The following is a 67,322-nucleotide window of genomic DNA, read 5'->3' as shown; positions in this document are numbered from 1 at the left end:
GTATTTCCGATCAATTTGATGTTATTTTAATGGACAAAAAAATATACTTTTCTTTCAAGAACATTTCTAAGTGACCCACAACTTTTGAACAGTTGTGTATATTTGACCACTTTTACTTCACTTCATTCCTAAATAAAATAATGTACTTTTTACTCCATACATTTTCCCTGACCCCCAAAAGTACTAGTTACATTCTAGAATGTTTAGAAGGACAGGAATATGGTCCAATTCACACACTTATCAAGAGAACGTCCTAGGTCATCCTGTCTCTGATCTGGCGGACTCACTAAACACAAAATCTTTGTTTGTAAATTGTGTCAGAGTGTTGCAGTGTGCCTCTGGCTATATGTAAAACAAGAAAATGGTACAATATGGTTAGCTTAACATAGGTCATTTTACATTTTTGTACATTTACTTTTGATACTTAAGTATATTGTGGCAAACCTCTTCAAGGTTTGAGCGTTTGTCACAAACTAAGTGGTAAACTGTCACCAAATCACCCAAGAATGAGAGTTCTTTCGAACAGGACAGTACCTGTGTGTTTGTTTCTTCGTCCTGGTCCACCCAGGCCGTAGGCGAGGTCAAGGATAGCAGGGTTCGGTACACAAATCGGGTTCACGGTAGGTCCAGGTCCAAACGCCAACAGGTAAGTCCAAAACAGTCCAGCTCATACACGGTAAATCCAGCCAATCTCTATTGTCTCTTTCTCTATTGTTCATAGATCCTTCCAGCACTCTCTTCTCCTCTTCCTGGTTTTTCTTGACCCTTTATCTGTGGGTTGGCTCCACCTTCTGAGGGTTCCCCTTGCTTCTGGGACTTGTAGTTTTGGTGGTCGGCCATTTTGTGATCTGTAGTTCTGACAGGGGTGGCCATTTTAGTGATCGGGCAGAGCCCGTTTATTAGTTCTGCTCTCACATATCTGCCATTTACCACTCGACCCCCTTCTTTGCCACACAACTCTCCCCCTAGATCCGACCCCCTAGGTCGGGCTACCGCAGCAAAATATGCGTGCATGCGGGAAAACCCATCCACGTTTCCCATTTCCTTCCCTGCTCTGTGTTTCAAGTCAAAATGAAACGGTTGGAGACTCAAAAACCACCGCATCACCCGAGCGTTCTTCTCTTTAGCCCTATGCATCCAGGTGAGTGGGGCATGGTCACTGATGAGGGTGAAGTGGCGCCCCAGCAGGTAGTATTTCAGGCTTTCTAGAGCCCACTTTACTGCCAGCGCCTCTTTCTCAATGACCGAGTAGTTGGTTTCCCGTGGTTCCAGCTTCCTGCTTAAAAACAGGATGGGGTGTTCCACCCCTTCTACCTCTTGGGATAGCACTGCTCCCAAGCCGACCTCTGAGGCATCCGTCTGAACCATAAACTCTCTCTCAAAGTCTGGTACCACCAGCACTGGATTACAGCAGAGAGCCTCCTGTAATGTCCTAAATGCTTTGGTGGCCCTTTCATCCCATTTGACCATGTTTGGCCCTCTGGCTCTAGTCATGTCGGTAAGTGGGGCGGCCACTGTGGCATAACTTGGGATGAACTTCCGGTAGTAACCCGTCAGCCCTAGGAAGGCTCGAACCTGCTTCTTATTTACTGGTTTCGATCATTCTCTAATTGCCTTCACCTTCTTATGTTGGGGTTTGATTAACCCTCTTCCCACAGTGTATCCCAGATACTCTGTTTCCTCTAACCCCACATAACACTTGGCAGGGTTTGCCGTGAGCCCTGCCTTTCTAAGGGCGTCTAACACTGCCTGTACCCGGGGTAAGTGGGATTCCCAATCTGGGCTGTAGATCCCCACGTCATCTAAATAAGCTGCGGCATATGCTTTGTGCGGTTTTAGGACTTTGTCCATGAGCCGTTGAAAGGTGGCTGGGGCCCCGTGTAAGCCGAATGGCATGACGGTGTATTGAAACAAACCATCAGGTGTTGCAAAGGCTGTCTTTTCTTTGGCCCTGGGGGTCAGAGGAATTTGCCAGTACCCTTTTGTCAGATCAAGAGTCATAATGTACCGAGCATTACCAATTTTCTCCAGTAGTTCATCTACACGGGGCATGGGGTAGGCATCAAATTTGGAGATTTCATTTACCTTCCGAAAGTTGTTACAGAACCGCAAAGACCCATTGGGCTTGGAGACCATCACAATTGGGCTAGACCACTCACTATGTGACTCTTCGATCACTCCAGCTGTCAACATTTTCTCCGCCTCATACTCACTTTTCTCCCTGGTAGGGAAACGATATCATGAGCCGTAACCTCAGTTCGGCCAGGTACCTCTGAAAACACATCTCTGTTCTTCTGGATCAGGGTCTTTACTTCCTGTACTTGTGCTGGGGACAGAGTGGGTGAGATATTTACTTCGGCTGTCTCCTGAGTGTGTGTGGGGTATGTGACCATTAGTGTTTCTCTCTCTCTCCATGATTTTAACAGATTTATGTGATAAATCTGTTCCTGGGGTCGTCGACCTGGCTGTCGGATCCGATAATTGACTTCTCCTATTCTCTCCAGTACTTCATATGGTCCTTTCCATGTGGCCAGTAGTTTACACTCTACAGTGGGGATCAGCACTAACACCTTATCTCCCGGTTGAAATTCCCTCAGGGTAGCCTGCCAGTTATAAGTGTGCCGCTGGTGCTCCTGTGCTTGTCTCATGTGCTCTCTGACGATGGGCATGACTGTGGCTATCCTGTCTTGCATTGCCGTGACGTGCTCTATGACACTAATATACGGGGTGGATTGGTGCTCCCAGGTTTCCCGGGCGATGTCTAAGATTCCCCGGGGATGCCTCCCATATACCAGCTCAAAGGGAGAAAACCCCAGCGAGGCTTGAGGAACCTCTCTAATGGCAAACATCAGATACGGCAACATGCAATCCCAGTTCTTCCCATCCTTATCGATTACCTTCCTGAGCATTGACTTCAGGGTCCGGTTGAATCTCTCGACCAGCCCGTCCGTCTGAGGATGGTAAACCGATGTCCTCAACTGTTTCACCTGCCACAGTTTACAAAGGTCCGCCATAATTCGGGACATAAAGGGGGTCCCCTGGTCGGTAAGGATCTCCTTTGGAACCCCTACCCTGGTGAATAAGAGCACTAATTCCTTTGCAATATTCTTGGAAGCCATCGTCCGAAGGGGAATGGCTTCTGGGTAGCGAGTGGCATAATCTAGAATGACCAGAATGTATTGGTGCCCTCTGGCGGATTTGGGTAGTGGGTCCACTAAATCCATCGCTATCCTCTCAAATGGTGTTTCGATTATGGGGAGTGGCACTAACGGTCTTCTAACAGCTGGTCGGGGAGCTGTTAACTGGCACTCCGGGCACTCTCCACAATGCCGAGCCACTTCAGCTTGAATTCCTGGCCAGTAAAACCTACTTACAATCCGGTCTCGGGTTTTATCGATACCAAGGTGTCCACCCAGAATGTGCCCATGAGCTAGATCCAGTACTGTCCTCCGGTACCGAGTGGGAACCAACAACTGTTCCACCACATCAACCCCACTAGCACCGGGCTGTTCGTTATCAGCGAGGTTTGCCACTTCATCCTCCTCCTCCCCTACTAGCACTTGTGATGTTGTCCCCTGGGAGACCTCTTTTCCTGGCTTTGGTTGAAGGCCCCATGCTTCTTCCTGCTTGGTCAGGGTTGTTGGCTTCTCAAATATATATATATATATAGTATAGTATAGTAGTATTTTATAGTAGTATTTTACAGGGTAGCTTTCACTTTTACTTGAGTCCGTTTCCATTAGGGTATCTTTACTTTTACTCAAGTATGACATTTGAGAACTTTTATTCCACCAGCTGACTGCACTGTATTGAACTGAACTGAACTATACTGGACTGCACTGAACTGAACTGAACTGAACTGAACTATACTGGACTGTACTGAACTGAACTGAACTGAACTGAACTATACTGCACTGTATTGGACTGAACTGAACTATACTGGACTGTACTGAACTGAACTGAACTGAACTATACTGTACTAAACTAAACTGAATTGAACTATACTGGACTGTACTGAACTATACTGGACTGTACTGAACTGAACTGAACTATACTGGACTGTAATGAACTGAACAATACTGTAATATACTAAACTGAACTGAACTATTCCTTACTGTACTTTACTATACTGTACTATACTGAATTGAACTATACTGAACTATACACTATTGTACTGAACTATACTGTCCTGAACTGAACTATACTGGACTGAACTGAACTGAACTATACTGGACTGTACTGCACTGTACTGAACTATAGTGGACTGTACTGAACTGAACTATACTGTACTATACTATACTGAACTGAACTATAGTGAACTGAAATATACTGTGCTGAAAGCCCTGTCCGCATCAGGTGACCACTGCAAACGTACCGGGCCCCCCTTCAGCAGTGAGGTAATGGGAGCCGCTACCTGAACAAAACCCCTGGATAAACCTGCGATAGTAATTTGCAAACCCTAGGACAACTGCACTTCCTTTCCCGTGGTGGGAGTCGGCCAATTACGCACGGCTGAAATGCGGTAACTCTCCATATCCACCCTTGAGGTGGAGACATATGTTTCCATAGCCTCCGTCTCCGCCTGTCACATGGGATACACGTGGCTCCTGGGAAGTGCAGCGTCTACCAGGAGATTTATCGCACAATCCCCCGTCGATGGGGTGGTAATTGAGTCGCCTTCCTTTTTGAGAAGGCGAGAGACAAATCGGCATATTCGGGTGGAATGTGCATGGTGGAGACCTGGTCTGGACTTTCCACCGTAGTGGCACCAACGGAGGTAAAGAACAAAAACAAGTGAGCAACAGAGGGCTCTGGGTGAGAATGGTGCCTTCTCACCTGGGGTGACGCCAGAGTGCCCTGCCTGCTGCCTCGACCCCCAGAGGAACCAACCCGTGTGACTTCTGCGGCCACAGATGGTGCACGAGACAGAACCTCCTCCGATCTCGGATGTGAAACGGCTAGCTTAGTTAGCGGTGGTGCGCGCTAAATAACGTTTCAATCGGTGACGTCACTTGCTCTGAGACCTTGAAGTAGTGGTTCCCCTTGCTCTGCAAGGGCCGCGGCTTTTGTGGAGCGATGGGTAATGATGCTTCGTGGGTGACTGTTGTTGATGTGTGCAGAGGGTCCCTGTTTCGTGCCCGGGTATGGGCGAGGGGACGGTCTAAAGTTATACTGTTACATGAGCGCAGCACCTCCCAGCTCCTTGGGCATCGGAGCGGTGGTGCTGGGGGATGGAACCCCGATCTGGACGTCCGCGAGTAGCCAGCAGGTTATCCAGCTGAATGGACAGGTCCACCAGCTGGTCGAATGTGAGGGTAGTGTCCCTGCAGGCCAACTCTCGACGGACGTCCTACAGCGATATTGGTTGATCAGGGCCCTGTCCTTCCATCCCGCTCCGGCGGCCAGGGTCCGAAAGTCCTACCGCTCTGCCCGTTTCTGGTCGAAGACTTCCTAGAAACGACGGGTGAACTCCTCAAAGTGGTCCAGCACCGCATGTCCTTCCACCCACACAGCGTTGGCCCACTCCAGGGCTTTCCCCGAGAGGCATGAGACAAGGATGGACACCCTTTCACGGCCCGAAGGAGCCGGGTGGACGGTTGTCAGGTATAACTCCAACTGCAGCAGGAAACCCTGGCAGCGGGCAGCCGTCCCATCGTACTCCCCGGGGAGAGCGAGGCGAATCACACTGGAACCGGGTGCAGGGGGAGCAAGTGGAGGCCCCTGTTCTGCTGGTGGAGGTGCTGAAGGAACTCTCCGTCTCTCCCAGCGGTCCATCGCTTGGACGACGAGGTCCATGGCGGCGCCGAGATGGTGGAGCATCGCTGTGTGTTCCTAGACGTGCTCCTCGACCCCCATACCAGGGGCACCTGCTCCTGCTGACTCCATATTGTTGTGTGGAATTCTGTAAGGGGTGCGTAACCGGTGGCAGGGAAGTCAGATGCAGGAGAGCAGAACTAAGTAATAGCCAAAGCAGTTTAATAGCAAAACCAACGGCATAAAGAGTAACAAGACATGGGTACAAAACCCGTCGCCCACCAGTCAACATGGTCACACGCACTTACAATAAACAATTCCACACAAAGACATTGGGGGAACAGAGGGTTAAATACACAACACTTAATGAGGGAAATGATAACCAGGTGTGTAGGAAAACAAGACAAAACAAATGGAAAATTAAAAGTGGATCGACGATGTCTAGAAGACCGGTGACGCCGACCGCCGAACGCCACCCGAACAAGGAGAGGAACCGACTTCTGTGGAAGTCCCGGGGAAGTCCCACGGTGCCCGGGGAACAGTGGGTTAACTGACTTGCTCAGAACGACATATTTTTTAAGTATTAGCTCATTCTCAATGATCAGTCAATACATACACATACAGTGTTCATTTCAATTACAGTATATTGTATCAATATCAAGTTCCCCCTCATTACAACCACTTATGAATTATTATAGACACATATAATCACATGTTATAACAAGTGTATTATAAGGCATTTTAAAGATCATTAAAATAATTATAATATGTACTTCATAGAAACTGTTACCCATTAAATATTCTAACAATTCACATTTGTTAGATATTTTCCATATTAAGGGCCCTAACCTAGGAACTCAACTCTTTGTCTCCTTCTAGACATTGAGTGCAGTTTGTTCTCCCTCCCTCCAACCCCACCTTTCTGGCAGAACCAGGAAGTCCCTCCCCCTCCTAAAAACAATTTTCTGAGAAAACAAACTGATCTGAGTCTCACTGTCGTCTGTCTCTGTGAGAGTGAACAACCGTCCAAATGGCTCAGCAAGGAGTTCTGCTGGACAAGGACCAGTTCTGTTGTTCTGTCTGTCTGGATGTACTGAAGGAACCAGTCACCATCCCCTGTGGACACAGTTACTGTAGAAGCTGTATTGAGGGCTGCTGGGATCAGGATGTTCTGAAAGGGGTCTATAGCTGTCCTCAGTGCAGACAGACCTTCAATCCAAGGCCTAATCTGAAGAAAAATAACATGTTGGCAGAGATGGTGGAGAAACTGAAGAGGACAGGACTCCAGGCTGCTCCCCCTCCTGCTCTGTGCTATGCTGGACCTGGAGATGTGGCGTGTGATTTCTGCACTGGGTCCAGAAAGCAGAAAGCCCTCATGTCCTGTCTGGTGTGTCTGGCCTCTTACTGTGAGACTCACCTCCAACCTCACTATGAATCCCCTGCTTTCAAGAAGCACAAGCTGGTCAAAGCCACCACACAACTACAGGAGAAGATCTGCTTTCATCATGACAAACTGCTGGAGGTTTACTGTCGTACCGATCAGCAGTGTATCTGTTGTCAGTGTGTGATGGATGATCATAAAGGCCATGATACAGTGTCAGCTGCAGCAGAGAGGACTGAGAAACAGGTAAGACCAGAACAACTTGTTGGTGACTGTCTGATAAACAAAGAATTAAAGATACAGTAGGAACTAAGGCTGTTTGAATATGAGATCATTCAAATGAAATCGATCCTCAGCAGATCAAATATGGACACAAACCTTGAGTATATAGATATATTAACCCAGATTCTCCAAATGTATCACCATTTTCTAATGTCAAACACTATTATCATCCTGAATGCCCTTTTATGAGTTCAAAGTTCAGTCTCAACCTCTTGATACATGTAGGCCCACCATAAAAACAATAAACATTCACATGGCAACATAACATAATATTGTAAAGGGACTTACTCAATATTTTATTCCTCTCTATGGGCCCTATGTCACATGACTATACTAGTTGGAAGGGTTTTACTATTGATCTACTGGACAAATAAATCTTGATTGCTCATTGAAGAGTGATTATCCACAGAGGCAGCTGGGGAGGAGTCAGCAGAAGGTCCAGCAGAGATTCCAGGAGAGAGAGAAGGAGCTGAAGAATCTCCAAAAAGCTGTGAAGTCTCTCAAGGTGAGTATTGTTGACAAGAGCAGACACACCATTTCACTACTCCCCTCCAGTCAGAGAGAGGGAGAGGGGCCCATTCCAATTCCACTGACCCCACTGTTGGGAACAGGCTGCCTGGACCCCTTTCAGAGAATAGACTGCTTCATGTAACCGACTGGGTTACCTCATCGCATAACCATGAGTAACCATGACAGACTCATGTCCCCTACACATTAAAATGGAGCTGTCTCTCTCTCAATTAAATTAAATTAATAGGGCTTTATTGGCATGGGAAATATATGTTTACATTGCCAAAGCAAGTGAAATAGACGATAATCAAAGTGAAATAAACAATCAGAAATTAACAGTAAACGTTACACTCACAAAAATGTCAAAGGAATAGAGAAATATCAAATGTTATAATTCAAGTGCAAACAGAGTGAGCCGTGCGCCAGACTGAGTTCGGGAGGTGAAATGGAAATGAATGAGGGAGAGTTAAGTGAGTAAGAAGGTGTGGTGAAGAGCTCAAAACCAGAGTCTGGCATCAATGGACATGATAAAGAAGAATCTGGTGCAGTAGGAGTTACATTTTTGGAGAAAGTGGATCCATGACTTTTGGCAGATCCATGTGTGGTTTCAGGGTGGGTGGGAAAGAAGTTGGTGCAGTTGAATCAGTGAAGGTAACCTGTAGTGGACTTTTTATTTTATTTTATTTTTTATATCTGTAGTGGATATTTGTTTGTTTCTTCTGACCAGGGGGAGTGGGCGCTCTGTGTCACGCAACTTGGGTCAATATCTGTTTCTTGCTTTGCTCTTAGGAACAGGGCACCATTGAAAGGAGTTTCAGGTGCAAAGTTCACGGTGATTTCGACAGAGTTTATAGGAGGGAGATTCCAAGATGTGGGAACTGTGCAGGAGGTCATGGGATAGAGGATTGTGTTGTTTTGGTGGATAAAGTTGTGTGTGTCAACTGTAGGGGTGTCCATGTTGCTAGGGATCAGAAGTGTCCGGTGAGAGAGAAGCAGGTTGAGGTGGATCGAGTCAGAGTAGTGCAGAAGGTGTCGTATGCTGAGGCAGTGAAGAAAGTAGAGAAGGATGGGTCAAGGGTGAAGGATCCTGAGAGGATCCCTGTGAGTAGTAGATCTGTGCAGCACAGAGGGATAGGACAACGAGTGATATATGCTTCAGTGAGGTTGGCTTCTTAGCGTTCATAGTAATGGTTATCAACTGTACCACAGAAATGGAACGTAAATCACAGAATATTGATGTTGCGGTGGCAGCTGCAGACAAGTATTTGGTCATACGAGATTTGACTTCAGAAGAGTTCCAGGGTGTGTTGAGTGGTGGTGTCCCGTCCTCCCAGGCTGTTGTCATGGTGCAGGAGCAGATAGGGTCAAAGTAGTGGGATGGGGTAGTGGGTTTTTAATGACTAGGATTAGTTGTCATGGTGCAGGGGCAGATAGGGTCAAAGTACTGGGATGGGGTAGTGGGTTTTTAATGACTGTAGGGTTAGTTGTCATGGTGCAGGGGCAGATAGGGTCAAAGTAGTGGGATGGGGTAGTGGGTTTTTAATGACTGTAGGGTTAGTTGTCATGGTGCAGGGGCAGATAGGGTCAAAGTAGTGGGATGGGGTAGTGGGTTTTTAATGACTGTAGGGTTAGTTGTCATGGTGCAGGAGCAGATAGGGTCAAAGTAGTGGGATGGGGTAGTGGGTTTTTAATGAGGGTAGGGTTAGTTGTCATGGTGCAGGGGCAGATAGGGTCAAAGTAGTGGGATGGGGTAGTGGGTTTTTAATGACTAGGATTAGTTGTCATGGTGCAGGGGCAGATAGGGTCAAAGTACTGGGATGGGGTAGTGGGTTTTTAATGACTGTAGGGTTAGTTGTCATGGTGCAGGGGCAGATAGGGTCAAAGTAGTGGGATGGGGTAGTGGGTTTTTAATGACTGTAGGGTTAGTTGTCATGGTGCAGGAGCAGATAGGGTCAAAGTAGTGGGATGGGGTAGTGGGTTTTTAATGAGGGTAGGGTTAGTTGGAAGCGTGTTTTTAGTTTTATCAGAATTTCCCCTTTTACCATTTTGTATCGCAAAGTAAAAATATATTCCAGTTGGGGGCGGTATATGCAACATATTGGAAGCCAACCGCCGTTAGTTAAACTCCAAAGAAGAAGAAACGTTATATTAAGGGGAATACCTCGTCAATTGTACAACTGAGTGCATCTTCTGCATTTAACCCAACCCCTCGAAATCAGAGAGGTGCAGAGGGCTGCCTTAATCCACATCCACTTCTTTGGCAGCCGGGAAACAGTGGGTTAACTGTCTTGCTTAGGAGCAGAACGACAGGTTTTTAACCTGTCAGCTCGGGTATTTGATCCAGCAATATTTCGGTTACTGGCCCAATGCTCTAACCACTCGGCTATGGCTAGTGTTGTAAAGATGTAAATTCAATTCAAGGGGCTTTATTGGCATGGGAAAAATATATTAACATTGCCAAAGCAAGTGAAGTAGATCATAAACTAAAGTGAGGAGTTGGTTCCGTGTGGGTGCTGTGGGTCATGAGGCGGGCTACTATACTTATTCCTTACTTTTGGTTCTTGCGTATTTTCATTGTTTTTTCCATGGTGGAGGGTTTGTTTGTTGGTTTCCACTGTTTATTTGTTGGAGTTGAGTAGGGGTAGTTTATTTGGGCGGCGTGATGGCCATCATGTTGTCAGTCGAATGGGGAAGAAACGCTGTCGCTTCCGAATGGCTTTCGGTACGTTCTGGAGAATGGTGTGGAGTACGTTTTTGCTCATGGTCGGCGAACAGGTGGGAGTGGAACATATACACTCTGCATCCAGACTGAACAAGGCGGTGGTTGTGGTAATGAAAAGTCTTGTATCCTGACTGGTTGCGAGTGGGGTGTAATTGTTCTGATTACGCCTATTTCGACCCCGTCAACAAGAGTAGTGGTGGCTAATCTGCCTCAGTTTATTACGTACAAACAGATCAACATGGAGTTGGTTTGTTTTTTTGTAAATTTGCAATTGGTTTTTGTGTGCTCTGGCTAGGTGCCAAGCCTTTTGCATTTTGGTACACCAGAAGTACATTAGTTTCCAATGGAACCCTGCGTTTTCCTTGCAGCGTTGCTTTGCAGAGGCAGTTGCAGTGCGTTCTGTGTGGTGTATACGCTGGATTTATCGAACGTATGCGTCAGACTGTATGTGTAGACAGAAAGGGTAGCAGAAGGTGAATGTTGAACTTCTGTTGCATATATATCCAGATGATGCTGCATACTATTTTGAGGAGACACTATTGGTGTTATCAAGGCATTCAAGGTTAATCAGGGGAGTGGTGGTAACAGGGTTTGCTATCACAGATAGCTTATGGTGTTTTGAGGGGACATGGGGCATAATGCTTGTGCAGGGAAGCGCGACCAGCCGGCAGTGGGGACTAGGACTCAGGGGGCTAGGACTCCGGGGGCTAGGACTCAGGGTGCAGAGCTCTGCTGAATTTTGACTTGTTCTATTGTCCAGCCTACTAGGACTCAAGTGGCAGAGCTCTGCTCGTCTGGATTGTATCTATACATTCTAGAATCAGCAGTAGGCTATTGAGGGCCTCCATTCTCCCAGTTGGGTTCAGACCATCATAGTGCCATGGCTCAGTTCTATGTTTCACCAGGGTCCAGACAGGCGTCCTATTGGAAATAACATGTAAAGGTCTTACGAGATACTACTTTTTGCTCAAGCTTCCAATGCTTTTGGGAGAGGTGGGGAGAGCAGAAGGGGGAGTTTGAGTCTCTGCCAACAGTGGGATGTAGGGAAAACTCAGATTCAGGTTTTCTGTCAGCAGTATACAGATTTTTCCTCTTCAGAAGCCAGGAGAGTACTGGGGGAGCTTGAGAGGTTCATAAGTGTGGTGGAGGCTGAGCTGGTAGGGCAAGGTAGGGTGGTGCTGTTAGATAATCTATCTGAACTACTCAGGGACCGTGCTGCTAGATCAGCTATCTGAGCTACTCAGGGACCATGCTGCTAGATAATCTATCTGAACTACTCAGGGATCGTGCTGCTAGATAATCTATCTGAACTACCTAGGGACCGTGCTGCTAGATAATCTATATGAACTACTCGGAGACCGTGCTGCGAGATAATCTATATGAAATACTCAGGGACCGTGCTGCTAGATAATCTATATGAATGACCTAGAGACCGTGCTGCTAGATAATCTATATGAATGACCTAGAGACCTAGGGGCTTTCTTTTCACATGAAAGATAAAGGAAAACTTGTAAGAACTAGATTTTCCATGTTGAGAGAAATGGATGCTCCCAGCGCTTTTGGGTTGAAAAAACAGAGTGGGGAAACTAAGAAAATCCAATGTTTATGTATGTCTGATGGATGGGTAACTTCTGTTGTAAGGGAGATGAGGGACCCTGATGGATGGGTAACTTCTGTTGTAGGAGAGATGAGGGACCCTGATGGGTGGGTAACTTCTGTTGTGGGGAGATGAGGCAGTCTGATGGGTGGGTAACTTCTGTTATAGGAGAGATGAGGGACCCTGATGGGTGGGTAACTTCTGTTGTGGGGGAGATGAGGGACCCTGATGGGTGGGTAACTTCTGTTGTGGGGGAGATGAGGGACCCTGATGGGTGGGTAACTTCTGTTATGGGGAGATGAAGGACCCTGATGGGTGGGTAACTTCTGTTGTGGGGGAGATGAGGGACCCTGATGGGTGGGTAACTTCTGTTATGGGGAGATGAAGGACCCTGATGGGTGGGTAACTTCTGTTGTGGGGGAGATGAGGGAGCCTGATGGGTGGGTAACTTCTGTTATAGGAGAGATGAGGGACCCTGATGGGTGGGTAACTTCTGTTGTGGGGAGATGAGGCAGTCTGATGGGTGGGTAACTTCTGTTGTAGGGGAGATGAGAGACCCTGATGGGTGGGTAACTTCTGTTGTAGGGGAGATGAGGGACCCTGATGGGTGGGTAACTTCTGTTGTAGGGGAGATGAGGGACCCTGATGGGTGGGTAACTTCTGTTATGGGGAGATGAAGGACCCTGATGGATGGGTAACTTCTGTTGTAGGGGAGATGAGGGACCCTGATGGGTGGGTAACTTCTGTTGTAGGGGAGATGAGGGACCCTGATGGGTGGGTAACTTCTGTTATGGGGAGATGAAGGACCCTGATGGGTGGGTAACTTCTGTTGTGGGGAGATGAGAGACCCTGATGGGTGGATAACTTCTGTTGTGGGGAGATGAGGCAGTCTGATGGGTGGGTAACTTCTGTTGTAGGGGAGATGAGGGACCCTGATGGGTGGGTAACTTCTGTTGTAGGGGAGATGAGGGACCCTGATGGATGGGTAACTTCTGTTGTGGGGGAGATGAGGGACCCTGATGGGTGGATAACTTCTGTTGTGGGGAGATGAGGCAGTCTGATGGGTGGGTAACTTCTGTTGTAGGGGAGATGAGGGACCCTGATGGGTGGGTAACTTCTGTTGTGGGGGAGATGAGGCAGCAGACTGTGAAGTTGTACTCTGATTTGTAACGTGCAGAACTGTATGATCCTGGGTGTTCTCATGTTCTGCTCATAGACCTTTCCAAACTCTCTGTCACAGAGAAATCAAATTAACATTTCCCTGGCCTTTCACAAACTCTCAGCTGCTGTCTCTGAAGGTCTGACTGTGGATTTTTATAAAATGTTCTGGGTAATTATTGGAAATTACTTGTTTTGCATGTTGCGTGAGTGCGTCGGGTGGGGGAGCTACTACTAAGCTGAAGACGGGAGGCTTTGACTCGACTTAAAGATCTGGAAGCCTGTGGCATTGCACTGTGTGGACTATAATGTCATTGCCAAGGTCCTCGCTAACAGGCTCAAGTCCCACCTGGACTCTATTGTACACAAGGACCAAACGTACTGTGTACCAGGACGCTCAATAACAGACAATCTGTTCATAATCAGGAGAAAGCCTTTGATAGGGTGGACCATGAATATCTGGGTTAGGGTTAGGGTTGGGACGCTCAATAACAGGCAATCTGTTCATAATCAGGAGAAAGCCTTTGATAGGGTGGACCATGAATATCTGGGTTAGGGTTAGGGTTAGGACGCTCAATAACAGACAATCTGTTCATAATCAGGAGGAAGCCTTTGATAGGGTGGACTATGAATATCTGTTCAATGTGTTGTTTTGGTTGTGGGGAGAATTTTGTGGCTGCGTTCAAATGTTGTATTCTGGGGCTTCATGTATGGTCAAGGTGGGGGGAGGGCTCAGTCGGCCAGTCTGGGTAGGGAGGGGCATTCACCAGGGATGCCCTCTGTCGGGGCAGCTATACACTCTTGTTATTGAGTCCTTTCTGGACCTGCTACGCAGGACGCTACAGAGAGTGTGGAAGCCAGGCACAGGGTTGGGGACAGGCATATAGCATTGTCAGCATACCCTGATGACGTCTGTGTTGGTTAGGGATGAGCAGGACCTACGGGCCCTGAATAGTTTGAGGGTGTACGAGGGGGCGTCTTCTGCTTAGGTAAACTGGGGCAAGAGTGAGACTCTTATGTGGGGCATGGAGGGACAGGGCACCTCCGCAGCTTCCAGGGGGGTGGCAGTGGGGCTGTGAGTGACTCAAGATTCTTGGGGTGTAACTGGGCTCAGAGGGGTGGGTTAGGAAGAACTGGGAAGGAGTGTCACTGGTGGTGTCGAGGCTGAAGAAGTGGAGGTGGTTCCTATCCCAAGTGTCATACAGAGGGAGGGTGCTGATCATCAACAACTTGGCAGCATCCTCCCCATGGCAGAAACTGTCCATTCTCAACCCCCCCGGTGGTCTGCTTGTGGACCTGGAGTGAAATGATTTATGCTGAGGGCGGCGGTGCTGTACCTGTCTGTCCAGGAGGGGGGACAAGGCCTTTTGGGTGGGTGCAGGGTGGCAGCGTTCTGACTCAAAGCAGCTCAGAGGCTACTGTACCGTATGGAGGTGGGCTGGAGGGAACCAGCATGTGCTCTGTTGAAGAGGGCTGGCGGTTTGGGGCTGGATCAGCAGCTCTTCATCACGAAGAGACTCAATAGAGCAGGGGTCACTAATTTCTATGCTGCAGTACTGAGGGCCTGGCAGCTGCTGAGGCCCAAACAAAAGGAGTTGTGGTGCCTGGGCCGTGGGTGAGGCCTATCTTCCACAACCCACTGATCCTGTTGAGGTCCGCTCATTCAGCCACTCTGATAGGGAAGCAGGCATTTTCTATTTTTTTTAATTTCACCTTTATTTAACCAGGTAGGCTAGTTGAGAACAAGTTCTCATTTGCAACTGCGACCTGGCCAAGATAAAGCATAGCAGTGTGAACAGACAACACAGAGTAACACATGGATTAAACAATTAACAGGTCAATAACACAGTAGAAAAAAAAGAGTCTATATACATTGTGTGCAAAAGGCATGAGGAGGTAGGCGAATAATTACAATTTTACAGATTAACACTGGAGTGATAAATGATCAGATGGTCATGTACAGGTAGAGATATAGGTGTGCAAAAGAGCAGAAAAGTAAATAAATAAAAACAGCAGTGGGATGAGGTAGGTAAAAATGGGTGGGATATTTACTGATAGACTATGTACAGCTGCAGCGATCGGTTAGCTGCTCAGATAGCAGATGTTTGAAGTTGGTGAGGGAGATAAAAGTCTCCAACTTCAGCAATTTTTGCAATTTATTCCAGTCACAGACAGCAGAGAACTGGAACGAAAGGCGGCCAAATGAGGTGTTGGCTTTAGGGATGATCAGTGAGATACACCTACTGGAGCGCATGCTACGGGTGGGTGTTGCCATCGTGACCAGTGAACTGAGATAAGGCGGAGCTTTACCTAGCATGGACTTGTAGATGACCTGGAGCCAGTGGGTCTGGCGACGAATATCTAGCGAGGGCCAGCCGACTTGAGCATACAGGTCGCAGTGGTGGGTGGTATAAGGTGCTTCAGTGACAAAACGGATGGCACTGTGATAAACTGCATCCAGTTTGCTGTGTTGTAGAGTAGAGTGTTGGAAGCTATTTTGTAGATAACATCGCCAAAGTCGAGGATCGGTAGGATAGTCAGTTTTACTAGGGTAAGTTTAGCGGCGTGAGGGAAGGAGGCTTTGTTGCTGAACAGAAAGCCGAATCTAGATTTGATTTTCGATTGGAGATGTTTGATATGAGTCTGGAAGGAGAGTTTACAGTCTAGCCAGACACCTAGGTACTTATAGATGTCCACATATTCAAGGTCGGAACCATCCAGGGTGGTGATGATAGTCGGGCGTGCGGGTGCAGGCAGCGAACGGTAGAAAAGCATGCATTTAGTTTTACTAGAGTTTAAGAGCAGTTGGAGGCCACGGAAGGAGTGTTGTATGGCATTGAAGCTCGTTTGGAGGTTAGATAGCACAGTGTCCATGGACGGGCCGGAAGTATACAGAATGGTGTCGTCTGCGCAGAGGTGGATCAGGGAATCACATCAAGAGACTAGCAGACCTGTGGCTGCCAGGGGGCGGACCCCCCCCCAAGAGTTGGCACAGCAGGCAGGACTAATGTCTCTTAGGCTGCTGCAAGTGACAGCAGAGACTGGGGACTGGCAGGAGAGTCCAAAGGATTTAATGACTTTTAACACTTTGAGCCTGGGGGAGTTTTCAGAGGTAAAGTAAGGTGCTGTACACCTTCAGTGTCAAGGTTAGACACATCAGGAGCTTAGAGGGAGTGAAGGGGCATCAGTGAAAGGGGGTTGTGGGGGCATAGCAGGGCATTGGGTACTGTATAATGTGATTGTGTGGCGGTTCTGGTGGCACGTAAAGTGTTTTTAGGAGGGGGTGGTGTTAGTGTAATGAGGTTGGCTCATTAAAGTAGGGCAAGTCCGTTTCACGCTCTCTCTCTCTCCCTCTTTTTCTCATTCTGCCTCCCTCTCCCTCTTAACAGCGCTCTGCACAGGCAGCAGTGGAGGACAGTGATCAGATCTTTACTGAGCTGATCCGCTCCATTGAGAGAAAGCGCTCTGAGGTGAAGGAGCTGATCAGAGCCCAAGAGAAGGCTCAAGTGAGTCAAGCTGAAGGACTCCTGGAGCAACTGAAGCAGGAGATAGCTGAGCTGAGGAAGAGAAGCACTGAGTTGGAGCAGCTCTCACACACAGAGGATCACATCCATTTTTTCCAGGTAACTAAACTGCCTGTGATATGACATTAAGATTAAATTTGACACTCAAACATTTGGTTCTCTCTCTCTCTCTCTCTCTCTCTCTCTCTCTCTCTCTCTCTCTCTCTCTCTCTCTCTCTCTCTCTCTCTCTCTCTCTCTCTCTCTCTCCAGAGTTATCAGTCTCTCTCCAGTATCAGTGTATCTTCAGACTTACCCAGCATCGTTGTCCGTCCTCTTCAGAACTTTAGAGATGTCAGTAAGACTGTGTCTGAACTAAGAGGGAAACTAGAAGACTTCCTTAAAGGAGAATTGACCAAGATCTCCATTACAGGTGTGTTGAAAATAATAAGAACATCAACATTAGACCATTGAAAGTTCTCTACTAGTCAATATGGTATGATGATAACATTCCCTCTCTCTGTCAATGTGTTTGTGTGTCTGTAGTAAATATAGTGGATGTTGTACTGCCTCCAGAGCCCAAGACCATAGAACCGTTGCTACAATGTGAGTCTCTTTACTGTGAAGTAACTAACAGTCTCTTTTTACTCACACCCCTAACAATCCCTCTAGAAATATATAGCAATAGTAGATCTAATCAAAGACTGGGTATCTATCTGACTCCTCATATGTCTCTGATTTGGTCTCTGCTGAGCTCTAATCAAAGACAGGGTAGATACAGTATCTGACTTAACTTATTGATCTCTGCTCTGCTCTTCTCCCAGATTCATGTCAGCTCACACTGGACCCAAACACAGCAGGAACACGCCTCTCTCTGTCTGAAGGGAACAAAAAGGTGACCTCTGCACGCCAAGTCCAACCATATCCTGATCATCCAGACAGATTCACGAACTACTACCAGGTTCTGTGTAGAGAGGGTCTGTCTGGACGCTGTTACTGGGAGGTGAAGTGGAGTGGTAATGTTATTACAGCAGTCTCCTATAAAGACATCAGCAGAACAAAGACAAATAATATATTTGGAGACAATAACAAGTCCTGGGGTTTACAGTGCTATAGAGGTGGTTATTGTTTCAGACACAATAATGTTGAGACTAAAATATCAGGCCCTCAGTCCTCCAGAGTAGGAGTGTACCTGGATCACAAGGCAGGTACTCTGTCCTTCTACAGTGTCTCTGACACAATGACCCTCCTCCACAGAGTCCAGACCACATTCACTCAGCCTCTCTATCCTGGGTTTTGTCTCTATGGAACTGCTGAGCTGGTTAAACTGTAGTAGGGTCCACATAGATACTAGTCATGTTGGTGTGGTCTATAGCTGAGCTGATTAAACTGTAGTAGGGTCCATATAGATACTAGTCATGCTGGTGTAGTCTATAGCTGAGCTGGTTAAACTGTAGTAGGGTCCACATAGATACTAGTCATGTTGGTGTCGTCTATAGCTGAGCTGATTAAACTGTAGTAGGGTCCACATAGATACTAGTTATGCTGGTGTAGTCTATAGCTGAGCTGGTTAAACTGTAGTAGGGTCCACATAGATGCTAGTCATGCTGGTGGTGATGGTCCCCAGATATAATGGTCTGTTTTTCTGTACAATAATTTGTCTGACTGTAGAGTTGAATTAAAATGTAATGTACTTATTTTTATGAAATATAATGCTTAAATCTTGTACATTTCAATGAATCATGAGGTCTATTAGTTGGCATTCAGAACCATTGATATGTTTTCAGATTTTTACCTTGTCAGCTCGGGGATTCGATCTTGCAATCCTTCATTTAATGGCCCAAGACTCGAACCGCATGCCGCACCATTCTCTGTCTCTATGTCATTCAGTGGCATTGAACAGGTAGTATCACTAACTAACTAACTAAACTATATTGGACAGACACAGATTAATCCTCGTCCTGGGCTAAAAAAGTATGTTCAATGTAGATGTCCATGAAACCATCCCTAAATTTGACATCTTTCACCCTCCCATACTGCTTTGTCAAGCAACATTGACAAAACAATAAACCAGCAGACATCTTGACTTGCCTCTCAGTTTCTCAGTGATGTTCAGAATAGTACTTTAATATCATTGGAGATTGATGGTCTTTTTAATCCACTATCCAGAGTCAGGAACAGATGAAGTAAGGTCTGCTACTGTTTAGTGATTAAATATGATTTATGGTGATGAGAAATAAAAAATACAACACTAAACTTAATCTATTAATAGTTTTCCTTTCTTATTTATTTCAAGGTGTGTCTTTAACTTGTAAATGGATTGTGTAGAGGTGAGCTAGTGGTGTGGCTGATAGAATATAATGAAAAGGGAGGATGGGAGGAAGAGGAGAGGAGTGAAGGGCTGTTAAAGAAACCAGATGAGGAAGATGTTCAGAGGAATTACTGTCTCTGTTCCAAATGGTTCCCTATTCCCTACATAGTGCACGATGGTGCTTCTGACCAGGTCTATTGTAGTGCTCTGCATAGGGAATAGGGTGTAGATTTATTACAATATCAAGCTTTAGTGTTTGGCACAAAAAAATATTAGATCTCAACCCACCCACTTCATGTCTGTCATCTCCCAGTTCTGTTAAGACTTCCTCTCATTGAACTGGGTCTCATTCTAAATGGTCACTTTGTATTGATAGTCCATACTGGGCTTTACTATGGTTCTACATAGAGTACCTGTATTGATAGTCCATACTGGGCTTTACTATGGTTCTACATACAGTATCTGTATTGATAGTCCACACTGGGCTTTACTATGGTTCTACACACAGTATCTGTATTGCTAGTCCATACTGGGCTTTACTATGGTTCTACATACAGTATCTGTATTGATAGTCCATACTGGGCTTTACTATGGTTCTACATAGAGTACCTGTATTGATAGTCCATACTGGGCTTTACTATGGTTCTACATACAGTATCTGTATTGATAGTCCACACTGGGCTTTACTATGGTTCTACACACAGTATCTGTATTGCTAGTCCATACTGGGCTTTACTATGGTTCTACATACAGTATCTGTATTGATAGTCCATACTGGGCTTTACTATGGTTCTACATAGAGTACCTGTATTGATAGTCCATACTGGGCTTTACTATGGTTCTACATACAGTATCTGTATTGATAGTCCACACTGGGCTTTACTATGGTTCTACACACAGTATCTGTATTGCTAGTCCATACTGGGCTTTACTACGGTTCTACACACAGTATCTGTATTGATTGTCCATTCTGGGCCTTTTCCATAAGAGTCATTGAAGTGTTGGATGAGATGGGACCTTGCCTTCACCGGGGGATATTTGTTGGACCCGTCACAACAGGTGATGAGGATCTCATCTTCCAGCTGCACATAGAAAACCAGGGACTGCAGTGTGCTCCAGTTTCACCCCATTACTGCTATAACACACATAAACCATGTTAATAGAATGAAACGGATCCAGGTTCCATTTATTCTACAATAGATTTACAGCCTGTGGAACACTTCTCCAAAGTGGTCTGAAATCAAGATGACTGCAGGTCTCAATCCCAAACTAATGGTGGGAAATGGCTCTATCTAATAAGATGGAATTTAGAGGTTTGAACCTTTCTATTGTCACACTCTGACCATGGTTGGCATTGTTTGTTTCTATGTTTTGTTTGATCAGGGTGTGATATGAATAGGCATTCTATGTGGTATGTCTAGTTTGTCTGTTTCTATGTGTTTTGGCCTGATATGGTTCTCAATCAGAGGCAGGTGTTTGTCGTTGTCTCTGATTGGGAACCACATTTAGGTAGCCTGTTTTGTATTGTGGGGTGTGGGTTATTGTTCCTGTTTCCAGTTTTCACAGTACGGGACTGCTTTGGCTTTGGATTTCGGCTTTTAAGTCCTAGATATGTCTAGGGTTTTCTGCTGAATGTAGTAACTCTAACCATGACCCTACACTGTCAAAAATGTACTGTAGAAATTACAGTAAATTAACGACAAAAAAGTTGCAAGAAAAAGTACTGTAAAACAGTGATTTACTGGAAATTAGAAATACAACATGTTGCTGTAGTTTTACTAGAATAACTTACTGTTTATAAATAACAGCAATTTCCTGTATTTTTAGAGTACCTGTACACCTTTCTGAATACAATATATTATTGTGCTTATATTTTACAGTAATTACTTATCTACGAAATTAACAGGATTGACTTGGCAACTCGAATTGCCGTTAACTTATTGTACTTTATTTTACAGTATTTTTGCTGTAACTTCACATAACTTCACCAAATCAAGGGTTTCCATTATAGCATTAGATTAGGATGGATGCAACCACTCCACCTACAAAAAGCATTTCCTTTACAAATTAAAGAATTGTGCAAAACAATGTTTAATGACATTCTAGCTTGTATGTGACATAAGAAATAATGATTGTTTGTCACAAGGCTTTTCTGTAGTCAGATGCAAATTAATTTTATTTCCAACAAAAAGGTTTCAAATGTATCAAATCTTTAATATAGATCAACATCCGGAATAAGGCGCAGGGATCAATGTTCCTGAATAGAAAGGGACAGAATTACAGATAAGAAACTGCTATTCTGTATGCATTTTAGCTTTTGAAATAAAAATAACCTTTCAGACACAGGTAACTCAAAATGACATTGCCTCGCGTTGAGCTGAAAAAAAGAGAGCATGTATGTTGTTTTGTAAGAAAACAGAGTTTTGTGCAACATGTCTGCCTGGCCTTCTCTTAGGAGTCTTGTCGTTACCTTCCCTCTCAGGTCCAACCAGAGGATGTAGTTTTGGGTCATTGGACTTTTTCATGATGTGACATTATGGTTAGAAAACATCTCCATGGATATTTTGTCCTGTTGCCAGATTTAAATGATGCCCTTCCCAAAACAACATACTCAAGCTTAAATAAGGGTTGCCTACTCAAGTGTTGAGTAAATGCCAGACATTTCAGAACATCGAAAGTAGCATTACTTCCTCAACAATGTGCCCATTTCAGTGCAAACTGGATCATTTTCAAACATTTAAGGTGTAACACACAAAAACGAGTCAACCCCAGTGACAAACCAAACTTACTAGATCAGGTCACAACTGACTAAAATAAATGTCAGTCCAGGAGGAATTAGACTACAGCTGTTCTAACTCCATTATCTTCCTGAGCAGAGTACAGACATCCATGTATTTTTATCTAACAAGGCAAGTCAGTTATGAACAAATTCTTATTTACAATGACAACCTAGGAACAGTTGGCTAACTGCCTTGTTCAGGGGCAGGACAACAGATTTCTACCTTGTCAGCTCAGGGATTTGATCCAGCAACCTTTCGGTTACAAAGGAGCCTTTCAAACGTATCAACATATCTTGATTCAATGAAGAAGCCAAACCAAGCTGTGATACAACATGCCTCAGTTTAAAGCCCCTCCCACAGTGGAATTGTCCAGGAAGAAGCGTCTTTCTGTTTCCTTTTGGATGAACTCCAGGGTGTGTGAAGCCTCCTCCTTGGTACTGCAGATTGAAGGTGTAGAATGAGGCAACAAAAAGCGGCCAGCACTGCCACAAAGTTGGAGTGGACTGACACCACAACCTCCTTCTCCATGCTTTCATCTATTTGGCTGCAGTCATTGTGTCACCTGAAATCAGATCACATTTATGTTTCACAAGGACCTCTGTGAAACATTGTTATTGTAAACAATTAGTCACACAGAAAGACTTATTGGATACACAACCTTGTGTTGGTGAGTCCGGCAGGTGAATTGATCCCTCCACATCTGTCGGACACCTGAAAGATATAAAACAACTAATTCTATAACGTTCACATATTTTGAACAGTTGGCATATCATCACTTTTTACTTCTAAAATACATAGGAATACATACATAGCTACAATACATAGAAATACATACATAGATACAATACATAGAAATACATACATAGATACAATACGTAGAAATACATACATAGATACAATACGTAGAAATACATACATAGCTACAATACATAGAAATACATACATAGATACAATACATAGGAATACATACATAGCTACAATACATAGAAATACATACATAGATACAATACGTAGAAATACATACATAGATACAATACGTAGAAATACATACATAGCTACAATACATAGAAATACATACATAGATACAATACATAGAAATACATACATAGATACAATACGTAGAAATACATACATAGCTACAATACATAGAAATACATACATAGCTACAATACATAGAAATACATACATAGATACAATACGTAGAGATACATACATAGATACAATACATAGAAATAAATACATAGATACAATATATAGAAATACATACATAGATACATTACATAGAAATACATACATAGATACAATACATAGAAATACATACATAGATACAATACATAGAAATACATACATAGATACAATACATAAAAATACATACATAGATACAATACATAGAATACATACATAGATACAATACATAGAATACATACATAGATACAATACATAGAATACAATACATAGAAATACATACATAGATACAATACGTAGAAATACATACATAGCTACAATACATAGAAATACATACATAGATACAATACATAGGAATACATACATAGATACAATACATAGAAATACATACATAGATACAATACGTAGAAATACATACATAGATACAATACGTAGAAATACATACATAGCTACAATACATAGAAATACATACATAGATACAATACATAGAAATACATACATAGATACAATACGTAGAAATACATACATAGCTACAATACATAGAAATACATACATAGCTACAATACGTAGAAATACATACATAGATACAATACGTAGAAATACATACATAGATACAATACATAGAAATAAATACATAGATACAATACATAGAAATAAATACATAGATACAATATATAGAAATACATACATAGATACATTACATAGAAATACATACATAGATACAATACATAAAAATACATACATAGATACAATACATAGAATACATACATAGATACAATACATAGAAATGCATACATAGATACAATACATAGAAATGCATACATAGATACAATACATAGAATACATACATAGATACAATACATAGAAATACATACATAGATACAATACATAGAATACATACATAGATACAATACATAGAATACATACATAGATACAATACATAGAATACAATACATAGAAATACATACATAGATACAATACATAGAATACATACATAGATACAATACATATAAATACATACTGTAGGTACAATACATAGAAATACATATAAATGCAGAGATACAGATGAATGTAAAATTCCCATCGGCCTGTAGAAGGAGTACATCCGCCTCGTCTTTGAAATGGGCTGTCAGCAGGAGGACAACACAAGGGCCAACTGCAGTCACTCCACCCTTTTCAAACCTTGACAGGATGTGCCCAACCTCTTCATTTGTTGGTTTCTGGAGGAAGTACTGTATGATAATTGAGACATCTGTCAGTACTTGAAGTGGTTGTAGAGTTCCTTCTGTGCGAAAAGGTATTGACACTTACTCCTCAGCTCGGCTATCTTAGGTGCTGGGCTAGCGTTGATGGCACTGCCCTGTAAGTAAAACGTTGCTTGCATGAGCTGCAAGAGTTGTCCTCTGTCACCTCCGGCCGGCCCTTCGCTGGAATAAAGCTGCTCCAATTTCTTACGCTTTGCCTCCAAAGTTTCTTCTGTGGGAAAGTCAGGCTGCCATCTTACACAGCTGTATTTGTCAGTCGGCCCTCTTGCACTGACTACAGTCGATGAGCCTGAGAGTGTTTTTCTCTTTCTTAGCCGTACCAGAGGATTATCACCATTCTTATGCTCAACGCCTGTTTTCATCTGATTTAAGAGGGATCCATTGCCACTCCCAATTGTAGTGCCATCTTTCATTGTATCAGTGAAGCTTTTCGGGTACTGTTGTACCACCCGCTTGGCTGTTGTACGGGCAATCTGCTCTTGTCGGATTAGGCTCAATAATTAGGCTCACCATCTATATTGGTTCTCCTGGGGTTGGCCGTGTGCCTCTGGTGATGGCTGATCTCAGGTTCATGGACATTTTGCCCCAAGGAACAGTGAAGTTCTCCGGTCAGATGTCCAGGTATACAGTACTGGTTGATGACAGGGTTGTGTTGGATGACAGTGAAGGGGAAGGGCTGGATGTGGAGGATGGCTGTGAAGGGGAAGGGCGTGATGGCTCAAATGTTAATGTATCCTTGATGGCACCAGCTGTGTCACTCCTTGCTTGTCCTAGACTCAAATGTTACTCTGTCAACGTGAACAATATCGACAAAAATATGTACTCCGGCTGAAATGTTCCACAAAGCCCCTGATACTGTGAGATCCCAGATGATCTCCAGCTATGGCACATCAAGCACCTTTCACAACTCATCTGCTATAACACCATCCTCTACTCCTTCACATCTCTTACCAACTCATCCATCTGCTAAAACACCATCCTCTACTCCTTCACATCTCCTACCAACTCATCCATCTGCTAAAACACCATCCTCTCCTCTTTCATATCTCTTACCAACTCATCCATCTGGTAAAACATCATCCTCTACTCCTTCACATCTCTTAAAACCTCTAGTGACTCCCCATCCTGCATTAGGGACCGTAATCATCGACTGACACTAATTAGCATAACGCAACGGACATAAATATTCCTAGAAAATATTCCTATTCATGAAAATCACAAGTGAAATATATTGAGACACACGTTAGCCTTTTGTTAAGCACCCTGTCATCTCAGATTTTCAAAATATGCTTTATAGCCAAAGCTAGACAAGCATTTGAGTAAGTTTATCAATAGCCTAGCATAGCATTTTGTCCAGCTGGCAGCAGGTAACTTGGTCACGGAAATCAGAAAAGCAATCAAATTAAATTGTTTACCTTTGATGAGCTTCGGATGTTTTCACTCACGAGACTCCCAGTTAGATAGCCAATGTTCCCTTTTCCCAAAAATATTATTTTTGTAGGCGAAATAGCTCCATTTGTTCTTCACGTTTGGCTGAGAAATCGCCCGGAAATTGCAGTCACGAAAATGCTAAGAAATATTCCAAATTAGCTCCATAATATCGACAGAAACATGGCAAACGTTGTCTATAATCAATCCTCAAGGTGTTTTTCAAATATCTATTCAATAATATATCCACCGGGACAATTAGTTTTTCAGTAGGACCGATTGGAGTAATGGCTACCTCTGTATTTTACACGAGAATCACTCTGGGAGCCATCAGGTGACCAGTTGCGCAATGTAGCCGCTTACGGGTATTCTTTAACATAAATGCGTTAAACTATGTCACAATGCTGTAGACACCTTGGGGAATACGGAGAAAAAGTAATCTGGTTGATAGCCCATTCATTGCTCAATAGGGAGGCATTAGAACGCAGCGCTTTCAAAACATGAGGCACATCCGGAATGGATTTTTCTCAGGCTTTCCCCTGCAATATCAGTTCTGTTATACTCACAGACAATATCTTTACAGTTTTGGAAACTTTAGAGTGTTTTCTATCCTAAGCTGTCAATTATATAAGGGGCCGCCTGCCTCCAAGTCCTGGGAAAAGTAATTGTCTGTAGAAACACCAGGCGTCTCAGGAACATTTTCACTTTGTGTTTCCAACATTGTCTCATTAGCATGTTTGATAAAGCTGTTTTTGTGTTCTGGATAAATGAGACGCAAATGTACATTTAACAGCAAATGTTTTTTCACATCCCATAAAAGGATAACTCATTTCTCTGCCCTCTAGAAAACAACCCTTCAGTCAAATTTAAACGACTGAACTGACAAATGTCTATTGGGCAAATCAACATTTTGTCTGCTGATTGAAATGGAGCACTTTTCACAGATCTTTGATATCTCTTGTGGTCTCTGTAGAAGTGAGACTTAAAGGCAGTAAATTTCCTGAATCCTGAATGCACGGGAACATTTGGGCCACAATTAAAAGATCAATTGGGTGCATTTCTGAGGTTTCATGTGCTGTCTGAATGATAATACTGTATTATATTCATGCAAACAAGATTTACACTGAAACATTTTAAATGTGTAAGGTTGATTCTGGGGAATAACAAATAAACTAAACTAACAGCTGTCTCAGTTCAAGCTGCAGTACCCTGTACTTATTTCAACAACACAAATCCAACAAATAGAAGTTATATTAACAATTCTATTCAGAGTAGCAAGCTAATGTTTGTGGCTGACACATAGTTCACCTAAATGCAGCCAGCTCACCAACAGACAGATTGGAACCATCAAGCCATAACGGACATGACGAAAATACATCTAGAATCTATTCCATCTTGAAATAGGGAGGACACAGCTGGCTATTAGCTCACGTACAAAAATATTTTGGGAAAACAGAACATGAAATAAGCTATTAATTATAGCAGTTTAGACCAGTGGTCACCAACCTTTTCTGAGTCAAGATCACTTTCTGAGTCAAAATGTCGAGATTTACCGCTCTGATTCTTTATTAACATGACTTAAAAAATGTAAGCCTTTTTAACATTAATAAGGCTAGGGACAATACTGCCCCCTTTGGATGAATTGCGTGCCCATAGTAAACTGAAACAAATCTGTCCAAAATTGCTAATATATGCATATAATAATTATTATTGGATAGAAAACACTCTAAAGCTTCTAAAACTGTTTTAATTATGTCTGTAAGCATAGCAGAACTCACAGGGCAGCCAATCTCCCAAACTAGTTTTGGAAACCTGAAAGTTGGGGCAACTTTGACGTCATCGCCCCCACCCTTCCCAACCAGCTATGGATCTGGAAACACTTTCTATGTCTTCCACTAGGTGTCCTCATTCAGTAGAGCGTTTAATTGTGCAAATCCCGCGAGCTTTGACCCTTTGGGAGGCAAAAGAGTGGGTGTTGCGAGAAAATACATGCGCGTTAGGGCGTGAATTGGACACAGACCTTCCTCTGTTCCAGCTTGCCTGAGAAGAATTGCTTTTGTCTGGTTGAATCGCCAATTGTTTTGTACGTTTATAACATCCTAAAGCTTGATTCTTCACTTAGTTTGACCAGTTTAGTCGACATATAATATGTAATTTTGAAGTTTTGATGCGCAACTGTTCGGGACCAGAAGTAATTTTGGATGCATTTCAGCTGAAAGCGGTAGCAGATGCTAATACACAGACACACGAACTGACACAAAACGATGTATTGGGTAAGTATGACTCCTTCCACTACATTCTGATCGAAGACCATCAAAGGTAAGGGAATATTTATGTTGTAATTTTGTATTTCTTTTGACTCCAACATAAGCGGAGAAATATTGCTTACGTCTGAGCTCCGCCTCAGATTATTGCATAGTGAACGATTTCTGTAACGTTAAAAATAAATGTGACACAGCGGTTGCATTAAGAAGCAGTGTATCTTTCTAACTATATGTAGAACATGTATATTTAGTCAAAGTTTGTGATGTGTATTTCTGTTATCTGGTGGAGCTATCTATAATTTCTCCGGACATTTTTGAGGATTTTCTGAACATGATTTATGGATATGAATTGCATATTATTGAAAAAAACATAAATGTACTGTGTAACATGTCCTATTACTGTCATCTGATGAAGATTTTCAAAAGGTTAGTGAATTATTTTTCTTTTAATCCTGCGTTTGTGATTGCATCTTTTGTTCGACAAAATGGCTGCATATCGTCTGTGTCTTTGTGGTGGTTTGACATAAATATGTGCTATGTTTTCGCCGTAAAACATTTTAGAAATCTGACTCGCTGGATAGATGAACAAGGTGTTTATCTTTAATTTGAGCTATTGGACTTGTTAATGTGTGGAGGTTAAATATTTCTAAGAATATTTTTGCATTCTGTGCGCCACCGTTTGAGTTGAGCGCGGGGGTAGGGGGGGGTGGTACCCATTGGGGAACCTGTATCGTTAACAAGTTTTAACCAGATAAAAACAGTTCTGTAGCAATGAGGTTTGTGTAGTAAGTTACACGCCCAATACATTATCACTGCATACTGTCTTTGCTTGAATTTACCTGCCAATTGTTCGGGACATATAAAAAAATTATATTTAAACATTTGAGGTAGGCTATATGATCACACCGGTAATAGATCCATTGTTGTATTACTTGTGAGGCACAGCTGAATGAGCACACATTTAAATGGTTAGCTTTTTATTTTACTGGGCTGATGGTGCCTGCATCTGATGGTCAGTCTCAGCAGAGAGAGAGAGCAGCAGACTGAGGGTCAGTCTCAGCGGAGGGAGAGACCAGCAGACTGAGGGTCAGTCTCAGCGGAGGGAGAGAGCAGCAGACTGAGGGTCAGTCTCAGCGGAGGGAGAGACCAGCAGACTGAGGGTCAGTCTCAGCGGAGGGAGAGACCAGCAGACTGAGGGTCCGTCTCTCTACATCCCTCCTCTGTCCCTTTCCTCCACTGACACTGACCAAAAAGGGACACCGTCTTCCAGCTGATGGTGAAACTCGAGTCGCACCACATTACTTCTGCCTCATGTACAAATTCATGTTGTTACTCCTATGAACAGAGAAAGTGAAATATTCCTCTATATTAAAAAAGACCCAAGCCGCTAATAATAGCAACAAGGCAGGCCTATACAAACACATTCCTCCTCATTCATTACTGCTGCACTGCTTGTTGTAACGCTGACTGGAAATAGGAACAACGTGCATTTTATGGGTTATAAAAGTGTTGAATACAAAGTGTTGACAGTGCTGAGTAAGAACTTAAACATGAACTCATAAAAACAGCAGCTCTTTGCTGTATTAGCTGATAGTCTCTCTCCAGTCATGGTTTTGAAATCTCACAGTATTCATTTGGGCCGTAGCTTTCTTGTATGCCTGCTACTTTACTGCAGACCGGGAAGGCAGAGTTTGTTCCTTCAGACACATGAAATGACAACAGTTTTCTTACCCGGCGCGCAGGGCAGCTGATTTGGCTACACCTACCACAAACAGCACCGAGACTAATGAAACAAATAGAAACACTTTATCATTGGGTTTTTTACAGAAATTTATGGGGATCGAGATCTACAGGTTGTGACAACTGGTGTAGACAGATAATAGCAGGTTTTCCTCCTACATCACATAGATAGTATAGACAGATAATAGCAGGTTTTCCTCCTACATCACATACATAGTATAGACAGACAATAGCAGGCTTCCCCCTCCATACATACATAGTATAGACAGATAATAGCAGGCTTCCCCCTCCATACATGCATAGTATAGACAGACAATAGCAGGCTTCCCCCTCCATACATACATAGTATAGACAGACAATAGCAGGCTTCCCCCTCCATACATACATAGTATAGACAGACAATAGCAGGCTTCCCCCTCCATAAATACATAGTGTAGACAGACAATAGCAGGCTTCCCCCTCCATACATACATAGTATAGACAGATAATAGCAGGCTTCCCCCTCCATACATACATAGTGTAGACAGATAATAGCAGGCTTCCCCCTCCATACATACAGTGTCTTGCGAAAGTATTCGGCCCCCTTGAACTTTGCAACCTTTTGCCACATTTCAGGCTTCAAACATAAAGATATAAAACTGTATTTTTTTGTGAAGAATCAACAACAAGTGGGACACAATCATGAAGTGGAACGACATTTATTGGATATTTCAAACTTTTTTAACAAATCAAAAACTTTATGTTTGAAGCCTGAAATGTGGCAAAAGGTCGCAAAGTTCAAGGGGGCCGAATACTTTCGTAAGGCACTGTACATAGTGTAGACCGACAGGCAGTTATCTTATAACTTGTTCAAGGGGGGGAAATTATTCGGGTAAAACAAAGAGCGAATTCAAATTACGAATCTCGGAGCATCGTAACACCATTAGGTTAAAAAACTCTACATACCCAGTTGCGGCCCACTTTTTGGTTGCGAACCAATCGATTTCGTCCCTACGTTATATCGGCACCTAACATGCCACCCTCTCTAGGAGAGGGCGTGACCTCGACAATTTATTGTTAAAACGAGAGGCTGTCTGGATCTTTAATTTACAGACCATTCCTCCCGTTGGTCTCAACGTCGACTTTGATCTGAAGCCATTCTTGTGATTATTGTGATTTTGCTGTTGTAAATGTTTGTAGGCTTATGTGGCCAAATTGTATCTATGATCGTATGCTATCCATTCATAAAAAAATATATTATTTAACCTTTATTTACACAGGTTTTATCTCATTGAGGTAACATCTCTTTTCCAAGAGAGACCTGGCCCAATAGCAGCAGGGGGAACACCGTTTCAGACAAAACAACTTACATACACTAACACAACATTAAACACAACTATAAACACACATACAGTACAACAATTACATATTACGTTAAAAAACACAAAAGTATTGACTAAAAAACAGCTGTCCTAAAGACAATTACACTCTATGATATATACATCGATCAAGTGTTTAAACTCCACCAACAAATATAGATCATCAAATTTAAAATGTTCAGGAGAGAATTCCAGGACCACGGAGCTGTGTAACTAAAACTACCATGACCTGTTCTAATTTTTGTTACTGTTAGAAGCAAATGAGAATAGGACTGTAATTGATATTTATTTACCGACCTGATTAAAAAAGAACAAAGATAAAATGTCATTTTACCCAATATAGCCTTATAAATCAGTGTATACTAGTGTTTATGTGTGTTTATGGCTATAAGACGCCGAGCGTCGCCCGAACAAGAAGAGGACCCGGCTTCCGCATAAGTCAGTCTTATAGCCATCGACGATCCACTTTTCATTTTCCATTTGTTTTGTCTTGTGTTTCCACACACCTGGTTTCAATACCCTTTTTTTACTTGTGTATTTAACCCCCTGTTCACCCCATGTCTTTGTGTGGGATTGTTTATTGAAGTGCTTGTGCACGTTCCCTGTGAGCACACGATGGCTATTTTTGTGCCCATTTATCTTGTTGTTATGGGTTCCGTTGGTTTGGCTTAATAAATATTTTGTTATTACCCAGTTCTGCTCTCCTGCTCTTGACTTCTCTGCCACCACTTACGCACCCTGCTACAGTTTAAGCCTACGCAAGGTCAATGACGATCTGCCAATGGCGCTGTAGAGATCACAATGATGTGTTTGATGTTTTTGATTGGTAATGAACCTTAGGGCTGAATGATATACTGAATCAAGGGTAGTGGTTGAGGCCTGCATATATATATATAACATCTCTAAAACTGCCTGTAATGTACATCGTACCAGCTCCTTCCTGGACTCCAGAGAAAAACACGCCTTATGCCGGTAATAAAAACCTATTCTCAGCTAGAGCTTCCTTATCAAGTTATCCTTATCAAGTTCCTTATCAAGTTCTCCACATGAACAGTGAAGCTCAGTTTGACATCAACCCACACACCCAAATATTTATACACTTTGACTGGCTCTATACTATGTCCAGCCAATGTAGCAATGGCATGATTAGTAACATGCCTGGCATTTGAAATTCAGAACCGGCTTCAAATCATACAGTTTCTGTTGTGTGATGTTAAATGCTGTTAGGGCATTTTCAAATGCTAAAGATAAAACTACTACCACTTGAATAAAGAACAGTATAATTTGCATAAAAATGAACATCTGCTGTTTCAATATGATTCCCAATGTTGTTGATATACAAAAGGAACAACAGTGGGCCCAAATTACAACCCTGCAGAACACTTCAGCACAACTCTATTTATAACCATCCTCCACTACACATTGTGTACGATTTGATAGGTAATTTAAAAACCAATCTAGATCATGACCTGTAATTCCACAATATTTTAACCTTAGCACTAACACAGCATGGTCCATGGTGTCAAAAGCCTTCGACAAATCAATAAAGACAGACACACTTCTTATCAAGAGCCCCATGGATGTCATTTAAAACCATCCATGTTGCTGAAACAATGCTGTGGCCAGACCTAAAGCCTGACTGCACTCCATTTAAGATGTTGTTTTCTTGGAGGTAGGCCTTCAGCTGCCTATAAATAAGGACTCCAGTACCTTTGACAGTACAGATGATTTTGATATGGGTCAATAGTTGTCAAGTAGCGAAGGATCTCCACCTTTCAGGAGAGGCAGTACAAAAGCAGATTTCCATAACATGGGGATTTCTTTAAAAATATAGGGGGGAGCAATGATGTCCTATAATCTCAATGATGCAATGATGAAGAGGGGATCTAGTTCATCAGGGCCAGGGGATTTCTTTATAGCAATTTCTTTCAGGGCTTTACACACTTCTGAAACAGAGAAGGATGAGAAGGAGAACCTGGCGAAAACTGCCTGCATCTAAACTGCCTGCATCTATTAAATGCAGATTCAAGGCTTTCAGAATGGAGGTTCTCTCAGTTACGACCTGAGTGTCCACCAACAATAGTTTGGGAAGCTGTGAATCTTCTTTTCACTCCAAACCTTTCACTACTTGCCAAAATGTGGAGGGATTATTTCAATGATCTGAAGTAGATTTCAGGTAGTGGTCTGCTTTCACTTTTCAGATCAAAGCCACACCCATATTTCAAAGACGTTTAAAAGCCATCCAATCATCTGCTGAACCAGACCCTCTTGCTTTAGCCCATATAGCATTTTGTTCCCTTATGATTTTAGTAAGTTCCTCAGTAAACCAGGGGTTCTCTCTGCCCTTCATCCTGAATTTATTTAAAGGGGCCTATTGCATACATCCTGGAATACGTTGAGGAAGTAACAAAAGGCTCGTTCAACATTTACATTTACATTTACATTTAAGTCATTTGGCAGACGCTCTTCACCAATTTGTAAGTCGCTCTGGATAAGAGCGTCTGCCAAATGACTTAAATGTAATGATGTAAATGTATTTTTTATTTCCCATCACCATAAATCATATTTAATCACTGAACAGTAGCAGACCTAACTTCATCTGTTCCTGACTCTGGATAGTGGATTAAAAAGACCATCAATCTCCAATGATATTAAAGTACTATTCTGAACATTACTGATATACTGAGTGGCAAGTCAAGATATCTGCTGGTTTTATTGTTTGGTCAATACCACCACCAGCTGGACAGGATTAATGTCGCTTGACTGAGCAGTATGGGTGGATGAAAGATACCAAATTTAAGGCCGGTTTCCTGGACATCTACATTGAACGTACTTTTTAGTCCAGGACTAGGATTAATCTGTGTCTGGGAAACCAGTCCATATAGTTCAGTTACTATCTGTTACATGTCCAGGAAACCAGTCCATATAGTTTAGTTAGTTAGTGATTCTACCTGTTCAATGCCACTGAGGAGAATTACATAGAGACAGAGAACCAATTGAGAAAACATATCAATGGTTCTGAATGCCAACCAATATACATCAACACCATACATCACGATTCATGGAAATGTACAACATTAAAACATTGCATTTTATTAAATATGAAAACAAATAATTTTAATTCATGAAATCTCTGAAGATCAAAACAGTCCAAAAAATATTTTGTAAAGAAAAACAGAGCAGAATGAATCATCACCAGCATAACTAGTATCTATGTGGACCCTACTACAGTTTAATCAGCTCAGCTATAGACTACATCAGCATGACTAGTATCTATGTGGACCCTACTACAGTTTAATCAGCTCAGCTATAGACTACAACAGCATGACTAGTATCTATGTGGACCCTACTACAGTTTAATCAGCTCAGCTATAGACTACAACAGCATGACTAGTATCTATGTGGACCCTATTACAGTTTAATCAGCTCAGTTATAGACTACACCAGCATGACTAGTATCTATGTGGACCCTACTACAGTTTAATCAGCTCAGCTATAGACTACACCAGCATGACTAGTATCTATGTGGACCCTACTACAGTTTAATCAGCTCAGTTATAGACTACACCAACATGACTAGTATCTATGTGGACCCTATTACAGTTTAACCAGCTCAGTTATAGACTACACCAGCATGACTAATATCTATGTGGACCCTACTACAGTTTAATCAGCTCAGCTATAGACTACACCAGCATGACTAGTATCTATGTGGACCCTACTACAGTTTAACCAGCTCAGCTATAGACCACACCAACATGACTAGTATCTATGTGGACCATACTACAGTTTAACCAGCTCAGCAGTAGCATAGAGATAAAACCCAGGATAGAGGGGCTGAGTGAATGTGGTCTGGACTCTGTGGAGGAGGGTCATTGTGTCAGAGACACTGTAGAAGGACAGAGTACCTGCCTTGTGATCCAGGTACATTCCTACTCTGGAGGACTGAGGGCCTGATACTTTAGTCCTAACATTATTGTGACTGAAATAATCACCCCTAGAGCACTCTAAACTCCAGGACTTGTCATTTTTTCCAAATCCAACTCCTTCCTCTGTTCTTCCGATATCTTTATATGTAACTGCTGTATGAAACAATGAACCACTCCACTCCACCTCCCAGTAACAGCGTCCAGACAGACCCTCTCTACACAGAACCTGACAAATGTTTGTGAATCTGTCTGGATGGTCAGGATATGGTTGGACTTTGCTTGTATAGGCCACCTTTCTGTTCCCTTCAGGCAGAGAGAGGTGAGAGTTCGCTGTGTTTGGGTCCAGTGTGAGCTGACAGGAATCTGAGAGAAGAGCAGAGCAGAGACCAATGAGGGGAGTTAGAACAACAAGTTAAGTCAGATAGTGTATCTACCCTGTCTTTGATTAGAGCACAGCAGAGATCAAATCAGAGAAATATGAGGAGTCAGATATCCAGTCTTTGATGAGATCTACTATTGCTATATATTTTGAGAGGGATTGTTAGGAGTGTCAGTAAAAAGAGACTGTTAGTTACTTCACAATAAAGAGACTCACATTGTAACAACTGTTCTCTGGTCTTGGGCTCTGGAGGCAGTACAACATCCACTATATTCACTACAGGCACACAAACACATTGACAGAGAGAGGGAATGTTATCATCATACCATATTCCACATGTATATGACTAGTAGGGAACTTCCAAGGGTCTAAAGTTGATGTTCTTATTATTTTCAACACACCTGTAGTGGAGATCTTGGTCCATTCTCCTTTAAGGAAGTCTTCTAGTTTCTCTCTCAGTTCAGACACAGTCTTACTCACATCTCCAAAGTACTGAAGAGGACAGACAATGATGCTGGGTAAGTCTGAAGATACACTTAAACTGGAGAGAGACTGATAACTCTGGAGAGAGAGAGACAGACAGGAAAACATAATGATTGAGATGAATAGTCTCACATTAATTTCATATCACATGTAACAAGGTAGTTACCTGGAGGAAATGGTAGTTAGTTAGTTACCTGGAGGAAATGGATGTGATCCTCTGTGTGTGAGAGCTGCTCCAGCTCAGTGCTTCTCTTCCTCAGCTCAGCTATCTCCTGCTTCAGTTGCTCCAGGAGTCCTTCAGCTTGACTCACTTGAGCCTTCTCTTGGTCTCTGATCAGCTCCTTCACCTCAGAGCGCCTTCTCTCAATGGAGCGGATCAGCTCAGTAAAGATCTGATCACTGTCCTCCACTGCTGCCTGTGCAGAGCACTGTTGAGAGAGAGAAAGACAGAGACTGACTTGCCATCCTCATTACAGGTTGTGCCACCACAACCTCCACACAATCACATTAGACAGTACCCAACACCACAGTTCTCCGGAATGCACTCGAAGTGAAAGCGTTTCTTCTCCACTCGGTTGAAGCCATCACAAACTAACCCTACTCCCCCTTCAACTCTAACAGATAAACAGCGGAAACCAATTAACCCTTCACCATCAGAAAATGAATTCAGTGAATATGCAACAACCAAAATAAAACAAAAATAAAATACAAATATTAGCAAACGCAAACCACAACACCCTCACAACCAACTTCTTCTATGATATAATGCCACAAATTAACGTTAAAAGTGCATGGCGCCACTTACTGTGCTGGAGTGTGTTCAATCACGGTTTACAACATTTCTAAATCCTCCTACCGAGCTCAGTACTTCTGAGAAAGTAACAAATAGCCCTACTAACTTCTAATAGACCCTCCCCCAAATCCCTTCCAAACCCCTCCACCCAACCCTGTCCAACCTCCATGACCCTTCACTTCAATCTTTCCCTCGTTTCAACATCCTTACAACAATATAACAACATATGCTCCACTGTTTCATTGACCATACCCTCCAGACACAAACCATTCACATGCTGCCAACCAGATGGAATGACCAGTTCAATGTACAATGTCCTAAGCGCAATCAAGTAAACATCACCTCTTCCTTCCTGATCTGACCTTTGAATCTTGGTCCACCGACCTTTTGTTGGAGTGCATAGAAATACCGTCCCTTGTGCTCAGATCCCCATCTTCTGCCACACATCTATCAAAATGGCTCTGATCTTCCATTTGGCCTCACCTCTACCCAGTGGAACATTAATATCAATTATATCTGGTTTCAAAGCTCTTTTAGATAACTGTTCTACAAAATCATTACCTTCCAAATCTGAATGTACTGGGACCCAGCAGAATCTCACTACAACACCCATTCTCTCAATTCTCCATATTAACATTGATACCTCCAAAAAGTAGGTCACTCCTATTAGATAAACCAGATGATAAACTATTCAATACAGACAGAGAATCTGAGCATCCTATAATTCTAACAGGTTGTACATCCTCCACCCACTGGAGGGCAACTATTATCACCAACAGTTCAACTGAGTATACTGACAGTTCATCTGTTAGTCTTCTATATATCTGCACATCACATTCAGGAAGGCAAACGCCTGCTCCTTGTGCTCCACTATCTGGGTCCTTGGATCCACCTGTGAAAAGTGGTAAAAAAGCATAACTTCTACCAATGTAGTTGTCAACCAGTTTCCCTTCATCACTGACTTCTGACCAATCTTTCCTTTTCTCTACCAAGGTTAGAACAACAACAGGATCTGGGAGTAACCATGGAGGAACATCCCCTATCACCACAGAAGGGCCAACTTCCAACTCCCTCAAACCACTGTCATCAGCAAGCTTTCCAACTGTCCAACCAAAACCACTGCCTTGTCTACTAGTATATTCCCAACAGTCATCTAGAACAGTAGCAGTGGGATGCTCAACCTCACAGCCTTTCAACCCAATAAGCTAATGACAATTTATTACGTCGTATATCGAAAGGCATCTCACCTGCCTCCACTAGTAAGACACATACAGATGTTGATTTAAATGCACCAATACATGTCCTTAAAGCTGTATACTGGATTCTGTCCAGCTTCTGAAGACAAGTCTTTGCTGCTGTTCCATAAACTATACACCAGTAATCAACTGTTGTCCTGATCAGAGATCTATAAATATCCATCAACGATTGTCTGCCTGCACCCCATTCATAACCAGAGACCCACACAACCAACTACCATGAAAGTGATGGAATGAGAAAGAGACATTGTTACAACATTGTACATAGCCATTATATAACGTTTCTTCTTCTTTGGAGTTTAACAGCAGTTGGCTTCCAATATGTTACATTACCGCCCCCAACTGAACAATAATATAAGTATATTTTACTTTGTTTTACAAAATGGAAAAAGGAACATTTCATTGTAATTTAAATTAAAAAACACACGTCCAACTAACCCTACTGTCATTAAAAACCCACTACCCCATCCCACTACTTTGACCCTATCTGCTCCTGCACCATGACAACTAACCCTACACCCATTAAAAACCCACTACCCTATTCCACTACTTTGACCCTATCTGCTCCTGCACCATGACAACTAACCCTACACTCATTAAAAACCCACTACCCCATCCCACTACTTTGACCCTATCTGCTCCTGCACCATGACAACGGCCTGGGAGGACTGGACACCACCACTCAACACACCCTGGAACTCTTATGAAGTCAAATCTCGTATGAACAAATACTTCTCTGCAGCTGCCACCACATCAATATTCTGTGATTTACGTTCCATTTCTGTGGTACAGTTGATAACCATTGTTATGAACGCTAAGAAGCCAACCTTACTGAAGCATATATCACTCGTTGGCCTATCCCTCTGTGCTGCACAGATCTACTACACACAGGGATCCTCTCAGGATCTCTCACCCTTGACCCATCCTCCTCTACTTTCTTCACTGCCTCAACATACGACACCTTCTGCACCTCTCTGACTCTAGCCACCTCAACCTGCCTCTCTCTCACCGGACACTTCTGATCCCTAGCAACATGGACACCCCTACAGTTGACACAACTTTATCCACCAAAACTACACAATCCTCTATCCCATGACCTCCTGCACACTTTCTCCAAAAATGTAACTCCTGCTGCACCAGCACTCTTCTGACGAAGAGGAGTAGTAGGAAGGATCGGAGGACCAATGCGCAGCGTGGTATGTGTCCATATTGTTTAATACGAATAATGATCAAAACAATAACCGACAAGGTGAAATAACAAAACCGAAACAGTTCCGTGTGGAACAAACACTGACACGGAAAATAATCACCCACAACTCAAAAGTGAAACCAGACTACCGAAGAGAATTCTCTTGGTAGATAATGCGGTCTACATTTGATTGTGAGGAATTCTAAATCAGGTGAACAGAAGGATTTGAGTTCCTGTATGTTTCTGTGATCACACCACGTCTCGTTAGCCATAAGGCATACGCCCCCGCCACTCTTCTTACCAGAAAGGTGTTTGTTTCTGTCGGCGCAATGCGTGGAGAAACCCGCTGGCTGCACCGCCTCGGATAGCGTCTCTCCAGTGAGCCATGTTTCCGTGAAGCAAAGAACGTTACAGTCTCTGATGTCCCTCTGGTATGCTACCCTTGCTTGGATTTCATCAACCTTGTTGTCAAGAGACTGGACATTGGTGAGAAGAATGCTAGGGAGTGGCGCACGATGTGCCTGTCTCCGGAGTCTGACCAGAAGACCGCCTCGTTTCCCTCTTTTACGAAGTCGTTTTTTTGGGTCGCCGGCTGGGATCCATTCCGTTGTCCTTGGTGAAAGGCAGAACACAGGATCCGCTTCGCGAAAGTCATATTCTTGGTCGTACTGATGGTGAGTTGACGCTGATCTTATATTCAGTAGCTCTTCTCGACTGTATGTAATGAAACCTAAGATGACCTGGGGTACTAATGTAAGAAATAACAAAAAACTGCACAGTTTCCTAGGAACGCGAAGCGAGGCGGCCATCTCTGTCGGCGCCGGAAGTTGCCGACAGTTACATTAAGCAGTCTGTTGTCTGAAAGTCTGTCTGAAAGGGGTCCAGACAGCCCACAGTGGGATTAGATAGGAGTCAGTCTCCCTCTATCTCTCTGACTGGAGGAGAGAAGTGAAATGGTGTGTCTCATCTGGTCAACAGCACTCACCTTGAGAGACTCCACAGCCTGTTGGAGCTTTTTCAGCTCCTTCTCTCTCTCCTGGAATCTCTGCTGGACCATCTGCTGTCTCATACCCAGCTGCCTCTGTGGAGAATCACATAAGGCCCATTGCTATGTGAATGATTATAGTTTTATGGTGGGCCTACATGTATCAAGGGGTTGAGACTGAACTTTGGACTCATTAAAGGGCATTCAGAATGATTATACTGTTTGACTTTAGAAAATGCTGATACATTTGGAGAATCTGGGATAAGATAATTAAGGTTTGTGTTCATATTTGATCTGCTGAGGATCGATTTCATTTGAATGATCTCATATTCAAACAGCCTTAGTTCCTACTGTATCTTTAATTCTTTGTTTATCAGACAGTCACCAACAAGTCTGTAATTCTTTAATTTAACTTGGCAAGTCAGTTAAGAACAATTTCTTATTTACAATGACAGCCTAGGAACAGTGGGTTAATTGCCTTGTTCAGGGGCAGAACAACACATTTTTACCATGTCATCTCGTGATTCAATCTAGCACACTTTCAGTTACTTGCCCTACACTCTAACCACTAGGCTACCTGCCGCCCCTGTTGTTCTGGTCTTACCTGTTTCTCAGTCCTCTCTGCTGCAGCTGACACTGTATCATGTCCTTTATGTTCATCCATTGTACACAGATAACAGATACACTGCTGATCGGTACGACAGTAAACCTCCAGCAGTTTGTCATGATGAGAGCAGATCTTCTCCTCTAGTTGTGTGGTGGCTCTGACCAGCTTGTGCTTCTTGAAAGCAGGAGATACATAGTGAGGTTGGAGGTGAGTCTCACAGTAAGAGGCCAGACACACCAGACAGGACATGAGGGCTTTCTGCTTTCTGGTGCCAGTGCAGAAATCACACGCCACATCTCCAGGTCCAGCATAGCACAGAGCAGGAGGGGGAGCATTCTGGAGTCCTGTCTTCTTCAGTTTCTCCATCACTTCAGCCAGCACAGTGCTCCTGTTCAGAACAGGTCTAGGGGTGAAGGTCTCTCTGCACTGTGGACAGCTATAGACCCCTTTCAGAACATCCTGATCCCAGCAGTCCCCAATACAGCTTCTACAGTAACTGTGTCCACAGGGAATAACCACCGGCTCCTTCAGTAGATCCAGACAGACAGAACAACAGAACTGGTCCTGGTCCAGCAGAACTCCTTGCTGAGCCATTTGGACGGTTGTTCACTCTCACACAGACAGAGGACACAGAGACTCAGATCAGTTTCGTTTCCTCAGAAGAGAGTTTGTGAGAGGGGGAGGGACTTCCTGGTTCTGCCAGAGGGGCTGGGTTAGAGGGAGGGAGGGGTTAGAGGGAGGGAGGGGTTAGAGAGAGAACTGTTTTCAATGTTCCACTTACAGATAGGGGGTAGTATTTCCACTTTGGATGAATTGCGTGCCCAGAGTGAACTGCATCAAAATCTGTCTATGTATGTGAGTATAACAGAACTCACAGGGCAGTCAATCTTCCAAACAAGTTTTGAAATCCTGAAAGTTCGGGCAACTTTGACGCCATCGCCCCCTCCCTTCCCAACAAGTTATGGATCTGGAAACACTTCCTACGTCTTCCACTAGATGTTCTCATTCAGTAGAAAGTGTAATGGAGCATTTGCTGTGAACTTTGACCTAATGGGAAGTAAAGTAGTTGGTGTCGCAAAATAATGCCATTTTGTTGTGGTGCGTTTGTCTTTGAGTGCTTCGGCTGTTCCAATCAGCCCCAGATGAAAACGAATGATCCGGTTGGAATGCTATTGGATACATATGATTATAACATCCTGAAGATTGATTCTGCACTTAGTTTGACCAGTTTCTTCGACCTGTAATATGTCTTTTGGAAGTTTTGGAAGTTTTCATGCAAAGTTATCCTGGACCAGAAGTCATTTTTTGGCCATGTGAGCTGAAAGTGGTAGCAAATGCTGCTACTTGGACACTAGAAATGAACATTATGAAACATTTACATTTACATTTAAGTCATTTAGCAGACGCTCTTATCCAGAGCGACTTACAAATTGGTGAATTCACCTTCTGACATCCAGACAAAACGATTTATTGTTGAACTAGGACTCCTTGCACTACATTCTGATGAAAGATCATCAAAGGTAAGGGAATATTGGCGGAGAAATATTGTTACGTCTGAGCACCGTCTCAGATTATTGCAATGTTAGGCTTTTTCCGTAACGTAAAAAAAAAATGTGACACAGCGGTTGCATTAAGAACCAGTGTATCTTTAATTATATGTAGAACATGCATCTTTAGTCAAAGTTTATGTTGAGTATTTCTGTTATCTGGTGTAGCTTTCTATAATTTCTCCAGATATTTTCAGCTGAACGGGGTGGGGGGGGGGGGTGGAGTTCCCGTTGGGGAACCCATCGCCTCAACAGATTTTAATAGAGACAAGTATTTTAGTTCCCCTGTTAGGACCCTTAATATGGAATACATTAAGTAGAGTGGTTAGATTATATAAAGGGTAACAATTAATTTTTTACCTTATTTAACTAGGCAAGTCAGTTAAGAACAAATTCTTATTTTCAATAACGGCCTAGGAACAGTGGGTTAACTGCCTTGTCAGATCGGGGGTTTGAATTTGCAACCTTGCAGTTTCTAGTCCAACGCTCTACCCTGCCGCCTCAAGCAGTACATATGTATAATGTTTTTAATGAATGCCGTAATGTCTTAAACTGATGTGATATGACACTAACTATTAGCGCCCATAATAACTCAAATGTGGTTGTAAAACTGTACAATGTGTTCTAGATAATTAGCTACAATCGGTGGAGGGGGACTTGACATGGATACAATGTACTGTATATGAAATGAATACTGTATGTATTGACTGATCATTGAGAATCAGAATAACACTTTACATTACAGTGTGTTTATTGGTGTGTAATTGGTCCTGTTATACAGTGGTGTAACAGGTACTGTGATGCCTCATTCCTCCACTGTACTAGCAGCAGTAACCCTAACCAGTAATAAGGCTACTGTCATGGAAAGTGGTACAGGAAATATAAAGTAAGGATCTATACATGTCATCTATGATATACTGTATGTAATGATATGTCTGTGTCTTCTAGATGGTGTTCTATACTGTATGTAATGATATGTCTATTACATTTACATTTAAGTCATTTAGCAGACGCTCTTATCCAGAGCGACTTACAAATTGGAGACAGAGAGAGACAGACAGAGAGAGACAGACAGACAGAGACAGACAGACAGAGACAGACAGAGAGAGACAGACAGAGAGAGACAGAGAGAGAGAGACAGACAGACAGACAGAGACAGACAGACAGACAGACAGACAGACAGACAGACAGAGAGACAGACAGACAGACAGAGAGACAGAGAGAGACAGACAGAGAGAGACAGACAGACAGAGAGACAGAGAGACAGAGAGACAGAGAGACAGAGAGACAGAGAGACAGAGAGACAGAGAGACAGACCTGTAGAGGATGTGGCTCTGATCGCTGTATGGAAATAAGACCACCTCAGAGGGAGGAGCCTCCCAGGGCTTGGCCCTATGACAATACACCATCAATACCAGTTTATTAGGCTCATTCAGAATGATGTCATGATATTTATGACAACATTTGACTATCAAAAGGAAGCTGTAACCTCCGTCACAATACCCATCCCTGGACTGTGTGTTTTAAGATGTTGTTGTCACTAAGGAAACCCCCACAGGTAAAATATAAGCTGTTATAAACTTTGGCATCCCACATGACACTCTATCCCCTACATAGTGCACCACTGGCACCCTATCCCCTACATAGTGCACCACTGGCACCCTATCCCCTACATAGTGCACCACTGGCACCCTATCCCCTACATAGTGCACCACTGGCACCCTATCCCCTACATAGTGCACCACTGGCACCCTATCCCCTACATAGTGCACTGCTTCCCTGTGGGTTCCATTGCTGAAAATGGTTCAGTCAAAGAGGTTCACAACTACCAGCTCTGATCCACAGAGAGAGATTACAGTCCCCACAACCACCCAGGGCAGTCCCCACAACCACCCAGGGCAGTCCCCACAACCACCCAGGGCAGTCCCCACAACCACCCAGGGCAGTCCCCACAACCACCCAGGGCAGTTCCCACAACCACCCAGGGCAGTCCCCACAACCACCCAGGGCAGTCCCCACAACCACCCAGGGCAGTCTCCACAACCACCCAGGGCAGTCTCCACAACCACCCAGGGCAGTCTCCACAACCACCCAGGGCAGTCTCCACAACCACCCAGGGCAGTCTCCACAACCACCCAGGGCAGTCTCCACAACCACCCAGGGCAGTCTTTCTCAACCCCAGGCTAGTCCCAAATAGGGATTAACACGGGTAACTGGGAATACTTCACATTTGCAGAAGAAAATGTAATGGCAAGACCCGGTCTATGTCTTCTACATGGTGTTCCATACTGTATGTAATGATATGTCTGTGTCTTCTAGATGGTGTTCTATACTGTATGTAATGATATGTCTATGTCTTCTACATGGTGTTCCATACTGTATGTAATGATATGTCTGTGTCTTCTAGATGGTGTTCTATACAGTATGTAATGATATGTCTTCTAGATGGTGTTCTATACTGTATGTAATGATATGTCTGTGTCTTCTAGATGGTGTTCTATACAGTATGTAATGATATGTCTATATCTTCTAGATGGTGTTCTATACAGTATGTAATGATATGTCTATGTCTTCTAGATGGTGTTCTATAAAGTATGTAATGATATGTCTATATCTTCTAGATGGCGTTCTATAAAGTATGTAATGATATGTCTATATCTTCTAGATGGTGTTCTATACAGTATGTAATGATATGTCTATGTCTTCTAGATGGTGTTCTATACTTTATGTAATGATATGTCTTCTACATGGTGTTCCATACTGTATGTAATGATATGTCTATTTCTTCTAGATGGTGTTCTATACTGTATGTAATGATATGTCTGTGTCTTCTAGATGGTGTTCTATACAGTATGTAATGATATGTCTATGTCTTCTAGATGGTGTTCTATAAAGTATGTAATGATATGTCTATATCTTCTAGATGGCGTTCTATAAAGTATGTAATGATATGTCTATATCTTCTAGATGGTGTTCTATACAGTATGTAATGATATGTCTATGTCTTCTAGATGGTGTTCTATACTTTATGTAATGATATGTCTTCTAGATGGTGTTTTATACTGTATGTAATGATATATCTTCTAGATGGTGATCTATACTGTATGTAATGATATGTCTATGTCTTCTAAATGGTGTTCTTTACTGTATGTAATGATATGTATATGTCTACTAGATGGTGTTCTATTCTGTATGTAATGATATGTCTTCTAGATGGTGTTGTATACTGTATGTAATGATATGTCTATGTCTTCTAGATGGTGTTCTATTCTGTATGTAATGATATGTCTTGTAGATGGTGTTGTATACTGTATGTAATGATATGTCTATGTCTTCTAGATGGTGTTCTATACTGTATGTAACGATATGTCTATGTCTTCTAGATGGTGTTCTATACTGTATGTAATGATATGTCTTCTAGATGGTATTGTATACTGTATATAATGATATGTCTATGTCTTCTAGATGGTGTTCTATACTGTAAGTAATGATATGTATATGTCTTCTAGATGGTGTTCTATACTGTATGTAATGATACGTCTATGTCTTCTAGATAGTGTTGTATACTGTATGTAATGATATGTCTTCTAGATGGTGTTGTATATTGTATGTAATGATATGTCTATGTCTTCTAGATGGTGTTCTATACTGTATGTAATGATATATCTTCTCGATGGTGTTCTATATTGTATGTAATGATATGTCTATTTCTTCTAGATGGTGTTCTATACTGTATGTAATGATATGTCTTCTAGATGGTGTTCTATACTGTATGTAATGATATGTCTATTTCTTCTAGATGGTGTTCTATACTGTATGTAATGATATATCTTCTAGATGGTGTTCTATATTGTATGTAATGATATGTCTATTTCTTCTAGATGGTGTTCTATACTGTAAGTAATGATATGTCTTCTAGATGGTGTTCTATACTGTATGTAATGATATGTCTATGTCTTCTAGATGGTGTTCTATATTGTATGTAATGATATGTCTATGTCTTCTAGATGGTGTTCTATACTGTATGTAATGATATATCTTCTAGATGGTGTTCTATACTGTATGTAATGATATATCTATGTCTTCAAGATGGTATTGTATACTGTATGTAATGATATATCTTCTAGATGGTATTGTATACTGTATGTAATGATATGTCTATGTCTTCTAGATGGTGTTCTATTCTGTATGTAATGATATGTCTTCTAGATGGTGTTCTATACTGTATGTAATGATATGTCTCTGTCTTCTAGATGGTGTTCTATATTGTATGTAATGATATGTCTATGTCTTCTAGATGGTGTTCTATACTGTATGTAATGATATATCTTCTCGATGGTGTTCTATATTGTATGTAATGATATGTCTATGTCTTATAGATGGTGTTCTATACTGTATGTAATGATATATCTTCTAGATGGTGTTCTATATTGTATGTAATGATATGTCTATGTCTTCTAGATGGTGTTCTATACTGTATGTAATGATATATCTTCTAGGTGGTATTGTATACTGTATGTAATGATATGTATATGTCTTCTAGATGGTGTTGTATACTGTATATAATGATATGTCTATTTCTTCTAGATGGTGTTCTATATTGTATGTAATGATATGTCTATGTCTTCTAGATGGTGTTCTATACTGTATGTAATGATATATCTTCTCGATGGTGTTCTATATTGTATGTAATGATATGTCTATGTCTTCTAGATGGTGTTCTATACTGTATGTAATGATATATCTTCTAGATGGTGTTCTATATTGTATGTAATGATATGTCTATGTCTTCTAGATGGTGTTCTATACTGTATGTAATGATATATCTTCTAGATGGTATTGTATACTGTATGTAATGATATGTATATGTCTTCTAGATGGTGTTGTATACTGTATATAATGATATGTCTATTTCTTCTAGATGGTGTTCTATACTGTATGTAATGATATATCTTCTAGATGGTGTTCTATATTGTATGTAATGATATGTCTATGTCTTCTAGATGGTGTTGTATACTGTATGTAATGATATGTATATGTCTTCTAGATGGTGTTCTATACTGTATGAATTCTGAGAATATTAAATATGAATTTGAATCTATGTTCTTAATAAAGTTGTTAAAGTTGTTATTGTATCACTGAAACATTTCATTTTGGGACCAAAAGGTAATAAAACATATTATTTCTGTCTAGAAAACAAATAACAAATATTCTCAATGTTTCTGTCTTATTTCAGCTGTTGTTGTACACTTCAACGTGCTCCACTTCTCTGTTGAAGAAACAATGGTTATTCAAAGAAACAGAGTGATCTATCACAGTGTCAGACTGTTACACAAACATTAATCATGGTTCCTTTCCATGTCAATGTGGATGTGTAATAATACTGTGTTATAATAGTGCTCTGACCAAGAAGCTGCTGGGAAACACGTCAGCAATTCATATCATTGAAGGGAAATAATCTGCTGTCCTGAACCTTCTTTTACCAATTCACTATTTTAAGTCATTTACAAAACATTATCTGGGTTTGATTAAACTTGGTTGGTACAATGGAACAATGCTACACTTTCCAAACCCTGAAGACCTGACACTCCAGGCAGGCAAAAGCAAACACTCAATGTATTTGAAAGATTTCAAATAGTATTTAAACCAAGTTAAGGAGTGGATGATGTTGGTGTTTTGGTACTGATTATACCAGAGATGGAGAAAAGACAGACTGGAACAGAACCCGTGAGACTCAGACCAAGACTCAACCATTAGAGACCTCTAGATGTGTCAATGAAAATATGAAAATAAAATATCTGAGCCAGTACGGTTGAGCCCTATTGTGTGAATCAGGCTTGATTGTTGTTGTACCCTGCAGGTGATGAGAAAAGCAGTACCTCGATGTCTCCGTATTACCCCAGCTGTGCTGGCACAGGGCCAGCTGTGCTGTGGAGAACTCTGACTACGGCAGCATCACCCTGGTCTTCTAGAACCAAGAGGGAGGCCTGCATGAAACAAGACACCACTGAATCCTCTGGTCTTCCTGAACCAAGAGGGAGGCCTGCATGTAAACAAGACACCACGGAATCCTCTGGTCATCCTGAACCAAGAGGGAGGCCTGCATGTAAACAAGACACCACTGAATCCTCTGGTCTTCTAGAGTCAAGAGGGAGGCCTGCAGGTAAACAAGACACCACTGAATCCTCTGGTCTTCCTGAACCAAGAGGGAGGCCTGCATGTAAACAAGACACCACTGAATCCTCTGGTCTTCCTGAACCAAGAGGGAGGCCTGCATGTAAACAAGACACCACTGAATCCTCTGGTCTTCCTGAACCAAGAGGGTGGCCTGCATGTAAACAAGACACCACTGAATCCTCTGGTCTTCCTGAACCAAGAGGATGGCCTGCATGTAAACAAGACACCACTGAATCCTCTGGTCTTCCTGAACCAAGAGGGTGGCCTGCATGTAAACAAGACACCACTGAATCCTCTGGTCTTCCTGAACCAAGAGGGTGGCCTGCAGGTAAACAAGACACCACTGAATCCTCTGGTCTTCCTGAACCAAGAGGGTGGCCTGCATGTAAATAAGACACCACTGAATCCTCTGGTCTTCCTGAACCAAGAGGGAGGCCTGCATGTAAACAAGACACCACTGAATCCTCTGGTCTTCCTGAACCAAGAGGGTGGCCTGCATGTAAACAAGACACCACTGAATCCTCTGGTCTTCTAGAACCAAGAGGGTGGCCTGCATGTAAACAAGACACCACTGAATCCTCTGGTCTTCTAGAACCAAGAGGGAGGCCTGCAGGTAAACAAGACACCACTGAATCCTCTGGTCTTCCTGAACCAAGAGGGAGGCCTGCATGTAAACAAGACACCACTGAATCCTCTGGTCTTCCTGAACCAAGAGGGAGGCCTGCATGTAAACAAGACACCACTGAATCCTCTGGTCTTCTAGAATCAAGAGGGAGGCCTGCATGTAAACAAGACACCACTGAATCCTCTGGTCTTCTAGAACCAAGAGGGAGGCCTGCAGGTAAACAAGACACCACTGAATCCTCTGGTCTTCTAGAACCAAGAGGATGGCCTGCAGGTAAACAAGACACCACTGAATCCTCTGGTCTTCTAGAATCAAGAAGGAGGCCTGCAGGTAAACAAGACACCACTGAATCCTCTGGTCTTCTAGAACCAAGAGGGTGGCCTGCATGTAAACAAGACACCACTGAATCCTCTGGTCTTCTAGAATCAAGAGGGAGGCCTGCAGGTAAACAAGACACCACTAAATCCTTTGCAGCTTCTATTAGGGCCAGGAGTTTTCCTGGCTACGTATCCTGGTAGGAAAGACTTTGTCTCTAGTTATATTATTGTTTACAGAGTGAGTCCATGTAATTTATTATGTGACTTGTTAAGTACATTTTTTACCATTTCCCCTCCCATCTTCCCTTTTTGTCCTATTCTATCAGCCACACCACTAGTTCACCTCCACACAATACATTTACAAGTTAACGGCACCTTGGAATAAATAACAAAGGAAAACTTTTACTAGATGAAGTTAAGTCATATTTAACCACTGAACAGTAGCAGACCTAACTTCATCTGTTCCTGACTCTGGATAGTGGATCAAAAAGACCATAAATCACCAATGATATTAAAGTACTATTCTGAACATTACTGATAAACTGAGTGGCAAGTCAAGATATCGGCTGGTTTTATTGTTTGGAAAATAGCACCACCTGCTGGACATATGTAATGTTGCTTGACTGAGCAGTATGGGAGGATGCAAGTTGCCTGATTTCGGGCCAGTTTCCCGGACATCTTCCTTGAACATACTGTTTAGTCCAGGACTAGGATTAATCTGTGTCTGGGAGACCAGACCATATAGTGTAGTAGAAAGTAAGTGATACCAGCTTGTAGTGGACTGACAAGTCCTGAATTGTCCTTTTGTTCCTGGAGCATTTTTCATGCAGCTCCAGGTGACAGAAAACACATCAATTAGGACCGAGCCTACAAACTGTTCAATGATACTGAGGAGAATTACATAGAGACAGAGAACTAATTGAGAAAACATATCAATGGTTCTGAATGACAACCAATATACATCAACACCACACATCATGATTCATGGAAATGCACAAGATTACTTTTTTTATTATTATATATGAGCACATTAAATCTCTTAAAATTCAAATCAGTCAGAAAAAATCAAATGTACAAATCAAAATTAACTAATTGAATTTTAATTCAGAACATCTGAACGTCAAATCAGTTAAATCATTGTACATAAAACAGAGCAGAATGAATTATCACATCTGGGGACCATCACCACCAGCATGACTGGTATCTATATGGACCCTACTACAGTTTAAACAGCTCAGCTATAGACTACACCAGCATGACTAGTATCTATGTGGACCCTACTACAGTTTAATCAGCTCAGCTATAGACTACACCAGCATGACTAGTATCTATGTGGACCCTACTACAGTTTAACCAGCTCAGCTATAGACTACACCAGCATGACTAGTATCTATGTGGACCCTACTACAGTTTAATCAGCTCAGCTATAGACTACACCAGCATGACTAGTATCTATGTGGACCCTACTACAGTTTAACCAGCTCAGCTATAGACTACACCAGCATGACTAGTATCTATGTGGACCCTACTATAGTTTAATCAGCTCAGCTATAGACTACAACAGCATGACTAGTATCTATGTGGACCCTACTATAGTTTAATCAGCTCAGCTATAGACTACACCAACATGACTAGTATCTATGTGGACCCTACTACAGTTTAATCAGCTCAGCTATAGACTACACCAGCATGACTAGTATCTATGTGGACCCTACTACAGTTTAATCAGCTCAGCTATAGACTACACCAGCATGACTAGTATCTATGTGGACCCTACTACAGTTTAATCAGCTCAGCTATAGACTACACCAGCATGACTAGTATCTATGTGGACCCTACTACAGTTTAATCAGCTCAGCTATAGACTACACCAGCATGACTAGTATCTATGTGGACCTTACTATAGTTTAATCAGCTCAGCTATAGACTACACCAGCATGACTAGTATCTATGTGGACCCTACTACAGTTTAATCAGCTCAGCTATAGACTACACCAGCATGACTAGTATCTATGTGGACCCTACTATAGTTTAATCAGCTCAGCTATAGACTACACCAGCATGACTAGTATCTATGTGGACCCTACTACAGTTTAACCAGCTCAGCTATAGACTACACCAGCATGACTAGTATCTATGTGGACCCTACTATAGTTTAATCAGCTCAGCTATAGACTACAACAGCATGACTAGTATCTATGTGGACCCTACTATAGTTTAATCAGCTCAGCTATAGACTACACCAACATGACTAGTATCTATGTGGACCCTACTACAGTTTAATCAGCTCAGCTATAGACTACACCAGCATGACTAGTATCTATGTGGACCCTACTACAGTTTAATCAGCTCAGCTATAGACTACACCAGCATGACTAGTATCTATGTGGACCCTACTACAGTTTAATCAGCTCAGCTATAGACTAGACCAGCATGACTAGTATCTATGTGGACCCTACTACAGTTTAATCAGCTCAGCTATAGACTACACCAGCATGACTAGTATCTATGTGGACCCTACTATAGTTTAATCAGCTCAGCTATAGACTACAACAGCATGACTAGTATCTATGTGGACCCTACTATAGTTTAATCAGCTCAGCTATAGACTACACCAACATGACTAGTATCTATGTGGACCCTACTACAGTTTAATCAGCTCAGCTATAGACTACACCAGCATGACTAGTATCTATGTGGACCCTACTACAGTTTAATCAGCTCAGCTATAGACTACACCAGCATGACTAGTATCTATGTGGACCCTACTACAGTTTAATCAGCTCAGCTATAGACTAGACCAGCATGACTAGTATCTATGTGGACCCTACTACAGTTTAATCAGCTCAGCTATAGACTACACCAGCATGACTAGTATCTATGTGGACCCTACTACAGTTTAATCAGCTCAGCTATAGACTACACCAGCATGACTAGTATCTATGTGGACCCTACTATAGTTTACTCAGCTCAGCTATAGACTACTCCAGCATGACTAGTATCTATGTGGACCCTACTATAGTTTAATCAGTTCAGCTATAGACTAAAACAGCATGACTAGTATCTATGTGGACCCTACTACAGTTTAATCAGCTCAGCTATAGACTACACCAGCATGACTAGTATCTATGTGGACCCTACTATAGTTTAATCAGCTCAGCTATAGACTACAACAGCATGACTAGTATCTATGTGGACCCTACTACAGTTTAATCAGCTCAGCTATAGACTACACCAGCATGACTAGTATCTCTGTGGACCCTACTACAGTTTAACCAGCTCAGCTATAGACTACACCAGCATGACTAGTATCTATGTGGACCCTACTATAGTTTAATCAGCTCAGCTATAGACTACAACAGCATGACTAGTATCTATGTGGACCCTACTATAGTTTAATCAGTTCAGCTATAGACTACACCAACATGACTAGTATCTATGTGGACCCTACTACAGTTTAATCAGCTCAGCTATAGACTACACCAGCATGACTAGTATCTATGTGGACGGACCCTACTACAGTTTAATCAGCTCAGCTATAGACTACACCAGCATGACTAGTATCTATGTGGACCCTACTATAGTTTAATCAGCTCAGCTATAGACTACACCAGCATGACTAGTATCTATGTGGACCCTACTATAGTTTAATCAGCTCAGCTATAGACTACACCAGCATGACTAGTATCTATGTGGACCCTACTACAGTTTAATCAGCTCAGCTATAGACTACACCAGCATGACTAGTATCTATGTGGACCCTACTACAGTTTAATCAGCTCAGCTATAGACTACACCAGCATGACTAGTATCTATGTGGACCCTACTATAGTTTACTCAGCTCAGCTATAGACTACTCCAGCATGACTAGTATCTATGTGGACCCTACTATAGTTTAATCAGTTCAGCTATAGACTAAAACAGCATGACTAGTATCTATGTGGACCCTACTACAGTTTAATCAGCTCAGCTATAGACTACACCAACATGACTAGTATCTATGTGGACCCTACTACAGTTTAACCAGCTCAGCTATAGACTACACCAGCATGACTAGTATCTATGTGGACCCTACTACAGTTTAATCAGCTCAGCTATAGACTACACCAGCATGACTAGTATCTATGTGGACCCTACTACAGTTTAATCAGCTCAGCTATAGACTACACCAGCATGACTAGTATCTATGTGGACCCTACTATAGTTTAATCAGCTCAGCTATAGACTACACCAGCATGACTAGTATATATGTGGACCCTACTGTAGTTTAATCAGCTCAGCTATAGACTACAACAGCATGACTAGTATCTATGTGGACCCTACTACAGTTTAATCAGCTCAGCTATAGACTACAACAGCATGACTAGTATCTATGTGGACCCTACTACAGTTTAATCAGCTCAGCTATAGACTACACCAGCATGACTAGTATCTATGTGGACCCTACTACAGTTTAATCAGCTCAGCTATAGACTACACCAGCATGACTAGTATCTATGTGGACCCTACTACAGTTTAATCAGCTCAGCTATAGACTACACCAACATGACTAGTATCTATGTGGACCCTACTACAGTTTAATCAGCTCAGCTATAGACTACACCAGCATGACTAGTATCTATGTGGACCCTACTACAGTTTAATCAGCTCAGCTATAGACTACACCAGCATGACTAGTATCTATGTGGACCCTACTACAGTTTAATCAGCTCAGCTATAGACTACACCAGCATGACTAGTATCTATGTGGACCCTACTACAGTTTAATCAGCTCAGCTATAGACTACACCAGCATGACTAGTATCTATGTGGACCCTACTACAGTTTAATCAGCTCAGCTATAGACTACACCAGCATGACTAGTATCTATGTGGACCCTACTATAGTTTACTCAGCTCAGCTATAGACTACTCCAGCATGACTAGTATCTATGTGGACCCTACTATAGTTTAATCAGTTCAGCTATAGACTAAAACAGCATGACTAGTATCTATGTGGACCCTACTACAGTTTAATCAGCTCAGCTATAGACTACACCAGCATGACTAGTATCTATGTGGACCCTACTACAGTTTAATCAGCTCAGGTATAGACTACACCAGCATGACTAGTATCTATGTGGACCCTACTATAGTTTAATCAGCTCAGCTATAGACTACTCCAGCATGACTAGTATCTGTGGACCCTACTACAGTTTAATCAGCTCAGCTATAGACTACACCAGCATGACTAGTATCTATGTGGACCCTACTACAGTTTAATCAGCTCAGCTATAGACTAGACCAGCATGACTAGTATCTATGTGGACCCTACTACAGTTTAATCAGCTCAGCTATAGACTACACCAGCATGACTAGTATCTATGTGGACCCTACTATAGTTTAATCAGCTCAGCTATAGACTACAACAGCATGACTAGTATCTATGTGGACCCTACTATAGTTTAATCAGCTCAGCTATAGACTACACCAACATGACTAGTATCTATGTGGACCCTACTACAGTTTAATCAGCTCAGCTATAGACTACACCAGCATGACTAGTATCTATGTGGACCCTACTACAGTTTAATCAGCTCAGCTATAGACTACACCAGCATGACTAGTATCTATGTGGACCCTACTACAGTTTAATCAGCTCAGCTATAGACTAGACCAGCATGACTAGTATCTATGTGGACCCTACTACAGTTTAATCAGCTCAGCTATAGACTACACCAGCATGACTAGTATCTATGTGGACCCTACTACAGTTTAATCAGCTCAGCTATAGACTACACCAGCATGACTAGTATCTATGTGGACCTACTATAGTTTAATCAGTTCAGCTATAGTTTAACTAAAACAGCATGACTAGTATCTATGTGGACCCTACTACAGTTTAATCAGCTCAGCTATAGACTACACCAGCATGACTAGTATCTATGTGGACCCTACTATAGTTTAATCAGCTCAGCTATAGACTACAACAGCATGACTAGTATCTATGTGGACCCTACTACAGTTTAATCAGCTCAGCTATAGACTACACCAGCATGACTAGTATCTATGTGGACCCTACTATAGTTTAATCAGCTCAGCTATAGACTACAACAGCATGACTAGTATCTATGTGGACCCTACTACAGTTTAATCAGCTCAGCTATAGACTACACCAACATGACTAGTATCTATGTGGACCCTACTACAGTTTAATCAGCTCAGCTATAGACTACACCAGCATAACTAGTATCTATGTGGACCCTACTACAGTTTAACCAGCTCAGCTATAGACTACACCAGCATGACTAGTGTCAATATGGACCCTGCTACAGTTTAATCAGCTCAGCTATAGACTACACCAGCATGACTAGTATCTATGTGGACCCTACTACAGTTTAATCAGCTCAGCTATAGACTACACCAGCATGACTAGTATCTATGTGGACCCTACTACAGTTTAATCAGCTCAGCTATAGACTACACCAGCATGACTAGTATCTATGTGGACCCTACTACAGTTTAACCAGCTCGGCTATAGACTACACCAGCATGACTAGTATCTATGTGGACCCTACTATAGTTTAATCAGCTCAGCTATAGACTACTCCAGCATGACTAGTATCTATGTGGACCCTACTACAGTTTAATCAGCTCAGCTATAGACTACACCAGCATGACTAGTATCTATGTGGACCCTACTATAGTTTAATCAGCTCAGCTATAGACTACAACAACATGACTAGTATCTATGTGGACCCTACTACAGTTTAATCAGCTCAGCTATAGACTACACCAACATGACTAGTATCTATGTGGACCCTACTACAGTTTAATCAGCTCAGCTATAGACTACACCAGCATGACTAGTATCTATGTGGACCCTACTACAGTTTAACCAGCTCAGCTATAGACTACACCAGCATGACTAGTATCTATGTGGACCCTACTACAGTTTAATCAGCTCAGCTATAGACTACACCAGCATAACTAGTATCTATGTGGACCCTACTACAGTTTAACCAGCTCAGCTATAGACTACACCAACATGACTAGTATCTATGTGGACCCTACTACAGTTTAACCAGCTCAGCTGTAGACTACACCAACATGACTAGTATCTATGTGGACCCTACTACAGTTTAATCAGCTCAGCTATAGACTACACCAACATGACTAGTATCTATGTGGACCCTACTACAGTTTAATCAGCTCAGCTATAGACTACACCAACATGACTAGTATCTATGTGGACCCTACTACAGTTTAACCAGCTCAGCTATAGACTACACCAACATGACTAGTATCTATGTGGACCCTACTACAGTTTAATCAGCTCAGCTATAGACTACACCAGCATGACTAGTATCTATGTGGACCCTACTACAGTTTAACCAGCTCAGCTATAGACTACACCAGCATGACTAGTATCTATGTGGACCCTACTACAGTTTAATCAGCTCAGCTATAGACTACACCAGCATGACTAGTATCTATGTGGACCCTACTACAGTTTAATCAGCTCAGCTATAGACTACACCAGCATGACTAGTATCTATGTGGACCCTACTACAGTTTAATCAGCTCAGCTATAGACTACACCAGCATGACTAGTATCTATGTGGACCCTACTACAGTTTAATCAGCTCAGCTATAGACTACACCAGCATGACTAGTATCTATGTGGACCCTACTATAGACTAGACTACTCCAGCATGACTAGTATCTATGTGGACCCTACTATAGTTTAATCAGTTCAGCTATAGACTAAAACAGCATGACTAGTATCTATGTGGACCCTACTATAGTTTAATCAGCTCAGCTATAGACTACACCAACATGACTAGTATCTATGTGGACCCTACTACAGTTTAACCAGCTCAGCTATAGACTACACCAGCATGACTAGTATCTATGTGGACCCTACTACAGTTTAATCAGCTCAGCTATAGACTACACCAGCATGACTAGTATCTATGTGGACCCTACTACAGTTTAACCAGCTCAGCTATAGACTACACCAGCATGACTAGTATCTATGTGGACCCTACTACAGTTTAATCAGCTCAGCTATAGACTACACCAGCATGACTAGTATCTATGTGGACCCTACTACAGTTTAATCAGCTCAGCTATAGACTACACCAGCATGACTACTATCTATGTGGACCCTACTATAGTTTACTCAGCTCAGCTATAGACTACTCCAGCATGACTAGTATCTATGTGGACCCTACTATAGTTTAATCAGTTCAGCTATAGACTACAACAGCATGACTAGTATCTATGTGGACCCTACTACAGTTTAATCAGCTCAGCTATAGACTACACCAACATGACTAGTATCTATGTGGACCCTACTACAGTTTAACCAGCTCAGCTATAGACTACACCAGCATGACTAGTATCTATGTGGACCCTACTACAGTTTAATCAGCTCAGCTATAGACTACACCAGCATGACTAGTATCTATGTGGACCCTACTACAGTTTAATCAGCTCAGCTATAGACTACACCAACATGACTAGTATCTATGTGGACCCTACTACAGTTTAATCAGCTCAGCTATAGACTACACCAGCATAACTAGTATCTATGTGGACCCTACTACAGTTTAACCAGCTCAGCTATAGACTACACCAGCATGACTAGTATCTATATGGACCCTACTACAGTTTAATCAGCTCAGCTATAGACTACACCAGCATGACTAGTATCTATGTGGACCCTACTACAGTTTAACCAGCTCAGCTATAGACTACACCAGCATGACTAGTATCTATGTGGACCCTACTACAGTTTAATCAGCTCAGCTATAGACTACACCAGCATGACTAGTATCTATGTGGACCTTACTATAGTTTAATCAGCTCAGCTATAGACTACACCAGCATGACTAGTATCTATGTGGACCCTACTACAGTTTAATCAGCTCAGCTATAGACTACACCAACATGACTAGTATCTATGTGGACCCTACTACAGTTTAATCAGCTCAGCTATAGACTACACCAGCATGACTAGTATCTATGTGGACCCTACTACAGTTTAATCAGCTCAGCTATAGACTACACCAACATGACTAGTATCTATGTGGACCCTACTACAGTTTAATCAGCTCAGCTATAGACTACACCAGCATAACTAGTATCTATGTGGACCCTACTACAGTTTAACCAGCTCAGCTATAGACTACACCAGCATGACTAGTATCTATATGGACCCTACTACAGTTTAATCAGCTCAGCTATAGACTACACCAGCATGACTAGTATCTATGTGGACCCTACTACAGTTTAACCAGCTCAGCTATAGACTACACCAGCATGACTAGTATCTATGTGGACCCTACTACAGTTTAATCAGCTCAGCTATAGACTACACCAGCATGACTAGTATCTATGTGGACCTTACTATAGTTTAATCAGCTCAGCTATAGACTACACCAGCATGACTAGTATCTATGTGGACCCTACTACAGTTTAATCAGCTCAGCTATAGACTACACCAGCATGACTAGTATCTATGTGGACCCTACTACAGTTTAATCAGCTCAGCTATAGACTACACCAACATGACTAGTATCTATGTGGACCCTACTACAGTTTAATCAGCTCAGCTATAGACTACACCAACATGACTAGTATCTATGTGGACCCTACTACAGTTTAACCAGCTCAGCTATAGACTACACCAACATGACTATTATCTATGTGGACCCTACTACAGTTTAATCAGCTCAGCTATAGACTACACCAGCATGACTAGTATCTATGTGGACCCTACTACAGTTTAACCAGCTCAGCTATAGACTACACCAGCATGACTAGTATCTATGTGGACCCTACTACAGTTTAATCAGCTCAGCTATAGACTACACCAGCATGACTAGTATCTATGTGGACCCTACTACAGTTTAATCAGCTCAGCTATAGACTACACCAGCATGACTAGTATCTATGTGGACCCTACTACAGTTTAACCAGCTCAGCTATAGACTACACCAGCATGACTAGTATCTATGTGGACCCTACTACAGTTTAATCAGCTCAGCTATAGACTACACCAGCATGACTAGTATCTATGTGGACCTTACTATAGTTTAATCAGCTCAGCTATAGACTACACCAGCATGACTAGTATCTATGTGGACCCTACTACAGTTTAATCAGCTCAGCTATAGACTACACCAACATGACTAGTATCTATGTGGACCCTACTACAGTTTAATCAGCTCAGCTATAGACTACACCAGCATGACTAGTATCTATGTGGACCCTACTACAGTTTAATCAGCTCAGCTATAGACTACACCAACATGACTAGTATCTATGTGGACCCTACTACAGTTTAATCAGCTCAGCTATAGACTACACCAGCATAACTAGTATCTATGTGGACCCTACTACAGTTTAACCAGCTCAGCTATAGACTACACCAGCATGACTAGTATCTATATGGACCCTACTACAGTTTAATCAGCTCAGCTATAGACTACACCAGCATGACTAGTATCTATGTGGACCCTACTACAGTTTAACCAGCTCAGCTATAGACTACACCAGCATGACTAGTATCTATGTGGACCCTACTACAGTTTAATCAGCTCAGCTATAGACTACACCAGCATGACTAGTATCTATGTGGACCTTACTATAGTTTAATCAGCTCAGCTATAGACTACACCAGCATGACTAGTATCTATGTGGACCCTACTACAGTTTAATCAGCTCAGCTATAGACTACACCAGCATGACTAGTATCTATGTGGACCCTACTACAGTTTAATCAGCTCAGCTATAGACTACACCAACATGACTAGTATCTATGTGGACCCTACTACAGTTTAATCAGCTCAGCTATAGACTACACCAACATGACTAGTATCTATGTGGACCCTACTACAGTTTAACCAGCTCAGCTATAGACTACACCAGCATGACTAGTATCTATGTGGACCCTACTACAGTTTAATCAGCTCAGCTATAGACTACACCAGCATGACTAGTATCTATGTGGACCCTACTACAGTTTAACCAGCTCAGCTATAGACTACACCAGCATGACTAGTATCTATGTGGACCCTACTACAGTTTAATCAGCTCAGCTATAGACTACACCAGCATGACTAGTATCTATGTGGACCCTACTACAGTTTAATCAGCTCAGCTATAGACTACACCAGCATGACTAGTATCTATGTGGACCCTACTACAGTTTAATCAGCTCAGCTATAGACTACACCAGCATGACTAGTATCTATGTGGACCCTACTACAGTTTAATCAGCTCAGCTATAGACTACACCAGCATGACTAGTATCTATGTGGACCCTACTACAGTTTAATCAGCTCAGCTATAGACTACACCAGCATGACTAGTATCTATGTGGACCCTACTACAGTTTAATCAGCTCAGCTATAGACTACACCAGCATGACTAGTATCTATGTGGACCCTACTACAGTTTAATCAGCTCAGCTATAGACTACACCAACATGACTAGTATCTATGTGGACCCTACTACAGTTTAACCAGCTCAGCTATAGACTACACCAGCATGACTAGTATCTATGTGACCCTACTACAGACCCTACACCAGCTACTAGTTTAACCAGCTCAGCTATAGACTACACCAGCATGACTAGTATCTATGTGGACCCTACTACAGTTTAATCAGCTCAGCTATAGACTACACCAGCATGACTAGTATCTATGTGGACCCTACTACAGTTTAATCAGCTCAGCTATAGACTACACCAGCATGACTAGTATCTATGTGGACCCTACTACAGTTTAATCAGCTCAGCTATAGACTACACCAGCATGACTAGTATCTATGTGGACCCTACTACAGTTTAATCAGCTCAGCTATAGACTACACCAGCATGACTAGTATCTATGTGGACCCTACTACAGTTTAATCAGCTCAGCTATAGACTACACCAGCATGACTAGTATCTATGTGGACCCTACTACAGTTTAATCAGCTCAGCTATAGACTACACCAGCATGACTAGTATCTATGTGGACCCTACTACAGTTTAACCAGCTCAGCTATAGACTACACCAGCATGACTAGTATCTATGTGGACCCTACTATAGTTTAATCAGCTCAGCTATAGACTACACCAGCATGACTAGTATCTATGTGGACCCTACTACAGTTTAATCAGCTCAGCTATAGACTACACCAACATGACTAGTATCTATGTGGACCCTACTACAGTTTAATCAGCTCAGCTATAGACTACACCAGCATGACTAGTATCTATGTGGACCCTACTACAGTTTAATCAGCTCAGCTATAGACTACACCAGCATGACTAGTATCTATGTGGACCCTACTACAGTTTAATCAGCTCAGCTATAGACTACACCAGCATGACTAGTATCTATGTGGACCCTACTATAGTTTAATCAGCTCAGCTATAGACTACACCAGCATGACTAGTATCTATGTGGACCCTACTACAGTTTAATCAGCTCAGCTATAGACTACAACAGCATGACTAGTATCTATGTGGACCCTACTACAGTTTAATCAGCTCAGCTATAGACTACACCAACATGACTAGTATCTATGTGGACCCTACTACAGTTTAACCAGCTCAGCTATAGACTACACCAGCATGACTAGTATCTATGTGGACCCTACTACAGTTTAATCAGCTCAGCTATAGACTACACCAGCATGACTAGTATCTATGTGGACCCTACTACAGTTTAATCAGCTCAGCTATAGACTACACCAGCATGACTAGTATCTATGTGGACCCTACTACAGTTTAATCAGCTCAGCTATAGACTACACCAGCATGACTAGTATCTATGTGGACCCTACTACAGTTTAATCAGCTCAGCTATAGACTACACCAGCATGACTAGTATCTATGTGGACCCTACTATAGTTTAATCAGCTCAGCTATAGACTACACCAGCATGACTAGTATCTATGTGGACCCTACTACAGTTTAATCAGCTCAGCTATAGACTACACCAACATGACTAGTATCTATGTGGACCCTACTACAGTTTAATCAGCTCAGCTATAGACTACACCAGCATAACTAGTATCTATGTGGACCCTACTACAGTTTAACCAGCTCAGCTATAGACTACACCAGCATGACTAGTATCTATGTGGACCCTACTACAGTTTAATCAGCTCAGCTATAGACTACACCAGCATGACTAGTATCTATGTGGACCCTACTACAGTTTAACCAGCTCAGCTATAGACTACACCAGCATGACTAGTATCTATGTGGACCCTACTACAGTTTAATCAGCTCAGCTATAGACTACACCAGCATGACTAGTATCTATGTGGACCCTACTACAGTTTAATCAGCTCAGCTATAGACTACACCAGCATGACTAGTATCTATGTGGACCCTACTACAGTTTAATCAGCTCAGCTATAGACTACACCAGCATGACTAGTATCTATGTGGACCCTACTACAGTTTAACCAGCTCAGCTATAGACTACACCAGCATGACTAGTATCTATGTGGACCCTACTACAGTTTAATCAGCTCAGCTATAGACTACACCAGCATGACTAGTATCTATGTGGACCCTACTACAGTTTAATCAGCTCAGCTATAGACTACACCAGCATGACTAGTATCTATGTGGACCCTACTATAGTTTAATCAGTTCAGCTATAGACTACAACAGCATGACTAGTATCTATGTGGACCCTACTACAGTTTAATCAGCTCAGCTATAGACTACACCAACATGACTAGTATCTATGTGGACCCTACTACAGTTTAATCAGCTCAGCTATAGACTACACCAGCATGACTAGTATCTATATGGACCCTACTACAGTTTAATCAGCTCAGCTATAGACTACACCAGCATGACTAGTATCTATGTGGACCCTACTACAGTTTAATCAGCTCAGCTATAGACTACACCAGCATGACTAGTATCTATGTGGACCCTACTACAGTTTAATCAGCTCAGCTATAGACTACACCAGCATGACTAGTATCTATGTGGACCCTACTACAGTTTAATCAGCTCAGCTATAGACTACACCAGCATGACTAGTATCTATGTGGACCCTACTACAGTTTAATCAGCTCAGCTATAGACTACACCAGCATGACTAGTATCTATGTGGACCCTACTACAGTTTAATCAGCTCAGCTATAGACTACACCAGCATGACTAGTATCTATGTGGACCCTACTACAGTTTAATCAGCTCAGCTATAGACTACACCAGCATGACTAGTATCTATGTGGACCCTACTATAGTTTACTCAGCTCAGCTATAGACTACTCCAGCATGACTAGTATCTATGTGGACCCTACTATAGTTTAATCAGTTCAGCTATAGACTACAACAGCATGACTAGTATCTATGTGGACCCTACTACAGTTTAATCAGCTCAGCTATAGACTACACCAACATGACTAGTATCTATGTGGACCCTACTACAGTTTAACCAGCTCAGCTATAGACTACACCAGCATGACTAGTATCTATGTGGACCCTACTACAGTTTAATCAGCTCAGCTATAGACTACACCAGCATGACTAGTATCTATGTGGACCCTACTACAGTTTAACCAGCTCAGCTATAGACTACACCAGCATGACTAGTATCTATGTGGACCCTACTACAGTTTAATCAGCTCAGCTATAGACTACACCAGCATGACTAGTATCTATGTGGACCCTACTACAGTTTAATCAGCTCAGCTATAGACTACACCAGCATGACTAGTATCTATGTGGACCCTACTACAGTTTAACCAGCTCAGCTATAGACTACACCAGCATGACTAGTATCTATGTGGACCCCTACAGTTTAATCAGTTTAACTACACCAGCATGACAGCTATAGACTACACCAGCATGACTAGTATCTATGTGGACCCTACTACAGTTTAATCAGCTCAGCTATAGACTACACCAACATGACTAGTATCTATGTGGACCCTACTACAGTTTAATCAGCTCAGCTATAGACTACACCAGCATGACTAGTATCTATGTGGACCCTACTACAGTTTAACCAGCTCAGCTATAGACTACACCAGCATGACTAGTGTCAATGTGGACCCTACTACAGTTTAATCAGCTCAGCTATAGACTACACCAGCATGACTAGTATCTATGTGGACCCTACTACAGTTTAATCAGCTCAGCTATAGACTACACCAGCATGACTAGTATCTATGTGGACCCTACTACAGTTTAATCAGCTCAGCTATAGACTACACCAGCATGACTAGTATCTATGTGGACCCTACTACAGTTTAACCAGCTCAGCTATAGACTACACCAGCATGACTAGTATCTATGTGGACCCTACTATAGTTTAATCAGCTCAGCTATAGACTACTCCAGCATGACTAGTATCTATGTGGACCCTACTACAGTTTAATCAGCTCAGCTATAGACTACACCAGCATGACTAGTATCTATGTGGACCCTACTATAGTTTAATCAGCTCAGCTATAGACTACAACAGCATGACTAGTATCTATGTGGACCCTACTACAGTTTAATCAGCTCAGCTATAGACTACACCAGCATGACTAGTATCTATGTGGACCCTACTACAGTTTAATCAGCTCAGCTATAGACTACACCAGCATGACTAGTATCTATGTGGACCCTACTACAGTTTAACCAGCTCAGCTATAGACTACACCAGCATGACTAGTATCTATGTGGACCCTACTACAGTTTAATCAGCTCAGCTATAGACTACACCAGCATGACTAGTATCTATGTGGACCCTACTACAGTTTAATCAGCTCAGCTATAGACTACACCAGCATGACTAGTATCTATGTGGACCCTACTACAGTTTAATCAGCTCAGCTATAGACTACACCAACATGACTAGTATCTATGTGGACCCTACTACAGTTTAACCAGCTCAGCTGTAGACTACACCAACATGACTAGTATCTATGTGGACCCTACTACAGTTTAATCAGCTCAGCTATAGACTACACCAACATGACTAGTATCTATGTGGACCCTACTACAGTTTAATCAGCTCAGCTATAGACTACACCAACATGACTAGTATCTATGTGGACCCTACTACAGTTTAACCAGCTCAGCTATAGACTACACCAGCATGACTAGTATCTATGTGGACCCTACTACAGTTTAATCAGCTCAGCTATAGACTACACCAGCATGACTAGTATCTATGTGGACCCTACTACAGTTTAACCAGCTCAGCTATAGACTACACCAGCATGACTAGTATCTATGTGGACCCTACTATAGTTTAATCAGCTCAGCTATAGACTACACCAGCATGACTAGTATCTATGTGGACCCTACTAGTTTAATCAGCTCAGCTATAGACTACACCAGCATGACTAGTATCTATGTGGACCCTACTACAGTTTAATCAGCTCAGCTATAGACTACACCAGCATGACTAGTATCTATGTGGACCCTACTACAGTTTAATCAGCTCAGCTATAGACTACACCAGCATGACTAGTATCTATGTGGACCCTACTACAGTTTAATCAGCTCAGCTATAGACTACACCAGCATGACTAGTATCTATGTGGACCCTACTACAGTTTAACCAGCTCAGCTATAGACTACACCAGCATGACTAGTATCTATGTGGACCCTACTACAGTTTAATCAGCTCAGCTATAGACTACACCAGCATGACTAGTATCTATGTGGACCCTACTACAGTTTAATCAGCTCAGCTATAGACTACACCAGCATGACTAGTATCTATGTGGACCCTACTACAGTTTAACCAGCTCAGCTATAGACTACACCAGCATGACTAGTATCTATGTGGACCCTACTACAGTTTAATCAGCTCAGCTATAGACTACACCAGCATGACTAGTATCTATGTGGACCCTACTACAGTTTAATCAGCTCAGCTATAGACTACACCAGCATGACTAGTATCTATGTGGACCCTACTACAGTTTAATCAGCTCAGCTATAGACTACACCAGCATGACTAGTATCTATGTGGACCCTACTACAGTTTAATCAGCTCAGCTATAGACTACACCAGCATGACTAGTATCTATGTGGACCCTACTACAGTTTAATCAGCTCAGCTATAGACTACACCAGCATGACTAGTATCTATGTGGACCCTACTACAGTTTAACCAGCTCAGCTATAGACTACACCAGCATGACTAGTATCTATGTGGACCCTACTACAGTTTAATCAGCTCAGCTATAGACTACACCAGCATGACTAGTATCTATGCGGACCCTACTATAGTTTAATCAGCTCAGCTATAGACTACAACAGCATGACTAGTATCTATGTGGACCCTACTACAGTTTAATCAGCTCAGCTATAGACTACACCAACATGACTAGTATCTATGTGGACCCTACTACAGTTTAATCAGCTCAGCTATAGACTACACCAGCATGACTAGTATCTATGTGGACCCTACTACAGTTTAATCAGCTCAGCTATAGACTACACCAGCATGACTAGTATCTATGTGGACCCTACTACAGTTTAACCAGCTCAGCTATAGACTACACCAGCATGACTAGTATTATGTGGACCCTACAGCAGCTCAGCTATAGACTACACCAGCATGACTAGTATCTATGTGGACCCTACTACAGTTTAATCAGCTCAGCTATAGACTACACCAGCATAACTAGTATCTATGTGGACCCTACTACAGTTTAACCAGCTCAGCTATAGACTACACCAGCATGACTAGTATCTATGTGGACCCTACTACAGTTTAATCAGCTCAGCTATAGACTACACCAGCATGACTAGTATCTATGTGGACCCTACTACAGTTTAACCAGC

The 67,322-nt window shown here is 42.3% G+C and overlaps 2 protein-coding genes across 2 annotated transcripts; one reads left to right on the top strand and one right to left on the bottom strand.

Annotated features, from left to right (window-relative positions):
- Positions 1-6,732: 6,732 nt before the first annotated feature.
- LOC135556683 (tripartite motif-containing protein 16-like) lies at positions 6,733-19,166 on the top strand. The gene is made up of 6 exons (XM_064990068.1): positions 6,733-7,381; positions 7,827-7,922; positions 16,794-17,027; positions 17,179-17,338; positions 17,452-17,511; positions 17,730-19,166. The coding sequence occupies exons 1-6, from the start codon at positions 6,785-6,787 to the stop codon at positions 18,236-18,238; spliced, it is 1,656 nt and encodes a 551-aa protein (XP_064846140.1). The 5' UTR covers positions 6,733-6,784; the 3' UTR covers positions 18,239-19,166.
- A 15,143-nt stretch (positions 19,167-34,309) lies between these two features.
- Positions 34,310-41,505, bottom strand: LOC135556682 (tripartite motif-containing protein 16-like). The gene is made up of 6 exons (XM_064990067.1): positions 40,855-41,505; positions 40,251-40,346; positions 36,222-36,455; positions 35,946-36,105; positions 35,761-35,820; positions 34,310-35,528 (listed from the first exon to the last, which is right to left on the bottom strand). The coding sequence occupies exons 1-6, from the start codon at positions 41,449-41,451 to the stop codon at positions 35,020-35,022; spliced, it is 1,656 nt and encodes a 551-aa protein (XP_064846139.1). The 5' UTR covers positions 41,452-41,505; the 3' UTR covers positions 34,310-35,019.
- Between the last annotated feature and the right edge of the window lie 25,817 nt (positions 41,506-67,322).

The sequence above is a fragment of the Oncorhynchus masou genome, chromosome 15 (assembly GCF_036934945.1).
Source record: "Oncorhynchus masou masou isolate Uvic2021 chromosome 15, UVic_Omas_1.1, whole genome shotgun sequence".
NCBI lineage: Eukaryota > Metazoa > Chordata > Actinopteri > Salmoniformes > Salmonidae > Oncorhynchus > Oncorhynchus masou.
This window is presented reverse-complemented; position numbering and strand designations above follow the sequence as displayed.

Bases quoted from the DNA above. Each gene is read 5' to 3' on its own strand.
- LOC135556683 (XM_064990068.1), top strand. From the start codon at position 6,785: ATGGCTCAGCAAGGAGTTCTGCTGGACAAGGACCAGTTCTGTTGTTCT. The intron at 17,339-17,451 runs GTGTGTTGAAAA...GTGTGTCTGTAG, and splicing joins GACCAAGATCTCCATTACAG to TAAATATAGTGGATGTTGTA. The intron at 17,512-17,729 runs GTGAGTCTCTTT...CTCTTCTCCCAG, and splicing joins CATAGAACCGTTGCTACAAT to ATTCATGTCAGCTCACACTG.
- LOC135556682 (XM_064990067.1), bottom strand. From the start codon at position 41,451: ATGGCTCAGCAAGGAGTTCTGCTGGACCAGGACCAGTTCTGTTGTTCT. The intron at 36,456-40,250 runs GTGAGTGCTGTT...CTCTCTCAACAG, and splicing joins AGGCTGTGGAGTCTCTCAAG to TGCTCTGCACAGGCAGCAGT. The intron at 35,821-35,945 runs GTGTGTTGAAAA...GTGTGCCTGTAG, and splicing joins GACCAAGATCTCCACTACAG to TGAATATAGTGGATGTTGTA.